Source organism: Triticum aestivum, chromosome 5A (assembly GCF_018294505.1).
Source record: "Triticum aestivum cultivar Chinese Spring chromosome 5A, IWGSC CS RefSeq v2.1, whole genome shotgun sequence".
Lineage (NCBI taxonomy): Eukaryota > Viridiplantae > Streptophyta > Magnoliopsida > Poales > Poaceae > Triticum > Triticum aestivum.
Genome location: NC_057806.1, coordinates 371495222 through 371567310, shown reverse-complemented (window position 1 = coordinate 371567310; position 72089 = coordinate 371495222).

The window sequence follows — 72089 nt, the reverse complement described above, 5'->3', positions numbered from 1 at the left end:
GGTATGGTACGCGCGAGCTACCAAGGAATATGGCGCGGGCGGGCGAGCAGTGAGCAGGGGTAAATGGTGTGCGGCCGACGATGGGGAAGAGAGGAGGAAGAAGAAGAGAGTAGGAAGAAGAAGAGAATAGTTGAATAGTTCTCTCTGACCGTGATGGGGAATAAATGGATCGCGAGGACTTCCTTTCTATAGTATCCCTATGCCTCTACGCTCACTTCACTCATTTTGCTCCGTACCTAGTCACTTGTTGAAATCTGTAGAAAGACAAATACTCAGTATTTGGGAACAGAGGGAGGCTTTTACTCTGTACTATTTGGGAACAGAGGGAGTATCACCATATGGAAGGAACAGAGGAAGCTTGAAATATGAACATGTCAATGGGAGGGAGTAAGTCCCATGCATGCATGCATGCATGCAACATGCAACACTCACACATACACATGGACGCGCGCAACACTCATGCACCCATGCGGCACACAGCACACGACGCAACACACACGCTCACGCTCAAGTGCTCAACCTACTCCCTACGTCCGTGAAAGACTGTACATTTAGAGATTTACACATTGACCAGGGCATAATTAACGCCCAAAAGTAGCAGACTTATGTGTGCATGCGACCATTGAGATAAGAAGATTAAATGAAGGCCGTTGCATGTTGTAATTAAGGATAGACATGTAGCCTATACCTACAGCACAAGTTGGTGCATTAGTCAATCAATATCGATTTAGATTAAAGGCTAAACGCATTGGAAGTGTAGATGTACATCATGTAGTACACTCTTTGTTGGAAGACCGAGGGAGGACACGTGCATGCACTCACATACACAACCAGGGCGGTTCGCACGCAAGGGTTGGACTCGTGTCGCGCCTGCGTAAAGTTTTGTTTAACTGATTTCTTTGCTCTGCCAACTGACAGGTGGGACCCAGAAACCAGGTGACAATTTAACCAGTCAACAAAGTGCCACGTCGACTATGTGGCCGGTCAGTAGGGTGCAATACGGTGCTCTACGATGAGCTAGTGATCGCATAATCGCCGCAAAACTATATATAGTGACCGTAAAGAGCGTACTGTTACATACGTTGACCGCCAGTGTATTTTTCTCGTTTCAAATTAAGCCATATTAATCGGAAAGGACGCAGTATGGACTACTACTACTAGTACTAGTACTGCTTTGATGTGTCCCGTCAACTCGCCGAACGAGGAGAAGCTTGCTTACTACGCCTCTCCCTCGCCCACGCGCGCGGTGGTTCGCAGGACGAGGAGAGGGTTTTGACTACAGCGCCCTCTCCCTCTCCCTCTCCCTCGCCCTCGCGGTGGACGTGCAGTAGTTCAATCGGTGTCAGATTGCCAGAAGCATATTGTACTGTAGTATCATCATTGTTGGACCTTCCGAAGAGGCGAAGAGCCAAGTGCAAGGTTCACACGAGTACGAACTGTTGAACCTCCCGAAGAGGCAAAGAGCCAAGCGCAAGGTTTTATAGGAGTTGTCGTCCTAGTAGGAGTGTACTAGTACAACTATAGCGAACGATGCTACTGTATGATGCCGCCACGTCACGTATATCCAAAGCTGTGCCACCTTTTTTTCTCAAAGAGCGTGTTGGAGCCCATGCAACAACCACACAAGTTGCACGTACACATAACACATTTACTAGTAATAAATTCTAAAGGACAAATGCCAGTATGCCACACAAGTTCATCTCCAACTCATGTGATAAATTTGTGCACGACTAGTCTACATATATTCACAGCGCTACCGTTCACAATTACCGTACTCCACTTACACGTTATAGATGGGCTACATGTCCTCCTCCAGGTTCCAGTCCCAGGTGTTCTTCATGGATGGCACGATCCATAGCGGTGGGCAACGGGAATCATTGTCGCAGCTTTCTAGTCCGGTTCCACACGATGGAGACTCATCCAAGCTGAAGCGGCATAAATCAGGGATAGCGTGTCCCAGCATGTCGTTCATCCGGCGGTGCGCACTGAAGACACAACCATGCTTCATGAATGGCAGGCCTTCCGTGTCGTGCACGGAAGGTGGCATCCGCTTCACAATGGGGTAGCTGTCCCCGATGAAAAGCGAGTACTCTCCAAGAGTGTTCCTCGGCACCCACGTAGCATCACGGGGGTCGAACTCGGCGCCGTTCATCTGGTACACGCGGCATCCCAGATCTGGACACATGGTGACGTACATAGTCAAGGTCCATGCATAATAATGTTGTGCTCAAATGTGGCGGTCAGTAATACTGTGCAGCAAATAGTACTACTCCGGTATAGAGGAAGTAAAATAACCGGCTTATTATATATAGCCACTCTTGGCTACATGGATGAGATAGTAAGACATGGAAAAACAAAAATGGTGGCAGCTAGTGGGTTCAAGTCTTCAAGGGCCTAGCTAGCTATACGCGTCCTCCAAGGTAAAAAGTACTCCTACTAGTACTACAAAGTATACTACTAGTACAACAATGAAAGAGAAGGTGAGAGGGTTAAAAAATGGAATACCTAGGTAGATGGTGACGGTCCGATCGTGGTAGATTATGTGACCATGTTGCACATGAGTGGTACCATGGGTAACGACTGCTAAGATAGTTGATCCCAATATGCCAAAGTTAGCTACAAGGTTCCAGGTTAGACCGAATCGCGGATGCAAATGCACATCCAGGATCGGCGATCTTATTTTGATCGGGGGATGACTGGTCCCTGCAAAATAATGGAGTACCATTAGGGATGCAAATGATGGTTTGTGCATTCCGTTTGTAATCTCCCGTACCGTAGGATGTCAACCAAATGAAACAAGTCCCCTGGCTTGTCACCGCGAAGATGTGGCCTAGATGGCGCACGGCGTCTTCGAACGTGTAGGGGTACAAATCTGTCGTCGTCAACATGCACCGGCCTCTGCCGTTACTGCCTCCTACATTGATGGCAATCCTTATGTCGACCACCGTGATGAGATAGTAATCGTCGTAGCCGCATCTCTTTGTCGGCGGGTCCGCAATTGCTATCTTCTTCAATCTCATGTAGGCATCATCATACATATTCTTGCCCAGCCAGTCCGGAAGGCCGATCCCAATGGTGGAGAAGGAGTCTACCGGAACGGCCGCACTGCTGTGGATGTTGTGCAAAATGATGGTGGTATCCGGTCGGAGGTATGCAAGCCAATCTTCGTTGGCACCAACCCAGACCTATATATAAGATGGTGGGCAGCGGAGAAATTACGGGATGGAAATGGAATAACTAAGTACTACATGATCAAACTCCATTACTGACCTACTCATTGGACAAAATCCGACTACCTCTCAACGTCGGCAACTCTATCGGAGTCAATGTGCAACCATGGCCAGGGAGCGGTGGACTGTTCGAAGGATTGTCCCATAGAAGAACCTTCTACTCGAGGATGCATGGAAGACCAACAAGCATGGCCTGTTTAAGCAGCATCTTGAAAAAGTTGGTGCAGGAAGCACCGAGTCTTGCGGCGGTGAGGACGTCGGAGCGGCATGCGATTTCTCCCACAGGATCATCGCCCAAGGTCTCCCAGCCCCGACGAGGAGGAGAACCACCTGGAGAATCCATGGGAGGAGCGACGAACTACCTTCTCTTCGGGGGGAGGGGAACTGGCGAGGAGGAGATAAGAGCGTAGTAACCGCAGGGCCTCGTCCCTTCCAACTGTAGATCGTTCCTCGGTGAAGGGGTGAGGCTATTATTTACTACTAGTACTCCCTCCGATTCTTTTTACTCTGTGCATAAGAGCAGACCCGGATACCAAGGCAGGGGCTCACTGCATGCTTTCTAGACGGAAATACCCCTGGCGCATGGATGGAAGGAGTTAGCAGCTTTAAATGCCCCATGCAGCCCATTGGCTGTCCGCCCGCGTTCTCCTCTCTCTGCATGCTGCATGGTTGTCTCCCTCTCTCTCACATGACTGCATGCGGTGGCGCTGGCCTATGAGAAGCTCGCGTGGAGATAGCAATCTTCTCTCCAGAAGAGATTTTTTTTGAAAGAAAGGGATTATGGAACGTTATGGGATTGCATTATACTGTAAATAATAGCACTAGTAAGAAATTTTTGGTACTAGGTAGTAGTTTTTGGCGTGGATTAAGAAATTTTGGGTATGTTTTTGCCATTTTTTGTACACGCCAACTAGTGTCAAAAAACGTCTTATATTATGTGACGGAGGAGTACGTACTCTTACTGTAGTAGTACTAGTACTACTTTTCTCAACTAGTAGTGCAATGTACTGTACTTCTAGTCTAGTCTAGTATAGTGCACCAGTTTTGAACTCTTGAATCTCAGGGCCAAGGAGCTACAGTTGGAAGTGGAGGATACTACTATTCTCTAGAACCATCATTGTACTATCAATGCAGGGGAAGTACACCTGCGTAGTGGCCTAGTGGGTACTCTCGGTGCTCTATTCAGCCGCTCCTCTCACGTAGCTGGCCTACTCAGCCACTCCTCTCACACACACACTAGCAGCCTGCTTATCAGCGACGGTTATTGTAGGGGCAGAACATTTGAGTTATTTGATACAGCGATACTAGGCTTTTCGCTTCCATTTGTGGAGGTGTAATGGATCTCGTCGAACTTTGTTAGTAGTTCCTTCTTTATGAATGAGATGAAGCAAAGATTTTGCCTCCGTTTCAAATAAAACATGGCAAGATGAATTTCTTTTATAGTAGAGCCGATGATGGAGTGAAGTCCATGCATGCAACGCCACAAGCTATAGAGTAGTAGTAGAGCACTTTACGTACGGAACCATATTGCATAGTTCCCAATGCCCCGCCAGGCTTTTCCATCTCCTCGGGCTTAATTGGGAGGCGCTAGTTTAAATATGCTACTAGCTGGAAGCTGCAAGAGAGGTGCGGCTAGGGCGAGCACGCGAGCCACGGGATGCTGGGAAGGAAAATCCGTTCACGTGGCTAGGCTGTCCAGTGCACCCAGATTGTGGAGCCGCATGTCCGTTTGACTTCAAAACTCAAACTACCCGTGTAAAATATTGGCTCGCAGCGAAGTGTAGTAGTACTATTTTAAAAAAAAGGCCACCGTGCGTTCGGCCGGGATCGAACCCACGAAATGAGGTATACACTCCCGCGACCACTAGTAGTACTCGTTGGAGTACAACGCAACCTAGAATCGCCTTTTGTCGCTAGTAGTACGTACATTGTTCCTTACAAGAAACCCCTAAGAGCATGGTTAATAGTATAGCCAGCTGCTGGCTATAAGCCAGTGCCATGTCATCTACACCCCATCTTATAGCCAACATGTAGTAGTAGTTTATTTCTTATAGCCCGCTGACTCAGCTCTATTGTACTTGCTCTAATAATGCAAGAAACCACTAAAATGCCAAGAAACTACTACCACTTCCATACGTGGCAGACTTAAGATAGGACTACCTTATCAACCATTGTACATGCTCTTACCAACAAAAATCCTCGAGTGACCTCCTACCTCCGGCCCGTCCACCTAGTCATCCTTAGCCATGGGACGCAGCTACCGCCGCCGGCAGAAGGCGAGGTCAAAACCGCTGGTGGTGCGGAGATCATTTTGCGGCAGCCCGGATGCCAGCTCCGTCCGGCGCTCGCGGCCGCTAGCTAGCCAAGATAGCTCCGTCCAGCTGCTTGTCTGCAAGGATTGCTAGCTAGATTGGCAAGGCAGCACGGTGGCTTGCTCACGCGCGCCGCGCTAAGGCCAGCCACTTGGCTCAAGCGAAGGCCAGCGCGGTGGCTTGCTCGCTCATGAGTCACGCTCGGGCCAGCCTGCCAACCCGTGCGGAGGCCAGCGCGGCGTCCGGCCCGTGGAGCGGCGGCCAACTCGCTCATCACCAGCACCACCGACGAACACGCATCAGTACTGTTTGAAGTAATGTTCAGGAAAAATAATGGTTTGAGGGGGAATAACAGGATAGAAGGTCAGATGTGGGTCCCTCGTGTCAATGGTCAAACAAAATGTGTTAGTTTAAGCTGCCTCGTCAGCACGGACATGTGGGCCAACCCTGTCATAAATGGGTTTAAACGAACCTAATCGGTAGGAGTACTAGGTAGTTTTTGGTGTGGATTAAGAAATTTTGGGTATGTTTTTGCTATTTTTGTACAATAGATTCCTCCTAGGGCTGGTTGAAAGTGGTAGTTTTTTGTTAAATACTCTACATATTGTAAGTAGGAGTGGAAGTTAAGCTTTGGAAGCCAATAAGCAAGGCTAGTTATATAGTGCATATGTGTACATGATTGAAAGTAAATATCAACCATGAGTGACTAATATCTTGATGCAAAACTCGAAACTATGGAATACTAGGAAAAGAAATGCATGGTTGGAAATACTAGCAATGTTCATGTCCGTTGCAACGAATCATAATTAGAATAATACTTATTTACAAACTTGGTGCAAAACACTCTAGTTTTGATATACATATGTCACTAGAGATATATTATGTTTCAATTAGAATATATTCCTTGGGCTGTTTTGGTGAGGTCTGGGAGGGATGTGGTTGGTTTTAGGATACTAATTATGGGTTTTTCTGCAAATTGGTAGACAAGTGGGATGTTGGTGAGAAAAGGCAACAACTTGCCTCACAATCGTTAGATGTAGATCTAATGGTCAGAAACAACGGATGGCAGACACACCAACATCACCAACTTAGTCTTGTGTAGGAGTACTAGCAAGATCCGTGCATTGCACGGAATATCAAGATGCATTTTTTTATAAAACACGTGTTGTGATTGACCCTTGCGGGAGTAATCCCATGTGTAAAAACTAATGATATCTCGAGAAATATGAGATAAGGTGAAGAGGAGTGGGGTGTGGTGGTGGTTGGTGGTCGAACTGAGCGGAGGCATGGGGATTGACGACGCCGGCAGCGGCCACCAGGCCAGTTTGTTCCAGAGGCTTCCTTTCTTAATTGCTCAACAATGAGGTTTGTTGGAGATAAGGATGAACGAGGGAAGGCCTTGTCTGCAAATATGGAGAGGAGTGCAGGTATCTTTTAGTTTAATTTCCATCCGTCAGATATAGATCGGACGGTCTATATTGCAAGATGGCACACGTACCATCATCACCAACTCAGTTTTTTATAAGATAAGAAATATAAGTATGGAGATACAAACGTATTATCGATACTTGCTTCCGTAAACTAGCATCTACATTCTATTCAATGCCTCGGCATGTGGGGCCTTAGCACAATGACTTCTCGACTGTGTAAAACAAATATTTTCTCGTCGTCGACAAGGAGGGGGTGACGGCGGCGCGCTTTTTGGCTTGCTCTAGTCCTAGTAGTCATACTAGGTGGTCTAAACATGTGTAGATTTATTCTTTTTCACGTCTCGTGTTTGCCGTACTGCCACGACTGTTCATGAATAGACGGTAAGTTATTCACGGGGAAACCCTTGTTGAGCGTGTTTGTGTGAGAGAGAGAGAGAGTGAGTGTGTGAGATACACATGCAGACATGAGGAGAGATGAGGATCCAGGTAAATGGGTGTTTGTGTGTGTCTGTGTGTGTTTGTGCACGCGTTTGTGTGTGAGAGGGAGAGAGTGTATGTGGAGTAGAGAGACCACTGATGATGTAAACCTAGTATAAGGGAAGGGGGAATGGTGTGACATGTGTAGTAGCGAGATAGCACGGGTGCGGGCGGGGGAGCAGACTATTTGGAAGAGACATCGAGTGTGTGTGTGGGAGAGGGGTGTGAGAGCGAGAGAAAGAGAGAGCTAGCGACGGAGAGAGAGAGAGAGATGAAGAGAGGAGGCGAGAGGGGTCGTTTGTGTCCATAAATGGCGTATAGATAGGGAGATAATGTTGATGTTGTCCGAAATTGGCCTATGAACGGAGACGCAAGGGAAGCGAGTCATCATGTGTGTGATAGGGACTTCATGAGAGAGCTAGAATAGATGGTGTAGAGAACAATGTGCGAAATCGAGAATGATTATACATTAGGGAGCTATGCAAAGAGTCACGACATATATGTATACAGGGAAGGAGCTGGGGCGGGTCCGCATGTGGGAGAGATAGAAAGAGGAGAGTGGTGCACAAGGAGACAAAGTGTGCTTGTTTGTAGTGGGGGTGGTGTGTGAGGTGAGTGCGCGAGAACCACATAACTAGGGAGATAGACGTTTGGGGGCAATGTTTTGTGTGTATGGGAAATATGCACTCTACATAGTGCGTGTGCTTGGGTAAGAGAGATCGCGGGAGACCTAGAGAGTGAGGGAAGAGATGTGTGCATGCCCGAGAGACAAAGTGATAGAGACCTATGTTGGGGTCCGGACTTTACAAGAGAAAGGGGTGTTAATGTGCTCGTGTGTTGGTGTTTGGGGAGAGAATGACTTCTCTGTGTGTGTGTGTGTGGTGGGGGGGGGGTTGACTTCAGATAAAGAGTGAGGTGTCTATATTTGAGGGACTTCAGCGTAGTTGAGATATTGTGCACTCATGGTTGATCAATTTGTTTCACAGTTTGTTCTATTAGATAACGATACTTTTGAACATGCGTGATATACCTTGATGTACCAGAATTACAAACCTAAGATTGGAATATTGGAATTCGACTCCGTCGTTAGCTTTTGTAATTCATTTAAACGGAGGTACATTTTTTAAGCCGGGATTTCGTGATTTCAAATTCATATATCAAACCTAGAGATATACACATACGGGCATGTTCAAACTTTATAATCAAACCTAGAGATGTACATTTTTGCTTTTGTCATCATATTTAGGATAAACACATTTGGAATTTCATTTGAATTGGACCGTATGATGGTATTTGCTTGTAGTAGCTCAATGATCCATATTTGAATTGAATGGACAATCTAAGTTTCGAGTTGGAGACATTGATTTTCAAAACTTGCACATTTTTTTGTGTGCAAAACAAACAAATTGTCGGCCATGATATCATAGTCGGCCGTACGAGAGCAGAATATTATAATTTTAGGCGCCAAAAGCTTTCAAACTCCCCGCTCACATCGAAATATCACGCGCTCGAAAGTTTAGCCCTGCGATATTCCTGTTTTACCCCTGCCACATGAACGGAAAAGGGCTGCTTTGGTAACTCCATTGTTTTCCCCCCTTTGCCCCCAACATTCTTCCCCAGAGCCCCTCCCCTTCCCCTCCTCGACCCCCCCAACCACGGCAAGCCGCCGAATCTAGTCCTCCGCCGCAGCGGTGGACCTCACACCCCGCCGGATCTACCTTCCGCACCTTGGAACCCCCAACTGCCAACTCACCACATCACCGGAGCCGCTTCAGCGACTGGCTTGTCCACCGTTCCAGATCTCCTTGACCGCCATCATGGTCCATCGCACCGGATCTGCTTAACCGGTGCCCTCGTCCACCATAGCTTAGGCCCTTCACTGACTCCCTCGTCCGCCCCTTCGCCGGCCCTTCATACAAGCCACCGTCCGCCGCAACAGATTCGCCTCACCGAAAGCACTGTACAACGCGCCTGCTAAATCCTTCGTCCACTACACCGGACCCGCTCCACGAACGCCATATTCAACTCCATCGGCCCTGCTTTACCAATGCCGCAGCCTCATCAGGTTATTTCGATTTGTACTCTTTCGGTGTTTCTCTTTATCATGCAACTGTTCACTTACCACAGATGAGATTTCTTGTATGTCGACAGGCGCCGCAACCGTAGCACCGGAGCTGCTTCAGCAACGGCAACAGCCGGCCCAAATTCAACCGCAACACGAGCACCATCGACGATCCTTAGCTATCAAGTATGACAATGATACCCATACGCCGCCGAGAATCAGGTACTATTATCCAACAGCCGGCGCCTATGTTCACTTTCCTAGCATAAGCACCGCACCTTTGAATTTCTTTAAGGCATCATTCAGTTTTTGCTGAGGCGTGTTATTCTGCTTGAACCCGTAGGGCCATACTTCTGGCAGTGAACATGTTACATGTGCTAAATTACATACCAGTGCACATATAGTTAATATGCTTTAGTTTTGTTCTGATGCCACCTGTTGGTTCCATCAGACTGCTTAATGTTCTCTATGCTTAATTACACATTAGCAAACTAGCATGTGGTTCCGCTGCTTTTTGTTCGTTTTACCCTACATTTTCTGATGCTAGCTATTACATCACTGCTCCGAGCCTCTGTTCATTACTTGTTTGTGTGTTCTTGATCTTCCCAAGTTGCATGACTAATTTGATGCTTCTATTAATTATGGAGCTGCCAACCCCATCAAGCAAAATATTTGTTCTTTTGGGGCTGGCACCTCGAACAAGCATAAAAATAGAGGGAAGCAGATATACTCCCTCCGATTCTATTTATTCTGTGCATAACTCTTGACCTGCATACCAAGGAGGGCACTGGTTAAATTTTTCTGGACTAATTTGCCAATTAATTAGGGCAGAGGCGGATGGGGCGGGGCACAAAAGGAAACCAGCGCTAGGAATCGGCAACGCACAGACTAATACGAGAAAACTGAGAAAAAGTTATACACAAAGTAAAAAGAATCGGAGGGAGTATTGTCGTGTATGCACACACCCTTCTTTCATTAGTTTAGATGAACCATTGATGATCAATTCAGACCAGTGCATGCGATTAAAATTAATTTTACCTAAATAGATGGTGCAGAATAAACTACAACAACTAGATTTGCAACCACGGGATGTTGATGATATCTTCAAAGAACATTGCAACAGCAGCTAGGCTTCACAGCAACATATGGTAAGCCAGTGTGTTTTAGTACATGTGAAATGTAATGCGAGTGGGCTGCTTTCTTGGCTTGTGCCCTCAACGTGTAATCCTATCGAATTACAAATAGTTCAGTTGTCTGCCTTGCTGTATTGCTTGATTCGAATGCTTATTTGTTGTTACGCTATACCTGAGTTGGCCAATATGTCAGTAGTGCCTGCTGTACTATCGTAAAGAAATGCATGCCTATTTCATTTGAGTCCTTAACTTTTCCTCTCAACTTCGTCACAAGACTGTCTTCGTAGTTTATATGAGGCCACACTATTAAGTGCTTTCTCAGATTATTTCAACTGCTTAGATGCCTTGCCAACTTAAATATAGCGGTTGTACACTCCCTTTCAACTAGGGATGTCAACTGGGTCCAGTTTAATCCCGATTAAAGTCCACTAGTGGTATGATAGTTCAAAAGAGATTTTCTTCTTTTTGAGGAAAATGAACTAGGGAGGTAGCAAAAACTAACTAGATGGGACTGGCGGATTTCGTTTATTTCCCACTTACATCCCTAGTTTCATCTTACCATTTTAATTTCTTTTCGACTGATGCTGCTTCGAACCATTTAAATATAGTTTGCCATGCTCGGCAATAATTCATCTCTCGTTTACCATGTAAGCTTACTGCCTGGATCATACGATAACTATCTCTTACTGATGTCCAGCGGAAACCTTTCAGGATGTCGTTCACACTAGGACACAGTGTACAACCCCAGAATCTATTTGTGGAAGCAGTGCGCCATCTATGTTACCAGATGGTAGCAGTTCAGAGGCAACACCGTTGGAGAGCAGTCTGAGCACAGATATTATAGTGCTTGAGGCTCTACTAGAGGCAGAAAGAGATGGTGTGGCTGCCATGAATGAGGTAATATTTATCTTGAGGCTGGAAATTATGGAATTAGCGGCACGCATTATGCAAGCAACCCAAGAATTGGAGGAAGCAAGAATGTTGCATTTGAAGACGGAGGAGGTCCTGCTGTTTCTGCTATCTGAAGCCCAAGATAATCTCGGTTCTTCTTTAGATACAAGTTGAAATTTTCATTAGATTATTGTACTTGCATGTTCTATCATGTCTTTGAATGGATTATGTTGCAAGACCCCCTATGTTGTCCATGTGTTGTAATGATCCAAATTTTTTAGGCGAGGTAATCCTCAGAACTTGTATGATTGACATAAGGTGAACTGTTTGTCGTGTGAGCATATTATATTGGATGAAATAACTGTTTGACTCAGAGTGTATCCAACCTACTGAATTCGAAGATCACGACATTTCTAAATCATAAGCATATATAAAGGTGGAATAAATCTTTGTTGTGGTTTTGAAGAAATAAATAACAAAACGTATAATTATCTGTGGATATTCATAATTGAATACAAATTGGATTTGAATTTAGTTTGCCAGGTCCCAGGGCAAACGTGAATGCTAATTCTCCCAAGTTTTGAACGAAGGGGCTAAACACCCACTATAATTTGTGGGCTGCTCGAAGCAAGTGTTTGTGAGATGGAAATTACTGTCTACCCCTGACACTTGACATCCTTATCGACAGGATTTACACTGATGTCGATAGGGGTAGACTAGTAACTTCAATCAGACGTGACACGGCGGCCTCTGAGCCCATTCAGACACGGTGGGCGCCAAACATGGGCGGCAAAACACATTTGATTCAAGCTCGTCCAAAAGACATGTGTCTCTTCCTCCATTTCCCCATTCATACACGGTGGGCGGCAAAAAAAACTCTCCTCGTCCGAAATCGATGTAGGCTTGTATTTTAAATAGGGGCAGATGTGTAACTTCCATCAGACGTGACACAACCGCCCTACCTGTCAGCCCCATTCATACACCGTGGGCGCCAACCGTGGGCGGCAAAACACCCTCTCCTCGCCCGAAATCGATGTAGGCTAATATTTTAAATAGGGGCAGATGTGTAACTTCCATCAGACGTGACACAACAGCCCTACCTGTCAGCCCCGTTCATACACCGTGGGCGCCAACCGTGGGCGGCAAAACACCCTCTCCTCGCCCAAAATAGTTACCATCAAATATTTGGGAGATGCGAGATTACCATCCTATCCCCAACCGACGTGATGTCCGAAATTTTAAACGGGGGATAAGTTCGTAAGTTTCCCCCATTTCAGAGAAGCGCGTCCCAAAGTTTGAGATCCCCCTCCCCTCCATTTCCCCATTCATACACCGTCGGTGGCACGACAACCTCCACACTGCGGCTAGCCTCCTCCGTCCGCCACCCCATCCTCCACCTTGCCGGAGCCGCTACCCCTACCCCGTCGTCCACTACAAGAGATGGACGTCTCTCATCCACGGCGCTGGACCAGGATCCTTTCATCGCCTCCTCTCGCTTCATCGGCGCCGTTGTCGACCTTGCCATTGCCGCTCCTACGACCGCCTCGTCCACGGCAACAGGATATATCCCCCGATCCGACCGTCTGCCGTCTAAAGTCTTCTTCCCCGCCGCCGACAGCCATCGCACCCGCAGCACCCTCAGCGTATCAGCATAGGCCTACACGGCGTCGCAAGAGAGGTGGTACTCTTCCATATGTGCTTAAGTTATTGATCTCACCCGGAAAATAGATCGTAATTTGTTTACTATACTTTTCTTGTCTGTACCAAATCGTAGTGGCTTGTTGAAAGCAAATATTGGTTGCGAAGTAGCTTTGTCCAGTTTGCACCTTTAGATCCGCCATGGCACGGGCACTATACTCGTAAAGCTTATGGTTTCCCCCCTTTATATTCACTACCATCATCGTAGGTGCTTCATGTCGTGCTAGCACTGCTCCTCAAGACCTCAACCCAAAGCTTATGTGTTGAAATACGAATCTGAAATGATGCTCATATCACTAAAACAGAGAACGTTTAATTGGTCACCTAATATTCCTATATTCGTTTGGAAAAGCATGTGCGCCATCCCCTGGTCCAGCTAGTTCCACTTTCCTGATTTTTCTCTTGATGCTTAGGGTTTTCCCCTTTTATCTACTCTACTATGATCTGCATAGGTGCTTTCTGTCGTACTAGCATTACTCCACCCTTCAAGCTAAACAACACAACACTCAGAATTCAAAAGCTTAGTTGTTCAAATATGATTGTGATATGATACTGATATTAGTTAACCGACACATTTAATTGGTTAGCTAAAGGTCCCACTTGAGTTTCCAAATGCATGTCGCGACATATAGAGAGACAGCATAATTGCATTTCTTTGTCACTTGTTGACCGTACCTTCTTGTCCATACCAAATCTTAGTTGTTATTTCAAAGCAAACATCGGTTGCTAACTACCCTTTGCGCAGTTTGCAGATTCAGATCTGCCATCCCACTACCATGGTCAACACTGTACTCATCATGCTTATGTTTTCCCCATTTTATGATGACCACAATCAGCCTACGTGGTTCGTGTCGTAATAGCACTGCTCCACCCATCGAGCTAAACAAGCTTAGTTGAACAAATTCATATTTGATATTATTGCTGATATTAGTAAAACTAAGAGATGTTTAATTGGTTAGCTAAATGTTCCTATTTTAGTTTCGAAATGCATGTGAGCCACATATGGAGTGACCGGAAAGAATAGTATTTCTCTGTGCGCTCTGGTTCATCATGGGTGGCAACCGACATTGTATTAAAAGACTTGTAATATCTTCAATCTGCTTGCTCTTCTGCTCTTTCTTTAAGATGATACTCTTCTCTTGTGGTCGACTGGTCAGGTCGAGTTGTTCTCCCTTAGTATTTTGAATCTGTCAGGTCAGGTCGAGTTATTCTTCTTTACTATATGTTGAAGCTATCATCTGCGAAGTGTCATCACTTCTGGAGCTCCCATATTTTGAATAGTAGGCCACATTATATTAATGCACACAACAAATTACAGCATGCATGGCATCTTTTAAAAGAATTGCAGAGATAGCACAAAGGGGTTTACAGGGAGGCAGTATTGGATTAGAATCACTTCTGCATTACAAAGAAAATCTCACTTGTTTTTATGTTTTCATGCATGTCATATATTGAACATTATCAAAATGAATATGAGAATGGGTGCACGAGAGGAATATTGCAGAATGATCCACTGCCTAACAAACTTGGCATGGTGGAGGATGGCCTATCTTATTCACCCATCAAGGTGCTTGCTCTAACTTTGCAAAGTTGTATTGGTCACACATATTTTACTTCTGACCTCTTGCATTACTTCTACTTTATTACACCATCTACTTAGTTTAAGCATCATATATGAGTATATGCCATACCTATCCATTTTCTATACCTATTCCATGTGTCATCACACTATGTTTTTCTAGTCAAATGTTGTTCTTTCCTAATAGGTGTCCAAAAGGAAGAGGGTGAGTGCAGGTCGTCAAGGAGTACAAACTAGGTATTTGGACAAGGTAGTGATACCCGTTAAATTAGATAGATCAGCAGCCATAGAAAACACAGGCCCAACTGTACCACACTTTACCCTACTCCATTGGCCAAACCCCTATTAGAACTGCTGGGAGCCCAGTGTAAGGTACTGTCTATGATATCAATTCAAAATTTGAACTCCTAAATTTCTGCTTGTGCCTTACCTTCTCTCTTGTATGACAACTAATTTCAGATGAATCTCCTTGCTCAAAGGATCATACGATCTCAAAACAATAATGGGCTCTGCATTGCTCTTGTCAGTACCTCTCTCCCTTTTGCCTTGTAACGATGTACTTAATTAATTGCTATTTGATTATGTATCATCAGTCTGCACCCGAGCTTCATTATCCTCTGTTTCTTCCAATATTATTTGATCTATATTTACTCTTTGCAAAATATAGAATAATGGCAATGCTTATAAAGAATTTTCTTTGGGGAATTTATTGAATTATCCTTCCATCAACATGGAGAAGGGCTTTGTCCAGCCCGTGTTAACATGTAATGTAAGTTCATCCTTCTCAAGCCTTCAAGCTTTGTTCTAGTATAGATTTGGATAGGCATCATTTCCTCCACTCTTGTTTGCTTTGCTATTTACATCTGATTGGATGTTTGCAACAACTACCAGTTTCAAAATGTAGTTGTAAAAACATGTTCCTTATGTAGAACAGATCCATTTATTTGCTTATATAATTGTGAAACCTGTTACGTGTCTCCTTGTTTCTCTTTCAGACTCGTATCTCTTACGCCGGGTAAAACTTTAGGGAAGATAGTGAGCCAAACCATCTTCAGGACAGCGAGATGACCCCAAGGTCCTGTCTTGATGAAAACAGTGAGTTGAAGCTACTCACCAGCAGGTGTGAGACAACCTCTGTGCAGTTGCTGCCTCAATCAGTTCGACTTCTTCAGTATCAACTTAAAGCGGAAAGGCTTGTTTCAGCTCAGCTCTGACTTGAAGTCAAAGATGCAATGAAGATGTCAGAGGACTGCCGTGCGCACCATCATGCCTTAAATCTAGTGTTGATGCATCTATCGTTGACACAGCTGAGGTCTACTCAGCTTCTTCAGCTGTTTGGGGGGGGGGGCGACCTGGCCAGGCCTAGTGCCTTCTGAAGTTCTCTTAGTTTTGTATATTCTTTTGTCGGCGTGTTTATTTGCACTAGTGGCGAACTTTGATGCCCAGTGGATGTAATATGTGTGATAGCCGTGATAGCCTAGCGTAAGTTGCTTGCTTATTTATTTCCTTGTTGTCTTGTTTATTTGTTTGCTTCTAGTCATTGCAGTTCTTTTTCCGCGGTTTGCTAGTGGCTGCAATAACCTATTTTTTAAAACTAGGCCACAATAACCATGGGCTAATATTTACTGTAGTGACACAGGGCCTCCTACGGGCCGTAGAAACAGTGGGCCTTCTACGGGCCGTAGAAACAATGGGCCTTCTACGGACCGTAGAAACAATGGGCCTTCTACAGGCCGTATCATCAATAGGCCTTATACAGGCAGTATGATCGATGGCCAAACATGGGCCAATAACAGGTCGCATTATGGCCGTAAACGGGCTAGAGTTGGAATCGTCTGTTCATGGGCCGACCATAACGGGCCATCGTTAATAGGCCGTATTTGATGACGCTATGAAAACGGCCCAACGTATTAACGGACCACAAACGAGCCGACTGTAACCACGGGCTGAATTTGGCCCACAAGCAGAAAATTACAATAACGGGCCGTAAGTAAACGAACGCTGGAAATGAGCCCAAGAATAAATGGGCTCTGAGAAGGCCGAAAGATAACATGGGCTGGAAACGACCCAACGGAATAATGGGCCGTTAATGGGTATAAAGTGATACACTGTTCATTACGGGCCAATTTCACCACGGGCCGTTAATGGGTGTAAAGTGATACACTGTTCATTACGAGCCAGTTTCACCACGGGCCGTTAATAGGCCAAGAGTTACATAGGGCCTCATATGGGCCGAAAGACGTCATGGGCCACACATGGGCCAGAAGTGAAAACGGGCTGGAATCATATTGGGTGGCCTAGATGACGCTACTGGGCCTAATTCGGATAGGGCGTAACGGGCCTTGGGTTAGCGGGCTGTAAATGGGCTATATGCGAACATGCCGTTAATAGGCTTTACATGGGCCGGACCGCCACCTTTTGACCAAGTCAAACGGGCCGGCCTTTTCACAGGAATGGGCCTCTGTTGGGCCGTGCCACGTGTCGACGTATCATAGGCACCTATCTAACCCACTGACGAGCTGACACGTGTTTCGTCCGGCCAATAAGAATTTTACATGTGGAAATTTCCCATTGGTCGGGGTTGTTAACAGGTTATCGGATCCAAAACCCGACCCTATAGCTTAACGGCGTTCCTTTACGGTGGATGCCACGTGTCGGTCACCCTTGACGAAAGAACTTCTGTGACACGCGATTTATCGTCATGGAAGTGGACACTTCCGTGATGATAATTTTGGTAATGTCATGGAACACTTCTACGACAGCACAGGTATGACTATCTTGATTCTGTCATAAATTTTTCATGGATGTACACGCATGACAAAAAACGCGACCTACTGTGACAAACATGTATCATCACGGAAGTGTATTTTTTTGTAGTGTAGATAGTACTGATTGCTGCCCCAATATGTACCCCGCAACCATTTAAAAACTCAAGTTTCAGCATTAGTTTGGACCTGACTCGGAGTCTAATAGGTGAACACGACGATAATGTAGCATGTCATCATATTAAGCGACGCATAACGTAAGCAGACACGGAAGAGTGCGACCTCTCTTGCAAACCCGTGTAGTCCTCAAGGGCATCTGCTCAGTTGATGATGGTAATGCAGTTGTCGTGGATGCCGGCAGCGGGGAAGAAGATCTGAGGCGGCGAAAGACAGTCTTGAGAGCTGATCCCTGCTGTGGTGAACCCTTTCGTCATTGGAGCAGCTGAGCTGGGGTGGAACACAGCGCTGCAGGAGCAGGACAAACCACACAAGGTTTTCTTTGACACATATCTGTAACAGAAGTAATTGAGTAAGGGCTTGTTTGAATTTGAGGATTCTAACAATGCAGGGATAGGAAATGGATAGGAATAGGATAGGAATGCACGTGCAAAACAGAGAATTTAAAAAAACAGGATTTCTGCCAATCTGGGTGTTTGATTCACAACAATGGGAAGATCACAGGATGCAAAAAAACATGGTGAGATTAAGTCAAACCACAAGAAAATGTACGGTTATAATGCTATTATGCTACTATCTCTTAGTCTTGTGCTTGATGAATAGGAATATGAAAAGGAGGAGAAGTGGAAATTAGAATTCCTACGGTTTTTGTTTCAAGGAGACACTAAAGGAACAAATCCTACAGTTTTCCTTTGCTCCATTCCTTTGCACCAAATTCATGAAAAGTAGTACCATAGGAAACTTTCCAATTCCAATGTTTTTCATTCACTTTTCCTTTCAAGCACTGGCGATTCTAGTAGGCAGGCTTGAGCAAGGAAAATCCTACACTAAAAAAATGTTTTTGTGCTACTTCTATTACTTTGCACCTAGGCCACTGCCATAGTAGCTCAACTCCCAGGCCCATCGACAAATGCACAGCTCAAACATGCAGAGATAAATAATGATGGCGTTCAAGAGAGTCCATCACGGATAGCTAACTTGCCTGGTACCTCACTGCTTATCATATAGTAGGATAAAATAATCGTATTTCTCGTTACTACGACTGCTCAGTGGACAATATATATAACATGTAGAGTAAAAAAGAGATGCAACAAGTGTACAACCTCTTTGGCCAAGCCATGTCGATCTCAGCGTGATTGGGTTGGCCGGTGAGGATGCTCCAGCTGACTTGGCTGTTGGAGGAGGGGAAGAAGATCTTAGGCGTCTGGAGGTGGAGCCCGAGGTACTGCTCCGCTGTGATGGAGGGTTTCGTCGTTGGAGCAGCTCCGGTGAATTGTACAACGCCGAGGCTGAAGCAGGACAAGAGAGACAACGAACAACGTTAACCTGAGTGGAATTCTAATAGCATCTCCAATACATAACGTAAAATACATAACCACAAAGTGCTAGATGTAAAATACATCAGCCTCTCATCTCCGAACTTAACTGTCGAAACTGAATTTAACTGTCGAAACTGAACTTAACTGTCGAAACAGAACTTGACTATCAAAACTGAATTTTGCTGTCGAAATTGAACGCACTAGCAAGATGAGGCTACACGTCGGTCGACTAACTTTTTCATCTCTGGTCAGTCGATTTTGCAGCTGTTGGATACGAAATCAAGGGCCTACGATTCATCTTCAACCTCCACTCCCTGAGCCGCCAGCCACCACCGGCCAAACAGCAGCCCCCCGCCGCCCGCGGTCGACGGTGCGCCGCCCCGCCCGCCTCGAAAACACTCCCCACCGCCGGTCCGCCGCCGCCTGGCCATCCCTCTAGGTCCCCCCATGCCGAGCTTTTTCTCCGACGATCCCCACGCCACCGCCCCGCCAATGCCCCGCCACCGCCGGCGACCACCGCCCCCATCCCGAACCCTAAGATAGATAGTGGGGTACCTCTCCGACGAGCCCACCTCCCCGATGCGGCTGGTTCTTCCTTCACCCCGCGAGCCCCCCACCCCCCACCCCCTGAAAATCAACTGACCCAAAAGTCGATTCAGTCGACTGAAGTGTAGCTAAATCGGAGCAGCATCGCAAGCAAGAGCAAAAGCGAGAGCAGCAGCGCGAGCAAGAGCAATAGCAAGGGAAGACCAGGCAGGGGACCGTGAGCAAGAGCGGAGCAGCAGCGCGAGCGAGAGCTAAAGTAGTAGCAGCTCCTACTGATGTGGACGTCACCGCCGAGGGAGGGATTGAATCAAGAAGAAAATGCGGCGATTAGTGTGCAACCTCTTTGGTGGCACAGATTAGGCCGCAGCTTCATCCGAGGAAACGGTGATGATGATGCTCTTCCGGTGGTGCGGGTGAAGACAGCGGTGTGGGAATAGAGGTGGTGCGAAAGACGAGGGGAACATCGGGGCAGGGTGGCTGAACCGGCGGGACGATGAGACCGATGACGGATCCTCATATGGTACGGTGGATGAGGGACGTCGAGGTGTTGCTGTGGACGACATCGTCGGGGAAGAGGCTCCGACTGGGTGGCGGACGGAGCAGGGTGTGGGGTTTCGTCGCGGGTTTTCACGGCCTTGGTGTACGAATGGCTGGGCGGATGGGATGGCAGTGGGGAACCATGGCTTAGAGACGCGCTTGTCCGAAATGTGGGGTAAGTTACGAAAGTACCCCCACCGATTTGAGGCGGTTCTTTCGGTTCAGGGGTACCACGGGCATTTCGCGTGTCGGGATTTCACAGGAGGTGGGATTTTTCGCACGTGTTGTAATTTCGGAATAGCAAGGCGCGGGTTGAGATGGAGGGAGTTGTTGAAGGAAATATGCCCTAGAGGAAATAATAAAGTTATTATTTATTTCCTTATATCATGATAAATGTTTATTATTCATGCTAGAATTGTATTAACCGGAAACATAATACATGTGTGAATACATAGACAAACAAAGTGTCACTAGTATGCCTCTACTTGACTAGCTCGTTAATCAAAGATGGTTATGTTTCCTAACCATGAACAATGAGTTGTTATTTGATTAACGGGATCACATCATTAAGTGAATGATCTGATTGACATGACCCATTCCATTAGCTTAGCACCCGATCGTTTAGTATGTTGCTATTGCTTTCTTCATGACTTATACATGTTCCTATAACTATGAGATTATGCAACTCCTGTTTACCGGAGGAACACTTTGGGTGCTACCAAACGTCACAACATAACTGGGTGATTATAAAGGAGTACTACAGGTGTCTCCAAAGGTACATGTTGGGTTGGCGTATTTCAAGATTAGGTTTTGTCACTCCGATTGTCGGAGAGGTATCTCTGGGCCCTCTCGGTAATGCACATCACTTAAGCCTTGCAAGCATTGCGACTAATGAGTTAGTTGTGGGATGATGTATTACAGAACGAGTAAAGAGACTTGCCAATAACGAGATTGAACTAGGTATGGGATACCGACGATCGAATCTCGGGCAAGTAACATACCGATGACAAAGGGAACAACGTATGTTGTTATGCAGTCTGACCAATAAAGATCTTCGTAGAATATGTAGGAGCCAATATGGGCATCCAGGTCCCGCTATTGGTTATTGACCGGAGACGTGTCTCGGTCATGTCTACATTGTTCTCGAACCCGTAGGGTCCGCACGCTTAAGGTTACGATGACAGTTATATTATGAGTTTATGCATTTTGATGTACCGAAGGTTGTTCGGAGTCCCGGATGTGATCATGGACATGACGAGGAGTCTCAAAATGGTTGAGACATAAAGATTGATATATTGGAAGCCTATGTTTGGATATCGGAAGTGTTCCGGGTGAAATCGGGATTTTACCGGAGTACCGGGAGGTTACCGGAACCCCCCGGGAGCTATATGGGCCATGATGGGCCTTAGTGGAAAAGAGAAGAGGCAGCCCCTCATGGGCCGCGCGCCCCTCCCCTCCCTTGGTCCGAATTGGACAAGGAGAGGGGGCCAGACCCTCTCTCTCTTTTCCCCCCTCCGCGAATCCTATTCCAACTAGGATTGGGGGGGGGGGGATCCTACTCCCAGAGGGAGTAGGACTCTCCTGGCGCGCCCTCCTTGGTCGGCCAGCCTCCCCCCTTTAGTCCTTTATATACGGAGGGAGGGGCACCCCAGAGACACACAAGTTGATCCACGTGATCTTTTTCCTTAGCCGTGTGCGGCGCCCCCAGCCACCATAGTCCGCGATAATATTGTAGCGGAGTTTAGGCGAAGCCCTGCTGCAGTAGTACATCAAGATCGTCACCACGCCGTCGTGCTGACGGAACTCTTCCCCGACACTTTGCTGGATCGGAGTCCGGGGATCGTCATCGAGCTGAACGTGTGCTAAAACTCGGAGGTGCCGTAGTTTCGGTGCTTGATCGGTCGGGCCGTGAAGACGTACGACTACATCAACCAAACGCTTCTGTTGTCGATCTACTAGGTATGTAGATCATACTCTCCCCTCTCGTTGCTATGCATCACATGATCTTGCATGTGCGTAGGAAATTTTTTGAAATTACTATGTAACCCAACAATTGTCGGAGCACAACAAGACAAAGATATATCTTAAATATTTCAGGCTAACAAGGCGCGGTTTAAAGAGGCGGGAGTTTTGCAGCACGATAGACAGAGAAGCTAGCTTGAATTTTCGGCATAACAAGGCGTGGCTTGAAATTTCGGAAGAACAAGCTTAACGTGTACCCAAAAAGACAATTTGCACCACAACACACACACAACACACACACAAACACCATTTAGACTAGAGTAAGGTACACGTGCATTGCACGCATGAGATTTGGCAACCAAATTATGAATAAATACCACATTATAGCATGCAAGCTTTGAGTCATATATGCATGATGTAGATGTCCGTTTAATTCTTATAGTTCATTTCATTCAAAATCATCTAGTTTTTATAAGAAAGCTAATCTATTTTAAGATTCATGGAATTATGCGTCGTAAGACATAAAGTAAAAACAAATAATGGCAAATCATGTAGAAAAACATTTGGGTAATTCTGATACGGAAGATTCTAGAACAAATAAGAAGTGCTTGTGTTTTGATGTTTGTGCATTATGCTTAAGTTCAACCATGGAGTCTTCTAGATTATACATGTGGCAAAATCTGGTGGAATCTGGATGATATCCAACGACCAGTAGTGCTCAAATTTGCCATCTTTGGACCATCGGATTCGCCTCATCCAACGACCATCTTTCAAAGTTAAAGTTACTCGCACACAATATAAAAAAGTATAATATATATAGGGGTATAGATATAGATATGTGATGCGAAAGCCGCCCATCATCTCCAATTAGAATAGTGTGTCCATGCATGGATGCGACGTGGCCAAATGATGTCTGCCATCGGTATCTCAAATTCAAATCAGTCTGACCTTGTTCAATGTGTATACATTACAACATGCTCGTTTCCAAACCACACCGTGCAGATCTCCGTTATATTCATGCATGCATGGGTTTCAAACATCAGGATCTCTTATTCAAATATTTGGATTCAACTTTACATTGATTATGACCTCACCTATTCTTTTACACCCACACAGTAGTCTTCTCTTTATAATTGTACCACTAACTTTCTCTCGTGCATGCATGCACACACACTACCAGTCGGCATTATCCATCGCACGCATGCAATCTTTTTCTTCAGGTCGGTCTCCCATGAAGGCACACACCCACACACATCCCCTCTCCATCATATCGGGCATTCTTTATCTCTCACGTGTGCATGCGGAATGATCGATGTTCCTCTATGTATGTCTGTATATAGCTAGGTCTTTCATAGTTTTCCACACAAACCGATCAATCGATATATCCAGTGAGGTCTCACCCTATTTCCCACGTCCACATCGATCAATCTATACCTCTCTATATAGGATTAACATATATAGCTAATACACCCACATTAATTATATATCCAATGTCGCCCTCTCATCATCCATGCCTTCCGCTTCATCTCTCACACGCGTGCACAATGGCGAAGACAAGGGGCAGTAAGGGCCCTGCCCCCCTCCCCCCTAACATCACTATATATCGAGGCTAATATGAATGTGATCATTAGACAATTGCTGCTAAAAATGGTTTAAGTTCATGAATTGACCCTCCTCGTAAAGGATTAGCAATGCTTGGCCCCCTAGCTGATTTATTTTTGATGGCTCCACCACTGCGCGCAACAGCTTACGTGTTCGCCCCCTCTCTCTAAATATCGATCTCGCACTTGTGCATTCCTTCATAGTCTCCCTCCACTCGGCCCCTCGCACCATCTTCTAGCCCCCACCGGATTTTGCCACATGTACAATCTAGCAGACTCCATGGTTGAACTTAAGCATAATGCACAAACCTCAAAAACAACAATGGTTCTCTTTTGTTCTAGAATCTTCCGTATCACAGCTGCCCAAACTTTTTTCTAGTTGAATTACCATTATTTGATTTTACTTTATGCTTTACAATGCACAATTCCATGAATCATAAAATAGATTAAGGGCTTCTTTGATTCAAAGGATTCTCAAAGGAATTTTGGAGGATTCTAATCATTAGGAATTTTTCCTATCTTGGTTGTTTGATTCATAGGATTGTAAACCATAGGAATTTTTCCATATGGTTCCTTTGCACTAGATTTCATAGGAAACATCACATCCACTCAAACCTCTTTGAAAGAATTCTGCGTTTTTTCTATGCACAATCAAACACTCGTACAATCCTGTAGGATTCAAGACGACATTCCACTATAATCCCATGTTTTTCCTATTCCCGCGTTCTTAGATTTTTTATGAAAACAAATTGATTTTGAATGAGATGAACTATAAGAATTAACCGAAGGGCTACATCAGGCATATATGACTCAGAGCTTACATGCTACAGTGTGGTATTTATTCATAATTTGGTTGCAAAATCTGATGCATGCAATGCACGTGTATCTTACTAGTACTTCGAGTATGTGCAAAACACGTAAATTAGAATACCAATGGCATGCTACACAGTGTCTCTATTATAGTTCATGAAGCCACGTGGCACATGTGGAGGCGTTGTCACGACCTCCTTGTGTGTATTGATCATAGTGACGTGCTGCTGGTTCCATAAGAATGTACTCGTCCTCCCTGAGCCATACTGGTGGTACATGCACGAAGCGAATATGTGCACGCACGCCACGCACACACTCATTCTCTCGCACGCACACGCGGGTAAACGGGTGGACGCAATTTTGTACCAAGATCCACCCCATGTGATAATTTGACGCGTGTAAAGTCGTTCACTTCATTGATGGTCAATTAATATAGTGCATGCAAATTGAGTGGACATGAGGGCGGAAGAAAGACATTATTACTCCACTGCGCGCATGCGAGTAGTTAAATTGTGGGTTGCTAGTAGTACTTCCATTGGTCTCCTTCATATTTTGTGCCAATTATTGACACTAACATAATATTTACGCATTTGAGTAGTGTAGTACTTGAAATTTATGTTCCGCTAAACTCATCGGGAGCCGTTTCGGGCCTCGAAACCAAAACCATCAATTAATCTTTACCTTGTTCCCATCACATTCGAAATCCTGCTCACACCTACTAGTACATACCAAACCTGAACGTGTTCCCACTATGCAGGTATTAGTATTAGTACTAGTGCTAGTACTTAGGTTATAAAAAGGGGAACTACCTAACCGAAAATTACTCTACCTTTCCTCCTCATAAGTGCTTCTTCTTCGTCCGTCGTTGCCATGGCCGGTGAGCGGAGCTCTAGGTCGAGAACTACTCATAACAAGGGAGCAGCAACCAAGGCTGCGGAAAAAAAAGAGGGCTCGCCACCACGCAGAGACCTCGAAAGATCTCCCACAGGCAGGCGATGGCTCCCAGGAGCGCCCTAGCCGCGGAGGCAAACATGCCGAGCTGGCGGAGCTGGAGTCGTTATCCCTTGACGGCATGCCCGATCAGCTCAATAAGCACCTCAATAAGCAGAAGGAGTTCATCCAAGGCTTGTTGGAGTTGTTGAAGGAGAGCCTCGACGACATGCCCGCTGAGCTCAATCAGCAGGGGGAGTTGACCACCGGCTTGGTGATGTTGCTGAAGAAGAGCATTGCCTCGGAGAAGAAGGCGACCGGCGAAATCCTGCGACTTCAGGAGGACAAGGCGAAGCTCTGCCATGAGATCGACCTATTGAAGGAGAAGAACACCGGCTGGAAGAAGCTGCATGAGAATAGTAGTTGCTCGATGAAGATGTTGCAGGCCCTCGTCATGGGACAGAAGGAGGAGTTGGCGAAGCTCCGCATCGAGCACCCGGCTGCTATCAAGGTACGTAATGCGGCCATGGAACAGATGATGAAGGCTCGTGTCGATAAATCCTGTGTCATGGACAAAATGAAGAAGATGGCGGAGGAGATGCGCAAGGAGATGGAGGTCGTGGAGGCGATGAAGAAGCAGTTACGACTCCACGGCGAATTAGATCATTTGGGGTGATAATCTTCCTTCTTCTTTTGCTCCTGTGTTTCATCTTTTGCTTCGGGTGTTTCACCGCATGTGTCATGTTCTCTGCGAGGCATGAATAGAACAATGGTTTTTTTAGGGAATGAATAGAACAATGCTAACAATGAGATGACTAGCAAATTAGATCATTTTTTATCGCCATATGGCACTGGGCTGCCGTGTTTCGTGCTCCTCCGTCGCAGTACTACTCCAGTGGAAAAATTGAGTATACCACATGGTTCTTTGCTCCTCCTCGATCAGGTCGTCGGCGCATTTATACGAGCAGTCAAATCACAAGGCCCCACCTTCCAGCAGTAATGAGCCATCAAATAACAAAGGCCCTCGCCTCTCGTGAAACTAACCAAGCTAGACTGCCCCACCCTCTAGCCTTTTAAAAAATGTATACTTTTGTATAGCAGTAGTATTGATGGATTGCGCCATGGAGCAAAACTTGAAATTAAAAAAATGTGGTACATATAGAGAGCGCTCGTCGCCAAATTATGCATATATTACTATTAAAAAGGCTAGTCACAATAATGGTGTCCAGCACAACCCACCCCTCAAATAAAACTAAGAGGGTGCTTGGATACGTTTTAGTCCCATGACTAAAAGTAGTGGGACTAAAACATGCTAGCCTCACCCATGCTTGGATCCAAATACTAAAAAGGTTAAAATCAAGTTAATGAGCATTTATTATCCTCCAAACCCTCCAATCCAGAACTCGCCTGTGTTAAAGGAGAGGAGTTAAATGAGTAGAGAGAGGACTAATCCACATTTTAGTAGGGGTACCTATGACTAAAAAATATAGTCTCAAGACTAGTTTTAGCCCCTCTTTAGTCAGGGGTGCTTGGAACTTTAGCCTCTTAAAGAGACTATTTTTAGTCAGACTAAAATAAGTCCCTTGGATCCAAGCACCCTCTAAGAATCCTGGAATTCTTTGACAAAACTAAGCACCCTGGAATTCTTTGACAACTAAACTGTTGGCTATATGATGTTGGCCATATATATTGTACGTATATAATGTGAAGAAACGAGTGGTAGTACTATACCAACTAAAAGATGAAATGTAAGAAATACTAGTATGTACGTACTGAAGAGTTAAAGTAACAAGAAGAAACATAACATAGTTCCGCTGGGGGGCTCAGCACAACACACCCCTCAAATTAAATTAAGCACACCTGAAATTAAACTTTGCAACTATTCTGGTAGACACTGCATTAGAACCACCATGAGCAACGACACTGCCACCTTACTCGGAGTCCTCATCCACGTCCTCGACTTCGTCCTTGTCCCTCTTCCTCTTGGTCGATACTTCTTTGCTTGAACCGCACACTTCGCTGTTGCTCTTCATCCAACCCTTGTAGATATTGAAGCAAAGATAGCCATCCATTGCAACATAGTGGATGTGGTCTATATCTAGTACATTCCACTGCCATGCATGACGATGAAACGTGTATGGACGTTTCTCCAGTTTGCCATACGAAGGTTGAACCATGGCTCCTGCCAGGGTCAGCATTAAAGGCTGACGAGAGGACACCAGCCGATTCTTCTGGAGGTCGAAGGGGTTGCCTACAACAAGACCTATCCAACGCAGGACATCCCTGTCGTTCTTAAAGTCTACAGTAACGAATTTCACTATTTTGTCCTTGAGGAAGTTCTTAAAATCCTGGCACTCAACGTCGGCATGGCATATGTGGTAGACCAAGCAAACGTTATGTACGAAAACCTGGATCATGGCGGGCTTCTTCCTCTCTTCGTCCTTTAGATCCTTCTCTGGTCCCAGGACTGTGGTGTACTCAACATCTAGCCCAGCGAACCACTCATCATCTGAGTTTTCGAACATGCGTCTGAAGCGAGAAAGGCATCCTTTCACCGTCATGGAAGAACGGGTGTAGATGACGTCGAACTCATCGCCGGTGATGGTTCTAATGGTCAATTATGGAGATTTGGGACGCCATGGATTTGGCAGGAGGGTTAGGATTAGTGGAACTGCCGTAATGTGAATGGACGGAATGAGTAGGAGCAAACCGCCGTAGTATTGAAGGACGTGCGGGGATGAGTAGGAGCGAACTGCCAGCGTGCGAACGGCAGGGTAGTGGCTTTCCATTCTCCCATGATACGGGCTTCGGAGAGCCCTTGGATCTGAGATCGAACGGTTGCATGGCGTGATTCTAGACCTATGGGTGAATATCATATCCTGGAGGGTTATTCAGCAAATTTTCAACAACTTAGCATGAGACCGTTTGATCTCAGATCCAAGGGCTGCCAGCAGCCCGTATCATGGTCGCGCCTACCACGACTGTCGCGTCGCTCATGCGATCGCGCCCTTGGAGATTTAACACGGTGCGTTAGGCTATCTAATGTTGTCATGTCATACATATTCATCACTTAGTCACTCATACTACAATAAGGTTGGCTATAAGTGTATTTTTTTACTCCTCTCTATCTCTTTCTTCGTAATGGGGGTGGTCAGGAATCGGGAGACTCACGCCGGTCGTAGTGCCGCAGTTAAAATGATAATGGCAAGTCAAATCACGGGGGCCCACCTGTCCAACAGTAACTTGTCAAATCACACAGCCCTACGTTTGCAGCAGCCTACTCCCTCGTCTTCTCGCGTCTCTATCGAACCGACTAGGCGAAACTGCCCCGCCGCCTACCGCGCAGGAAAAGCCCCGCCCTCGACTTTTAAATAGTATATAGTATACTAATTTTGTTTCCATCGATTGCGCCCGCGCCATGGAGCAAAGCGTCTAGAAAACGGCGGTACACATGTATGGAGTAAACAGCATGCCCATCGCGTTCGCGTCGCACCCCAGACGGTCGGTCGGTCTGGCACGCTGCTCTCCGAATGGAACGTGTGTCATATTGCATTTGCACACACATGTGGGACGGCAATTGAGAACCGACCACAGGCACACTCCCCGGCCCCGCAAGTCGGGTGACTTAATAGGAGGGAGACGAGCGATAGTACTAGAAAAGTGTTGTACTACGTTGGTGCCTGGACGATCCCTGAAAGACACGGAAGATCAGTTCGTCCATGCATAGATTGGCTATCGTCTACATATCATGCAGGCTGTGTTGTACATGGCTGTAGTTGTGGTGAGAAATCTAAAAAAAGGTTTCTTGTCATCTGACAAAATTAGGTGTCATGTGCCTCGGATCACTGTGAGGGTTAAACAGCGACAACTGAGTTGGGCTAGTCATTGGGGGCACATGCACGAACAATGACTACTCGGCTTCCATCTTGGTCAAGCTGGCTATGTTAATTAGGACATCTATCGACGGACCCCTTTTCTACGAGTTTATCATTAATTTGAGCTTTGTTCCTCGTCTAGTTTGTCCATCGGGATTCATGTTGTCTCCTTTGGGCAGTGAGGTTATGATTTCTTATCATGTGGCATTTTTTCGTGTTATATGTTATAATTCGGTGCTTCAGATCAAAATGACGACAACTGCGCCTCTGGGCCACGTGCATGAGGAGGTGGTTTTTGTAACACCCCAGATGTAACTTTCCCAATTTGTACTCCAACTCTTGCCGTTTCCGGCGTTAAGTTATTTTATTTTCTCGGGTTCGGGTTTTTGTCTCCGTGTGTTGTTGTCGTTGTCATGCATCTCATATCATGTCATCATGTGCATTGCATTTGCATACCTGTTCATCTCATGCATTCGAGCATTTTCCCCGTTGTCCGTTTTGCATTCCGGCGCTTCGTTCTCCTCCAGTGGCCATTTCTAGCTTTCTTTCGTGTGTGGGGATTAAACATTTCCGAATTGGATCGAGACTTGCCAAGCGGCCTTGGTTTACTACCGGTAGACCGCCTGTCAAGTTTCGTGTCATTTGGACTTCATTTGATACTCCAACGGTTAACCGAGGGACCGAAAAGGCCTCGTGTGTGTTGCAGCCCAACACCCCTCCAATTTGGCCCCAAACCCACCAAACTCTGCTCCATGTCCTAGAGCGTTCGATCACGATCGCGTGACCGAAAACCACACCTCATTTGGACTCTCCTAGCTCCACTTATGCCTATAAATAGGACCCCCCCGAATTTCGGATCTCTCCCTCTCCCCGAAACCCTAAATCCCTCTCCGCCGCGCCGGACGTGTCCGACCCGTGCCGGACGTGTCCGACCCGCCGCCCGCCGCCGCCCGCAGCCAGTGGCTCGCCGCCACGTGGCATCGCCACCTCGCCGCCGCGGCCCGGGAGGCCCAGACCGGGCCCCCGCGAGCCCGAGCCGCCCCCGCGCCTCCTCGCCTCAGTCGCCGCCGCCTCCCTCAGCTCCGGTGGGCGCCGCCGCTGCGGGCCACCACCACCGCGGGCCGCCGCCTCCTCCTCCGTCCGGCCGCTCCGGCCTCCTCCGACCTCCCCGGCGCCGCCCCGGTCTTCTTCCTCTCCGACGAACCTCGACTTCCGTGCTCCGGTGAACAGTGCGCGCCGGCGAGCCTCGGGAAGCGTGCGGATCTGAGATCTGAAATTTGACGGTTGACTTTTATCCCCGTAACCCTAATTTTTGTGCTAACTTTGACCGGCTATATCTTCACATCCGTAGCTCCGTTTTGGACATATAGTATATCAAAATGTTCGGCTCGACGAGCACATCATTTCATTCCATTGCATCAGTTTCATTTGAGTTCATCCTGATGCCCAAAATGCTGTTAGAAGGAGGCTTCGTGAGTTAATTGACAGATCTGTTAGTTCATCTTAGACTTTTGTCATTTTTGCCATGATTATTGTGTGCATAATAAGCCTGTGAGTTCTTCATATGTTTTGTTAAGCATCTTGTTATCTTTCTAGAGGTGCAACCCATGCATTTTTAGGATGTGTGTGGTGACTTGTGCAAGCTTGCAAAGTGAGGCACCCGGTAAATCTGTTTTCAGGGACTTAGTAGTTTCACTAAGTCTGGGTTTTTTTAGTTCATGATGCCATATGTTCTTGTTGTTTCCTAGTTATCCGTGCCTCTTTTGAGGATGATCAGTAAGGGAGTTTTGTTAATCTTGTAGTGCTCTATCCATCCATGTCTTTGTTTGCAATTATGGAGCAACCTAGCTTGAGTCAATCGAGCTCTACTTTTGCTTCGTTGTGAATCTGGGCAGATCGTCAACTTGTTTGCGATTTTGCCGATGTTATTGTAGTGGATCCGTGCATGCTATGCCTTTGTTCTTGCCATGTCTAGCTTGTATTTTGTGCCTTCTTAAGGGATGTATGCCTTTCCATGACTTGCACCGTAGTGAGTGCATCGAGCTCGTTTACATGCCTTCGTGAGTTATATTTCAGCATGTCTCAGTTTTCACTAAGTCTGAAAACTGATTATGTTTTTGCTATGTTCGTGTGCTTGTTAGTATATTTTGTGATCCCTTTTGGCTCAAGGTCACTAAGGGACTTTTGTTAAGCTTGTTGAGTAGCTCCATGCCATGTCTTTCTTTGTCATGTTCAGGTCCTGTAGCATGTTGTTTTGTTGCTCCGAAGAGGGCTATATGATCTGAAATTCCAGACAAGTGTTAATTTCACTAAGTCTGAGATCTGTTTTACCATTTGCGTTTTTGCCATGCTTGTTTGAACCTGTTAATGGATGATTTGGACGTAGCTCAGTGCTAGACTTTTGTTAAGCATCTTGTGTGCATCCCTGCCATGTATTTTGATGCCATGTTTGGTGGCTGTAGCATGTTCATCTCATTGCATTTAGATGCCTACTTGCTGTAAATCGCAGACCGGTGTCATATTTGAATCGCTTGCCATTTCCAAACCGTAACTCCGATTCCGGCGTTCTTTATATCGTTTTCAAGCGATTTCATCTCATCTTTCCAGTGGCACCCTTGGAATTCCAAGTTGAGGCCAGGTTCATGCATTTCCTGTCATATCTGGCATTTTGCATCCCGCATCGCATCCCGCATAGCATGTCATCATTGCATCTTTTTGTTTGAGTTTGCACGTGGTTGATTGTATCCTTGTTGCTTGTTTGTCTTGTTTGGGTAGAGCCGGGAGACGAGTTCGCTAACGAGGAGCCCGTTGAGTTTGCTTGTGAGGATCCAGTCAACTCTGACAACTTTGCAGGCAAGATGATCATACCCTCGAAATCACTACTATCTTTGCTATGCTAGTTTGCTCGCTCTTTTGCTATGCCATTGCTACGATGCCTACCACTTGCTTGCAAGCCTCCCAAATTGCCATGTCAAACCTCTAACCCACCATTGTCCTAGCAAACCGTTGATTGGCTATGTTACCGCTTTGCTCAGCCCCTCTTATAGCGTTGCTAGTTGCAGGTGAAGATTGGAGGCCGTTCCTTGTTGGAACATCTTTTATTTAATTGTTGGGATATCATTATATTGCCATGTTATCTTAAATGCATCTATATACTTGGTAAAGGGTGGAAGGCTCGGCCTCTCGCCTAGTGTTTTGTTCCACTCTTGCCGCCCTAGTTTCCGTCATATCGGTGTTATGTTCCCGGATTTTTGCGTTCCTTACGCGGTTGGGTTATAATGGGAACCCCTTGATAGTTCGCCTTGATTAAAGCTTTTCCAGCAATGCCCAACCTTGGTTTTACCATTCGCCACCTAGCCTCTTTTTCCCTTGGGTTACCGGAGCCCAAGGGTCATCTTATTTTAACCCCCCCCCCCGGGCCAGTGCTCCCTCTGAGTGTTGGTCCGAACTGAGCTGCCTGCGGGGCCACCTCGGGGAAACTTGAGGGTTGGTTTTACTCGTAGCTAGTCTCATCTGAGTGTGCCCTGAGAACGAGATATGTGCAGCTCCTATCGGGATTTGTCGGCACATTCGGGCGGTGTTGCTGGTCTTGTTTTAACCTGTCGAAGTGTCTTGAGTTACCGAGATACCGAGTCTGATCGGAACGTCTTGGGAGGAGGTCTATTCCTTCGTTGACCGTGAGAGCTTGTCATGGGCTAAGTTGGGACTCCCCTGCAGGGATTGAACTTTCGAAAGCCGTGCCCGCGGTTATGGGCAGATGGGAATTTGTTAATGTCCGGTTGTAGATAACTTGAACCTTAATTTAATTAAAATGAATCAACCGAGTGTGTTACCGTGATGGCCTCTTCTCGGCGGAGTCCGGGAAGTGGACACGGTGTTGGAGTAATGTTTGCGCAGGTTGTTCTCTAGTTTCTCGCTCGTGCTTTGCCTCCTCTTCTCGCTCTCTTTTGCGAATAAGTTAGCCACCATACTTGCTAGTCGCTTGCTGCAGCTCCACTCATATTCACCTTGCCATACCCATAAGCTTAAATAGTCTTGATCGCGAGGGTGCGAGATTGCTGAGTCCCTGTGGCTCACAGATTACTATTACACCAGATGCAGGGCCTGATGATTCCGCTCCAGGAGACGCGTATGAGCTCAAGTGGGAGTTCGACGAAGACTCTCAACGATACTATGTTTCCTTTCCCGATGATCAGTAGTGGTGCCCAGTTGGGGGTGATTGGGACCGTGTCGCATGTTGGGTTCTCTTTTATTTTGGCGCCGTAGTCGGGCCATGAGTGTTTGGATGATGTAATGTTATTTATGTACTTGATTGACGTGGCGAGTGTAAGCCAACTATGTTATCTCCCCTTTATTATTTACATTACATGGGATGTTGTGAAGATTGCCTAACTTGCGACATATGCCTTCAATGCGATTATATCTCTAAGTCGTGCCTCGACACGTGGGAGCTATAGTCGCATCGAGGGTGTTACAAGTTGGTAATCAGAGCCTTCCCCGACCTTAGGAGCCCCATTGCTTGATCGTTTTTAGCGGCCGAGTTGTGTCTAGAAAAATGTTTTGAGTCATTTAGGAATTATATATCGGAGAGATTAGGAATTCTTTTTACTTCCCAGTCTCCTCATCGCTCTGGTAAGGCATCCTGACGTAGAGTTTTGACTCTTCTCTTCTCAAATTTCACTAAAAAAAATTTAGGATCACGCGGGTATCTTGGAATCGTTCCGATGGTTTTATGATGAGAACATTGACTTGGTGCCTCCTGTCAGGGGTTTAGTGGAAGTGTCCCGGGGAGTTGAGCTCTGAGGTGTTGTCATCATAATTTTATCGTTGCAGTTCTGGAATACCTGAGTTTAGTACGCCGACATCGAAAATCTCTTTTATGCAGTTCGTTGGTGAGATAACCTCGACGCCACCCAGTACTGGGGCGGGAGTTCGGGAGTATCGCCATAACTTGTATAACGGATGCTTTTCGAAGGTTGAGGTAGATGGTTTCCGAAGGTTTCTTGGTTATGTGTTGAAGGATGGATACAGCTGGATGTAGGATTTGCTAGTTTGGGTGAGATATTATGCTTCCCCTGTATCCCCAACACCTGATTGCATAACCGGAAAGGTTCGGGAGTTTCATAGGTGGGAATTCTAGTAGCTCTAGTTCTTCTTCAACGGATATTGGTTTGAGATTGGGATTTCTTACCGATTATTCGTTCTTGATCCGTACCTTGTTGATTTATTTCTCTACCTTAACTCTACGTGGCTTCTCAATTTATGGATATGTGACCATTTCAAGAGGAATGCATTCGTTCATTTTGTTCGGATGTGAAGACTATATGTTGCAATTTTCATTCCGTTGGATTCAACTTCAATATTTATCTATCAATGTGCTAATGGTGGTCAACCCCTTCAGGATGGCTCCTCCAACGCGCACGACTCCGAATCCTGATCCGCCACCACCTCCACCTCCTCCGGAGGCATGGCAAGCTGTGATGGCCGCAACCAATGCAAACACACAGCTGATCATGCAAATTCTTCAAGAGCGCAATCAAGGCAGTCAAGGGAATCAAGGCAGCAATCAGAGTCACTTTGCTACACTCAACCAGTTCCTTGCTAACGGGCCAAAGACTTTCAGCAATTGTGTTGAGGCAACCGATGCTGACGATTGGCTTGTGGATCTGTGTAAGCATTTCGAGTGCAGTAACATCAGGCCTGAGGACTTTGTCAAGTTCGCTTCCTTCCAACTCAAAGATCAAGCTGCAGAATGGTTCCAGCAGTACAAGGACTCTAGAGGTGGACGTGTTATCACTTGGGATGATTTCCGTCGAGATTTCCGAGCTCATCATATTCCCCAGAGCGTGGTTGAAAGCAAGCGTGAGGAATTCCGCAATCTGAAGCAAGGCTCTTTGTCTGTCTATGACTATAACAAGTTGTTCCAGAAGCTCGCCCGCTTTGCCAAGCAGGACGTCCCTGATGAGAAGAGCATGATATATCAGTTCAGGGGTGGTCTGAGAGAAGATATCCAGCTCGCTCTTGTTCTCTTTGAGCCCTTGAGATACGATGAGTTCTACAACATGGCACTGAAGCAAGAGGCTGCTCAGTTGAGGTGTGATGCTTCCAAGAAGCGAGTCAGAGATGTTACTCCTTCCTCTACTCAAGTGGCCAAGCAGCAGAAGTTTTGGCTTCCTCCTCCTCCGTTCCGTCAGCCGTACCAGCAGAAGAGCAAAGGTGGCAGTGGTTCTTCCCACCCACCCAACCCTGGCTTTCAAAATAAGACTTCGTCTCAAGCTCCAAGATCGAGTGCTCCGTATCACCGTCCGCTTTCAGAGGTCACGTGCAACAAGTGCCAATAGAAGGGTCACTATGCCAACAAGTGTTTCAACCAGAGGCGTCTTCCTCCTCCTCCTCCTGTGAGATCGACAAGTACAGCTGTGGTCAAGCATAACCCCAAGCATGCCAAGGTCAATTTGATGATTGTAGCTCAGGCAGAGGACTCGTCAGATGTGATCGTGGGTAACCTTCCTGTTAATGATATTCCCACAAAAGTACCTTTTGACTCTGGTGCATCGCATTCCTTCATGTCATTCCCATTTGCATCAGAGAACAATTTTAGTATTAAGGCTTTACCTAGAGCTATGCAAGTCGTCTCTCCAGCTAAGCGTCTGAGTTGTAGTTCGATGGTTCCGGATATTTCTATCTTGATGGGTGATTTCAAGTTTCTGGCTTCTCCAATGGTTCTTGGTAACTTGGATATTGATCTTATTCTCGGGATGGATTGTCTTTCTAAGCACAAGGCTCAGCTTGATTGTGCAGCCAGGCAGATTCAATTGACTCATTCGTCGGAGGATGTAATTGTCTTTGCCGCTCGGGATAATTCCATCCGTCTATTTTCTCTCAATGAGAAGGGTGAATTGGATGCCATCTCTCAAATTCCAGTCGTTTGTGAATATCAAGACGCCTTTCCAGAAGAGCTCCCAGGAATGCCTCCGCACCGGCCAGTTGAATTTGTTATTGATCTTGAGCCTGGCATGGAACCTATGTGCAAACGTCCTTATAAGCTCGGACCTGAAGAGTTGAAAGAGCTGAAGAAGCAACTCGATATGCAAGAGAAAATGGGTCTTATCTGGCCTAGTTCTTCTCCATGGGGTTGTGGTGTTCTTTTTGTGAAGAAGAAGGATGGAACGGACCGACTTTGTGTTGATTACCGTCCAGTGAATAAGAAGACCATCAGGAACAAATACCCACTTCCCAACATCAATGAGCTGTTCGAACAACTCAAAGGTGCCCAAGTATTCTCCAAGCTTGATCTTCGTATGGGTTATCACCAGATTCGCATTCGTGAAGAAGATATTCCCAAGACAGCATTCAGAACAAGCTTTGGTTCATATGAATACACTGTCATGTCTTTTGGCCTCGCCAACGCTCCTCCGATGTTCTCTCGCATGATGAACTTCATCTTCAACGCCTACACCAATGACTTCGTTTTGGTCTATCTCGACGACATTCTGGTTTTCTCGAAGAATAAGGAAGATCATGCCAAGCACTTGCGTTTGGTTCTTGATAAGCTCAGAGAACATCAGTTCTACGCCAAGTTCTCCAAGTGTGAATTTTGTCTCGATGAGGTTCTTTATCTTGGTCATATCATCTCTGCCAAGGGCATTTCCATGAATCTCTGCAATTGTGAATTGGGAACCTCCTCAGAACATGAAGCAACTCCGCAGTTTTCTCGGTCTCGCAAGCTATTGCCGAAGATTCGTTGAAAACTTTTCTAAGATCGCGAAGCCTCTCTCAAATCTTCTTCAGAAGCACGTCAAGTACGTTTGGTCTCCGGAGTGTGATATTGCTTTCAACACTTTGAAAGAGAAATTGATCACTGCTCCAGTCCTGACTCCGCCTGATGAATCCAAGCCGTACGAGGTCTTTTGTGATGCCTCTCTCCAAGGTCTTGGCGCAGTATTGATGCAAGAGAAGAAAGTTGTTGCTTATACATCTCGCCAGTTGAAGCCTAATGAGAAGAACTACCCCACTCATGATCTCGAGTTGGCGGCAGTTGTGCATGCTCTTTTGACTTGGAGACATCTTCTATTGGGAAGAAAAGTGGACATTTTCACTGATCACAAGAGTCTCAAGTACATCTTCACTCAGCCTAAGCTCAACCTCAGGCAAAATCGATGGGTCGAAATGATTCAAGAGTATAATCCGAGTATCGAGTATACTCCAGGCAAGGCCAATGTGATTGCTGACGCTTTGAGCAGAAAGGCCTACTGCAACAGTCTGATTCTCAAGCCTTATCAACCCGAGCTTTGTGAAGCTTTCCGCAAACTTAATCTGCAAGTTGTTCCTCAAGGTTTCCTCGCCAACCTTCAAGTCTCTCCTACCTTGGAAGACCAGATTCGCCAAGCCCAGCTTCTTGATGCTATGGTGAAAAAGGTGAAGATTGGGATTGCAAAGAGTCATTCCAAGTACAAGTGCTACCGCCTTGATGACAAGGACACTCTCTTCTTCGAGGATCGTATTGTTGTGCCCAAAGGTGACCTCCGTAAAGTGATCATTAATGAGGCTCACAATTCTCTCCTCTCCATCCACCCTGGGAGCACGAAGATGTATCAGGACCTTAAGCAAGCTTATTGGTGGACTCGAATGAAGCGCGAGATCGCTCAATTCGTGAATGAATGTGATGTCTGCAGAAGAGTGAAGGCAGAACACCAAAGGCCAGCTGGTCTCCTCCAACCTCTTGCCATTCCAGAATGGAAGTTTGACCACATTGAGATGGACTTCGTGACTGGGTTTCCAAAGTCCAAGCGTGGCAATGATGCTATATTCGTTGTCATCGACAAACTCACCAAAGTGGCTCACTTTCTGCCTATCAAAGAGTCGATCACTGCAGCTCAATTGGCGGAACTCTATACCTCTCGCATTGTCTCTCTGCACGGTATTCCTTAAGTGATCTCTTCAGACCGTGGCAGCATCTTTACCTCGAAGTTTTGGGATTCTTTTCAGAAGGCCATGGGCACCAACATCCGCTTCAGCACTGCTTTCCATCCTCAAACAAGCGGTCAAGTCGAGCGTGTCAACCAGATTCTTGAAGATATGCTCAGGGCTTGTGTGATCTCCTTCGGCATGAAGTGGGAGGATTGTCTTCCTTATGCTGAATTCTCCTACAACAACAGTTTTCAAGCAAGTTCGGGCAAGGCCCCTTTTGAAATTCTATATGGCAGGAAGTGCCGTACCCCTCTCAATTGGTCTGAAACCGGTGAACGTCAGGTTTTGGGTAATGACTTAATCACAGAAGCAGAAGAAATGTGCAAAGTCATTCGAGATAACCTTAAAGCAGCCTAATCCCGTCAGAAGAGCTACTATGATAGTAAGCACCGTGATTTGGCTTTTGAGATCGGAGATCATGTTTACCTCCGCGTCTCTCCTATGAAACGGACTCGTCGCTTCGGTATCAAAGGGAAGCTTGCCCCTAGATACGTGGGACCTTTCAAGATTGTCAGCAAGAGAGGCGACCTCGCCTATCAACTCGAGCTTCCTTCAAACTTTGCAAATGTTCATGACGTGTTCCATGTCTCTCAGCTTCGAAAGTGCTTCAAGACTCCTGACCGCACCGTCAACTTTGAGGACATTGAGCTCCAAGAAGATCTCTCCTATCGTGAGCACCCAGTTGCTATTCTTGAAGAGACTGAACGCAAGACTCGCAACAAGTCAATCAAATTTCTCAAAGTCAAGTGGTCACACCATTCCGACCGTGAAGCTACCTGGGAACGCGAGGATCACCTCCATTCTGAGTACCCGGCGTTCTTTCAGTCCTAGGTCTCGGGACGAGATCCTTTCATAGTGGTGGAGTGTTGTAACACCCCGGATGTAACTTTCCCAATTTGTACTCCAACTCTTGCCGTTTCTGGCGTTAAGTTATTTTATTTTCTCGGGTTCGGGTTTTTGTCTCCGTGTGTTGTTGTCGTTGTCATGCATCTCATATCATGTCATCATGTGCATTGCATTTGCATACGTGTTCATCTCATGCATTCGATCATTTTCCCCGTTGTCCGTTTTGCATTCCAGCGCTTCGTTCTCCTCCGGTGGCCATTTCTAGCTTTCTTTCGTGTGTGGGGATTAAACATTTCCGGATTGGATCGAGACTTGCCAAGCGACCTTGGTTTACTACCGGTAGACCGCCTGTCAAGTTTCGTGTCATTTGGACTTCGTTTGATACTCCAACGGTTAACCGAGGGACCGAAAAGGCCTCGTGTGTGTTGCATCCCAACACCCCTCCAATTTGGCCCAAAACCCACCAAACTCTGCTCCATGTCCTAGAGCGTTCGATCACGATCGTGTGGCCGAAAACCACACCTCATTTGGACTCTCCTAGCTCCACTTATGCCTATAAATAGGACCCCCCCCCCAAATTTCGGATCTCTCCCTCTCCCCGAAACCCTAAATCCCTCTCTGCCACGCCGGACGTGTCCGACCCGACGCCCATTGCCGCCCGCAGCCAGTGGCTCGCCGCCACATGGCATCGCCACCTCGGCGCCGCCGCGGCCCGGGAGGCCCAGATCGGGCCCCCGCGAGCCCGAGCCGCCCCCGCGCCTCCTCGCCTCGGTCGCCGCCGCCTCCCTTAGCTCCGGTGGGCGCCGCCGCCGCGGGCCACCACCGCCGCCGCCACCGCGGGCCACCGCTCGGCCGCCGCGCGCCACCGTGTCGGCCGCCGCCTCCTCCTCCATCCGGCAGGTCCGGCCTCCTCCGACCTCCCCGACGCCGCCCCGGTCTTCTTCCTCTCCGACGAACCTCGACTTACGTGCTCTAGTGAACAGTGCGTGCCGGCGAGCCTCGGGAAGCATGCGGATCTGAGATCTGAAATTTGACGGTTGACTTTTATCCTCGTAACCCTAATTTTTGTGCTAACTTTGACCGGCTATATCTTCGCATCCGTAGCTCCGTTTTGGACATAGTATATCAAAATGTTTGCCTCGACGAGCACATCATTTCATTCCATTGCATCATTTTCATTTGAGTTCATCCTGATGCCCGAAATGCTGTTAGAAGGAGGCTTCATGAGTTAATTGACAGATCTGTTAGTTCATCTTAGACTTTTGTCATTTTTGCCATGATTATTGTGTGCATGATATGCCTGTGAGTCCTTCATATGTTTTGTTAAGCATCTTGTTATCTTTCCAGAGGTGCGACCCATGCATTTTTAGGATGTGTGTGGTGACTTGTGCAAGCTTGCAAAGTAAGGCACCCGGTAAATCTGTTTTCAGGGACTTAGTAGTTTCACTAAGTCTGGGTTTGTTTAGTTCATGATGCCATATGTTCTTGTTGTTTCCTAGTTATCCGTGCCTCTTTTGAGGATGATCAGTAAGGGAGTTTTGTTAATCTTGTAGTGCTCTATCCATCCATGTCTTTGTTTGGAATTATGGAGCAACCTAGGTTGAGTCAATCGAGCTCTACTTTTGCTTCGTTGTGAATCTGGGCAGATCGTCAACTTGTTTGCGATTTTTCCGATGTTATTTTAGTGGATCCGTGCATGCTATGCCTTTGTTCTTGCCATGTCTAGCTTGTATTTTGTGCCTTCTTTATGGGTGTATTCTTGTCTTGCCATGAATTGCACCGTGGTGAGTGCATCGAGCTCGTAAACATGCCTTCGTGAGTTATGTTTCAGCATATCCCAGTTTTCACTAAGTCTGAAAACTGATTATGGGTTCAAGCGTTTTCATCTCATCTTTCCAGTGGCACCCTTGGAATTCCAAGTTGAGGCCAGGTTCATGCATTTCCTGTCATATCTGGCATTTTGCATCCCGCATCGCATCCCGCATAGCATGTCATCATTGCATCTTTTTGTTTGGAGTTTGCACGTGGTTGATTGTATCCTTGTTGCTTGTTTGTCTTGTTTGGGTAGAGCCGGGAGACGAGTTCGCTAACGAGGAGCCCGTTGAGTTTGCTTGTGAGGATCCAGTCAACTCTGACAACTTTGCAGGCAAGATGATCATACCCTCGAAATCACTACTATCTTTGCTATGCTAGTTTGCTCGCTCTTTTGCTATGCCATTGCTACGATGCCTACCACTTGCTTGCAAGCCTCCCAAATTGCCATGTCAAACCTCTAACCCACCATTGTCCTAGCAAACCGTTGATTGGCTATGTTACCGCTTTGCTCAGCCCCTCTTATAGCGTTGCTAGTTGCAGGTGAAGATTGGAGGTCGTTCCTTGTTGGAACATCTTTTATTTAATTGTTGGGATATCATTATATTGCCATGTTATCTTAAATGCATCTATATACTTGGTAAAGGGTGGAAGGCTCGGCCTCTCGCCTAGTGTTTCGTTCCACTCTTGCCGCCCTAGTTTCCGTCATATCGGTGTTATGTTCCCGGATTTTTGTGTTCCTTACGCGGTTGGGTTATAATGGGAACCCCTTGATAGTTCACCTTGATTAAAGCTTTTCCAGCAATGCCCAACCTTGGTTTTACCATTCGCCACCTATCCTCTTTTTCCCTTGGGTTACCGGAGCCCAAGGGTCATCTTATTTTAACCCCCCCCCCCCCGGGCCAGTGCTCCCTCTGAGTGTTGGTCCGAACTGAGCTGCCTGTGGGGCCACCTCAGGGAAACATGAGGGTTGGTTTTACTCATAGCTAGTCTCATCTGAGTGTGCCCTTAGAACGAGATATGTGCAGCTCCTATCGGGATTTGTCGGCACATTCGGGCGGTGTTGCTGGTCTTGTTTTAACCTGTCGAAGTGTCTTGAGTTACCGAGATACCGAGTCTGATCGGAACGTCTTGGGAGGAGGTCTATTCCTTCGTTGACCGTGAGAGCTTGTCATGGGCTGTCAGGGCCCCGACTCAATGCCACATCGATCTAGCATGTAACACCTCATATCACTTTGCGGCCTCACGCACGGTATTCCCACGGGTGTCGCCTTACCTTTTCCCGGGACCGTTTGTGCCTTTTGGCACACGTATATGATAGTGTCGCTAGCATCCATATGATAAGGAGCCCGGGCTGATATGGCTAGTCGTAAACCCAAAGTGGCACATACCTACAGGGACAGGCATCCATGACCCAGCATCGAATGTGTCGGTCATCAGCGAGTGAATCCGGGCTGTAGCACTGGGCTAGCAGGACTCTGGTGAACCGGGCTGTAGCAGGCTAACAGGACTCCGGTATTCATCGCGTGACATTTCCCCGAGGGGACAGACACAGGAACAAAGAAGGACACATGCCGGCCATCCTAAGTGTTCCGGAGTAGTAGCAAGCTACCATGGCTCAGTGGAATCACTAGGAGACATTTCCCGGTAAGAGAGGCTACTAAGGATAAACAACTAGATTCTCAGATCCCACACATACCAAGCATTTCAATCATACACACAATATGCTCGATATGTGCAAATACAACAAGGCATCACAACATGACTCTACGACACAAGTAAGTATTCATTAGGCTCCGAGGAGCGGGATATTACAAACAGGGGTCTCATGACCCAACATTCAGAGCATACAAATCAAAACACAAGCGGAAGCTATCATGTCTGAGTACAGACATCTATAAATGAAAAAGGCTGAGAAGCCTGACTATCTACCAGATCCTGCCGAGGGCACAAGATCGTAGCTGAGGTAACAAGCTAAACGTCGAAGTCCACGCGGAACTACTAGCGAGACCGAAGTCTCTCTGCAAAAACATAAAATAGGCAAATGTGAGTACAAATGTACCCAGCAAGACTTACATCAGAACTAACTACATATGCACCATTATCAACAAAGGGGATGGTGGGGGTTTAACTGCAGCAAGCCAGCTTTGACACGGTGGCTATCCTGAACTACGACTGCAAGTGACTCTTTTGAGGTGGCGCACACGAGTCCACATATTCACCAACCAATACACCACTATGGAACCGCTCCCGTCTCCCTATGAGAACGCCATCCATAGCACTCACGCTTATCTTGCGTATTTTAGAGTATCCACTTTCACTTGTCTATGAACTGATATAAGCAACCCAGAAGTCCTTTATCACGGACACGGCTATTCGAATAGATGATGTTAACCCTGCAGGGGTGTACTTCTTCATACATGTTTCCACCACTTAGCGTCTGCACACGACATGTGCTCGGCAGACTTCAAGCGAAAGCCGACGTGGGTGTAGACCACGACCTACCTAAACACTCAAGTCTCTAGTCCAGGTTTATCGCCTATTCGGGTTCCATCCATGAGGAGATCCGGCCGGAGTTTCGCTCACAGCCCCAAACGATGTGTACAGGGTTCCCGAGATACCTAACGGGTATTCGGTACACCGTGCCACGTACCTACCGCATCACAGCCCACCCCTACGGTCAGCGCTGTCCACGGCCTCCAGTAAGCTACAAACACCAGAAACTACTTGCAACTCCTGGACAGAGGACAAGGGTGAATAAGAAGTCGAGCGGGGTCATATTTCAGGGCCCAATGCATGGTAGTAGCTGAAATCATGGATCACAAACACAGAACTCAGTTCCTAAGGACGGCTTAAATGAGACAACCCACCATGTACTCCTACATGGCCTCTCACCGATACCTTTTACCAAATCGTGTTCACACACTTAGCTCACACACAGTAGGACATGTTCACACACCTCTGATTCATTCCCGATGAATCAGACCTGACACAACTCTAAGCAATAGCAGGCATGACAAACAAACATGAATGAGTAGGCACAACAGGGCTCAAACAACTCCTACTCATGCTAGTGGGTTTCATCTATTTACTGTGGTAATGACAGGTCATGCAGAGGATAAAGGGGTTCAGCTACCGCAGCAAGTAACAAATGACTCGTTGTTGTCCTAATGCAGTAAAAGAGAGCAGGGCGAGAGAGTAGGATTGTATCGGAATGAACAAGGGGGTTTTGCTTGCCTGGCACTTCTGAAGATAATATAGTTCTTCATCAGTGTCATCGAACAATCGTCGGAACATCGTCTACTGAGAGGGGACAATTACTGGCAAACAAGAAAGAACACAATCAATGCGATGCAACAATATGATGCATGATAATGACATGGCAATATGCTGGTGTTTTGAGCTAATGCAGCTGTAAGCCAAATTAATTGAAGTGGAATTCAAACAAGGTTAAACTCCAACTCCAGATGTTCTTTCACAAATTACCCTAGTCATGATTCATCCTATTCAGTGAGGTTAACTTGTTCAAACATGCATGATCATGGCATAAACAGATTCTTCATATTTTTCTGATCATTTTTCATATATAATTTATTTGATTTGGAGTTACGGTTGATTTTATATGATTTTTAGAAGTTTGGGGTATTTTCTGAAATTTCCTGAATAATAATAAATCCAGAAAATGATTTATGGCGTCAGCACCATGTCACTGTGACGTCAGCAGAGTCAACTGGGTGCCCCAGGTCAAACCTGACCCGTGGGGTCCATTGGTCAGTGAGACATACACTAAACCCGCGTTGACTCGGGCTTTGACCCGCTACGGGGCCCGCTGTCAGTGTCTGTTAGTGTGCTAATTGGGGGGATTAGCCGCTAATGGCAACGCCACGTCAGCTCGCCGGAGTATCGCCGGCGACGACCAAAAACGCGGCGGGAACGCTCTGGGGTAGCTCGGGTTTGCGCTACAGGGCACCGTTTTGCTCGGGGTTTCCGGCTACAGCGAGCTGGAAGACTCGCGCATCTAGTGGTGGTGGCGGCAGCAGTTGCGATGGTCGAGATCGACGGCGGCGACCAAATCCGCGGTGGCCGGAGTTTGGGCGCAGGCGGTGGCGATGCTACGGTGCACTAGAGGAGAAACCGGAGGGTGCTACATGCTCCTGGGGGTTCGCTGAGCACGCTGACGAGCTCCGTTGCGAGCTTGCGCGGCTGTGGCCACGGCTATGCCATGGCCGGCGGCGAGATGCTGCGGTCATGGTTGGGGATCGGGGCTAGAGCACGCGAGGGACGACGGGGCAAGGGGGAATCGGGTTAACGGCTCACCGCGGAGCTGCAGGGATGGTTAGTGGGCTCGGGGGCGCGCCGGAGTGGCCGAATCGACGGAGGCATTCGGCGGCCGTGGTCGGAGAAGAAGGCCGCAAGCGTCGTATTGGGGCCGTCCTGGCTCGTGTAGCTCGGAGAGGAGGGAGAGTAGGTGGCGGCGGCGCCTCTGAGAGCATCGGCGGGGCGACGCAGTGGCTGTGGCCACGGCGGCAACGAACGGCGGCGGCGGGTGTGTTCGGTGGCGTCGTGGGGAGAGAGAGCACAGAGGAGGGGGATGAGCTCGAGGGAGTGAGCGAGAGGGACCAGGGGGCTGCGTGGCGCCCCCAGGCGTCGCTAGAAGGGGCCGGGGAGGAAGCAGGAGGTGGCCAGGGGCGAGCGCGCACGCGGGCGACACGCCTCTGTCCTTCTGGCGAGGGAGGAAGACGACAGGGGGGAAGCGGCGGTGGGCTGGGCCGTGCTGGGCCGGTTGGTGGCGCCAGGTAAGTGGCTGGAGGAGCTGGGCCAGGTAGGTTTCTCTCTCTCCTTTTTCTAATTATTTCAGTTTTCTATTTTTTTTCTTCCTCTGTTTTGATTTAGTTTAGCAACTAAATCATTTAAATAAATTCTGTAGGTTTTTATGTGGCTTGCTAAAATATATACAAAGCCACTCACAAACTTCCAGAATTATTGGAGTCATATTTAATATATATTAAATATAAATCCAAAGCAAATAGTTATTGGATTAATTCAAATGGCCAAAATAAATATCTCTGTGACTCCAAAAATATTGGTTTAAATTTTACCTCTTACCAATATTTCCATGGAATAACAGGAACATTTTCTTGGACTCATTTGAGAAGATTTAAATGTTGGTTATTTTTAGAGGTTTCCTGAGGCTTTTGAAAATTCCTCAATTCAAATTTCATTTGAATTTAAACATGATGCGCACATGGAAGCAAGCATAGGTCAGGCCAGAACTAGGGATGTGACAACTCACCCCCACTAAACAAAAATCTCGTCCCGAGATTCAAGTGTAGGGTAAGGTGAAGGGGGAACGCAAACTAACATCATCTTCACGATCCAGGGTGCACTCCATAAGAGTGTTGATTTGATCACCATCATTATCTTGATGTCTTGCTCCGAGAACTCCAGCCAACATGACAACGAGAGGAGAAGGGAACTCTAGAAGGATCAATCTTCTCGAAGATCGAACAACTCAGGATTAACTCACGGAATGAGACATAGCAACATCTCTCGAGCTGAGAGACGAAGCACACCTCTAGCGGAATGGAGTGGAACAAATGACGGAGGTTTACCAGGTAGACTACAATTCCACACTTAAAAAGGTGGTAAACGATTGTCAACGTAGCGAGGAGTTGAGTTGCCATGATACCACAATGAGGCACCTTAGGGATGGTGACTCGTAGATATATCCCCTTAAGTGGCAAAAAGAATTACCTTTGATTCAGAGATCATTGAATTTCTTTATACCATCCTAAGGCAATCACAAACGATCATTTGGAGGGGATCAGTAGAATGGCATACTCGGACTTGGATGATGTGGATTACCTTGTTGAAGACAACGTAATGGATGAATTTGATTACCACCGGAAATGGAAGAGACCCATGGTAGAATGGCACATTGGCGGTGCAAGCTGAGAACAAAATGCAAATGCCGGGAATGATTCTGGTAACTGGGGAAGAACCCAACAATAGAGAGTGAATTCACTGTTTGAAAGGTCATAGCATTGCCGAGGAAACTGAGAGCACTATACAGTTAATGCCGACGATCAAACCTAGCACTTGCGCGTGCTCTCAAGAACTTGAGCATTTCCATAATCATCAAGATTTTACCAATATCCGTGTCAAGGATCCCGGCAACACAACATACTACCATGATGGATAGTGATGGACGATGCTGATGCATAGGAAGATAACAGCTTCTCAGATTTCACCTTTGGCGGGGCCAAGGAAATAAAATCTGGATGATCGACCGAGAGACATTTAGCACTCCGCTTCTAATGTTCTCCTTGATGTACTAGCGTATCCCATTCCTTGAAATGGTCTGGTATCTAGAACATCAGGTAAAGGTCATACTTCGGAAACACTAAAATCATAAGGCATAGCTAGGGGGTAAATCCTACGAAATCCTTATGGGGAGGTGGCCAACTTCCTCAAACAAGATACTATAATAATAGGTCTACAGGATGGGTGTGTTGGCCACGACATCCACCTTACCGGTTATCGAGAGACCAATATTATAGTTCTTGGGAAATGTTCCAACCATCACATCTGCCTGAGATTCAGATCTGGTTGGTGTCAGGATATTCCAGACTCATCGAGTCTAGGAAGAAAAACGAAAGTTTGCAACACAAATCTACGAGATGACGTTGCGAGATTCTCGGGGAATGAACTACGATAGTAAGCTCCAAAACATGAGCTGGTTCTGCTACAAACATGTGAACACGTTGTCCCAGACAAGCATGGCCACGTAGTAGTCTTATAATTAAACACTACCGAGTTCAGGTGGGGAACCATCATCGAGGATATCGAAGTCTTTACGCAAGTCCATGGATTAGATCCCAAGCATAGTCTTCTTTTCCTTGAACAAGTCAATCAGTGGCTTAGTGTGCTAGGGACACATATAGAATGAAGGTTGCAAGCCTCCAGACTACAGAATACTTCGCACGTGTGCATGACTGATTTGGGATGATTCCAAAGGAAACAAAACAATCTTCCTCGAATTCATGGCGGCAACTTACATCAGATGCACATGAATTAGAGGAAGTCACTACTTTCATCCAAACATAGGCTTCATGAACGGAGCACGAAGGCATTGCTTACAAAATTTTCAACACTAGGTTGATGTTCAACATGATTCATGGGGGGGAGACGAAATGCTACTGATGGGCTCAACAACAACTCATCGGAATTTCCATATCACTGGACTTCCACCATCATGTGAACACGGTGATAGCATTGGTCAGACCAAAGATGTAATGGTGTATGCTCGAGGGATCAACCACGAGTAAGACAACATTACGAGCATCGCTGGTACTGATTTGATTTGACGATAGCCCACACTCAAATCAAAGGATTGATAAGACAATAGGTCCAGCAACTGATCACAGGGACCAATCGATGAAGATATCATCTTTCTTCAACACACACTACACAAGAATATCCCTTTGGAACGAACTAAGTCATGCAAGCTTTTATCTTCCAACTCTCCAAGTTGTTGTCTAGCTTAACCAACTAGCTCAGGGATATCTAACACCGATTCTTGGAGAGAGGGTGGTTCACAAGAAACCAACTTGATCACGAGCTCAACATAACAGTCAGGGGACAACCTGGTAATACTTCCGAGAAGATATTCGGAAAATCACGAACCATCGGTATGTTACTAAGCTCGAGAACAATCTCGCTTTTGAGGGCAAGACGATATGATCAAATGAGTGAGGACTTGACAAGATCCTAACTCATCAATCGAAGGGTGCACCGAAATAAGGACTAGGTAGCACGATCAGTCTTAGAAGGATGATTCAAAAACCAACACGCTAAGAATGAAATTATTGTCCTTTAACTACCAAGCAACGAGGTTGCTAGGAGTATTGATTTCACACATCACAATTCATTTGTCGGTATTCCGGTTGCATCAACACGAAGACCGAGGAATGACTAATGATGGTGAGAAGTATCACTACGTCAAAATTCATGAGAGTTGGTGCAGTTCTCATGACAATTCTGACATAAAGGGGGTAATACTCCAAGGTAGAACAGAACCAAAAGCTGGATTGGCATTTGATCTGCAGAATACAACTGCTTTGACCCAACCCTAGATATGGATGAGGTACTGGAGTTTGTTTCTCCAAGTCATTCAGGACAGAATGGCTTGACGGACCACAAGAGTAATAGGCATCGATAAACGAATGCACGCATACTCTTGACTATCAATTGATAGACGAGGGTCAGAATGCAACTAAAGAGAACAACTCAAAGGAACATATAATTTTCTGAGTTGTGGATGCATAGATTAGTATGTCGAGCGAGATCAACATTTCTTCTAGATAACCCATGCAGAGAGATAGGACTGGCAGAGTCACGATTTATGAATGGAGATCTCCTCAAGAGTACTCTAATTGTGATCTTTTGGTTCAAATAACTTCTGCCTGAATGGTTCATAGTATTTGGAAGAGGGAAAATACCATGGACCTCGAGGACTATCGCAAAGTTACTAATATCCTAAAGGAACTAGCAAACACTATCAACATGAAGTAAGTAGAGTGAATCTCGGGTTCAAGAACCCAGAAATAGAATGCCTACTAACTAAATGGCATCACGGGATGCTTTCGATAATGACGGCCAGAATCATCACACTTGAAACACAGATCATGGCTAGACCACTAGATGATCCCCTAAGCACTTAGGGTCATAATTATTAACTCCAACATATATGTCGAGGCAATAAAGTACCTCAACTCACTAATTTGTGTGATTAATCTGACCAAAAGGACATCGGGAACGGGAAGAAGGGATTTGCAAATGCATCAGACTGTTTAGAAACCTGGGATGACTCGGACAACATAATGGCTATAAATGCTCAAAAAGATTTGAGACATGCTACAAAAATGGTGGCATAGCCACTCAGAAGCACAATACCAAGGTTTCGAGATCAACAGTTAACATACAGAAGTCGTAGGAACTGAACTCAAGCTTAAATCCAACAATCTTATAAATCTATGGATTAGTAACACGTGATCCTGATAGAAAGAAGAGAAAGCCTAGTTCCTTAACCCCGTAGGAAAGATAAGATGACTCAGATCAGAAGGGCATAAGGTATAAGGAGTAAAAAGAGCCTTACGTTCCATCCCACAATCAATTCCCTTATACAACTAAAGAATTTCTAGACTCAACTTCGACCAGTTTGGCTTGGTAATCCTACAGGCAGTCAAGCTCTGATACCAACGCTGTCAGGGCCCCGACTCAATGCCACATCGATCTAGCATGTAACACCTCATATCACTTTGCGGCCTCACGCACGGTATTCCCACGGGTGTCGCCTTACCTTTTCCCGGGACCATTTGTGCCTTTTGGCACACGTATATGATAGTGTCGCTAGCATCCATATGATAAGGAGCCCGGGCTGATATGGCTAGTCGTAAACCCAAAGTGGCACATACCTACAGGGACAGGCATCCATGACCCAGCATCGAATGTGTCGGTCATCAGCGAGTGAATCCGGGCTGTAGCACTGGGCTAGCAGGACTCTGGTGAACCGGGCTGTAGCAGGCTAACAGGACTCCGGTATTCATCGCGTGACATTTCCCCGAGGGGACAGACACAGGAACAAAGAAGGACACATGCCGGCCATCCTAAGTGTTCCGGAGTAGTAGCAAGCTACCATGGCTCAGTGGAATCACTAGGAGACATTTCCCGGTAAGAGAGGCTACTAAGGATAAACAACTAGATAGTCAGATCCCACACATACCAAGCATTTCAATCATACACACAATATGCTCGATATGTGCAAATACAACAAGGCATCACAACATGACTCTACGACACAAGTAAGTATTCATTAGGCTCCGAGGAGCGGGATATTACAAACAGGGGTCTCATGACCCAACATCCAGAGCATACAAATCAAAACACAAGCGGAAGCTATCATGTCTGAGTACAGACATCTATAAATGAAAAAGGCTGAGAAGCCTGACTATCTACCAGATCCTGCCGAGGGCACAAGATCGTAGCTGAGGTAACAAGCTAAACGTCGAAGTCCACGCGGAACTACTAGCGAGACCGAAGTCTCTCTGCAAAAACATAAAATAGGCAAACGTGAGTACAAATGTACCCAGCAAGACTTACATCAGAACTAACTACATATGCACCATTATCAACAAAGGGGATGGTGGGGGTTTAACTGCAGCAAGCCAGCTTTGACTCGGTGGCTATCCTGAACTACGACTGCAAGCGACTCTTTTGAGGTGGCGCAAACGAGTCCACATATTCACCAACCAATACACCACTATGGAACCGCTCCCGTCTCCCTACGAGAACGCCATCCATAGCACTCACGCTTATCTTGCGTATTTTAGAGTATCCACTTTCACTTGTCTATGAACTGATATAAGCAACCCAGAAGTCCTTTACCGCGGACACGGCTATTCGAATAGATGATGTTAACCCTGCAGGGGTGTACTTCTTCATACATGTTTCCACCACTTAGCGTCTGCACACGACATGTGCTCGGCAGACTTCAAGCGAAAGCCGACGTGGGTGTAGACCACGACCTACCTAAACACTCAAGTCTCTAGTCCAGGTTTATCGCCTATTCGGGTTCCATCCATGAGGAGATCCGGCCGGAGTTTCGCTCACAGCCCCAAACGATGTGTACAGGGTTCCCGAGATACCTAACGGGTATTCGGTACACCGTGCCACGTACCTACCGCATCACAGCCCACCCCTATGGTCAGCGCTGTCCACGGCCTCCAGTAAGCTACAAACACCAGAAACTACTTGCAACTCCTGGACAGAGGACAAGGGTGAATAAGAAGTCGAGCGGGGTCATATTTCAGGGCCCAATGCATGGTAGTAGCTGAAATCATGGATCACAAACACAGAACTCAGTTCCTAAGGACGGCTTCAATGAGACAACCCACCATGTACTCCTACATGGCCTCTCACCGATACCTTTTACCAAATCGTGTTCACATAGCTCACACACAGTAGGACATGTTCACACACCTCTGATTCATTCCCGATGAATCAGACCTGACACAACTCTAAGCAATAGTAGGCATGACAAACAAACATGAATGAGTAGGCACAACAGGGCTCAAACAACTCCTACTCATGCTAGTGGGTTTCATCTATTTACTGTGGTAATGACAGGTCATGCAGAGGATAAAGGGGTTCAGCTACTGCAGCAAGTAACAAATGACTCGTTGTTGTCCTAATGCAGTAAAAGAGAGCAGGGCGAGAGAGTAGGGTTGTATCGGAATGAACAAGGGGGTTTTGCTTGCCTGGCACTTCTGAAGATAATATAGTTCTTCATCGGTGTCATCGAACAATCGTCGGAACGTCGTCTACTAAGAGGGGACAATTACCGGCAAACAAGAAAGAACATAATCAATGCAATGCAACAATATGATGCATGATAATGACATGGCAATATGCTGGTGTTTTGAGCTAATGCAGCTGTAAGCCAAATTAATTGAAGTGGAATTCAAACAAGGTTAAACTCCAACTCCAGATGTTCTTTCACAAATTACCCTAGTCATGATTCATCCTATTCAGTGAGGTTAACTTGTTCAAACATGCATGATCATGGGATAAACAGATTCTTCATATTTTTCTGATCATTTTTCATATATAATTTATTTGATTTGGAGTTACGGTTGATTTTATATGATTTTTAGAAGTTTGGGGTATTTTCTGAAATTTCCTGAATAATAATAAATCCAGAAAATGATTTATGGCGTCAGCACCACGTCACTGTGACGTCAGCAGAGTGAACTAGGCGCCCCAGGTCAAACCTGACCCGTGGGGTCCATTGGTCAGTGAGACATACACTAAACCCGCGTTGACTCGGGCTTTGACCCGCTACGGGGCCCGCTGTCAGTGTCTGTTAGTGTGCTAATTGGGGGGATTAGCCGCTAATGGCAACGCCACGTCAGCTCGCCGGAGTATCGCCGGCGACGACCAAAAACACGGCGGGAACGCTCTGGGGTAGCTCGAGTTTGCGCTACGGGGCACCGTTTTGCTCGGGGTTTGCGGCTACAGCGAGCTGGAAGACTCGCGCATCTAGTGGTGGTGGCGGCAGCAGCTGCGATGGTCGGGATCGACGGCGGCGACCAAATCGGCGGCGGCCGAAGTTCGGGTGCAGGCGATGGCGATGCTACGGTGCACTAGAGGAGAAACCGGAGGGTGCTACGTGCTCCTGGGGGTTCGCTGAGCACGCTGACGAGCTCCGTTGCGAGCTTGCGCGGCTGTGGCCATGGCTATGCCATGGCCGGCGGCGAGATGCTGTGGTCATGGTTGGGGATCGGGGCTAGAGCACGCGAGGGACGACGGGGCAAGGGGGAATCGGGTTAACGGCTCACCGCGGAGCTGCAGGGATTGTTAGTGGGCTCGGGGGCGCGCCGGAGTGGCCGAATCGACGGAGGCATTCGGCGGCCGTGGTCGGAGAAGAAGGCCACAAGCGTCGTATTGGGGCCGTCCTGGCTCGTGTAGCTCGGAGAGGAGGGAGAGTAGGTGGCGGCGGCGCCTCTGAGAGCATCGGCGGGGCGACGCAGTGGCTGTGGCCACGGCGGCAATGAACAGCGGCGGCGGGTGTGTTCGGTGGCGTCGTGGGGAGAGAGAGCATAGAGGAGGGGGATGAGCTCGAGGGAGTGAGCGAGAGGGACCAGGAGGCTGCGTGGCGCCCCCAGGCGTCGCTAGAAGGGGCCGGGGAGGAAGCAGGAGGTGGCCAGGTGCGAGCGCGCGCGCGGGCGACACGCCTCTGTCCTTCTGGCGAGGGAGGAAGACGACAGGGGGGGGGGAAGCGGCGGTGGGCTGGGCCGTGCTGGGCCGGTTGGTGGCGCCAGGTAAGTGGCTGGAGGAGCTGGGCCAGGTAGGTTTCTCTCTCTCCTTTTTCTAATTATTTCAGTTTTCTATTTTTTTCTTCCTCTGTTTTGATTTAGTTTAGCAACTAAATCATTTAAATAAATTCTGTAGGTTTTTATGTGGCTTGCTAAAATATATACAAAGCCACTCACAAACTTCCAGAATTATTGGAGTCATATTTAATATATATTAAATATAAATCCAAAGCAAATAGTTATTGGATTAATTCAAATGGCCAAAATAAATATCTCTGTGACTCCAAAAATATTGGTTTAAATTTTACCTCTTACCAATATTTCCATGGAATAACAGGAACATTTTCTTGGACTCATTTGAGAAGATTTAAATGTTGGTTATTTTTAGAGGTTTCCTGAGGCTTTTGAAAATTCCTCAATTCAAATTTCATTTGAATTTAAACATGATGCGCACATGGAAGCAAGCATAGGTCAGGCCAGAACTAGGGATGTGACATGGGCTAATTTGGGACTCCCCTGCAGGGATTGAACTTTCCAAAGCCGTGCCCGCGGTTATGGGCAGATGGGAATTTGTTAATGTCCGGTTGTAGATAACTTGAACCTTAATTTAATTAAAATGAATCAACCGAGTGTGTTACCGTGATGGGCTCTTCTCGGCGGAGTCCGGGAAGTGTTCACGGTGTTGGAGTAATGTTTGCGCAGGTTGTTCTCTAGTTTCTCGCTCGTGCTTTGCCTCCTCTTCTTGCTCTCTTTTGCGAATAAGTTAGCCACCATACTTGCTAGCCGCTTGCTGCAGCTCCACTCATATTCACCTTGCCATACCCATAAGCTTAAATAGTCTTGATCGCGAGGGTGCGAGATTGCTGAGTCCCTGTGGCTCACAGATTACTATTACACCAGATGCAGGGCCTGATGATTCCGCTCCAGGAGACGTGTATGAGCTCAAGTGGGAGTTCGATGAAGACTCTCAACGATACTATGTTTCCTTTCCCGATGATCAGTAGTGGTGCCCAGTTGGGGGTGATTGGGACCGTGTCGCATGTTGGGTTCTCTTTTATTTTGGCGCCGTAGTCGGGCCATGAGTGTTTGGATGATGTAATGTTATTTATGTACTTGATTGACGTGGCGAGTGTAAGCCAACTATGTTATCTCCCCTTTATTATTTACATTACATGGGATGTTGTGAAGATTGCCTAACTTGCGACATATGCCTTCAATGCAATTATATCTCTAAGTCATGCCTCGACACGTGGGAGCTATAGTCGCATCGAGGGTGTTACAGTTTTTCAATGGAGAAGATCAGAAGAGGGAGAGGCGACACAGTGGTTTTGGAATGGAGATGATGGAGAGGAGAGGAGGTGGTTTTGCAATGGAGAAGATCAGAAGAGGGAGAGGCGAGACGGTGGTTTTGGAATGGAGATGATGGAGAGGAGAGGAGGTGGTTTTGCAATGGACAAGATCAGAAGAGGGAGAGGCGAGACGGTGGTTTTGGAATGGAGATGATGGAGAGGAGAGGAGGTGGTTTTGCAATGGAGAAGAGGGAGAGGAGCGTGCGGCAGCGATTTAGGATTGGACGAGAGGGCCGGCGTGCTATGACTGGATCAAAATCAAAATCAATTTACCCTTCAATTAAGAAAGCGACCCCACATTAACTAGTCTCCCTTTTATTCTGGGTCATAATTGACCATGATTTTCACAAATAAAATATACGTTATACGTTGCAAAAATAATATAATTTGAATGTACATTCTGATACGAACCATACGATACAGTTTTTGGTGACATGCATTCACATTTTGCTTGTCAAATACAGTACGTGGTCAAACTTTGACGCAAAATACGCAAAACAACAAAAAAATACTTCCAAGACCAGCGCCGCTCTTCCGCTCTTCTCCTCTTAAACCACCGCCGCTCCTCTCCTGTTCCAATCTAAATGCAGCGCCGCTCCTCTCCTCTTACATTTCAAAACCATCGCCCTTGCTCTCCTGTTCTAGTCCAAAACTAGCGTCTCTCCTCTCCGTTCTAATCCAACACCAGCGCTGCTCCTCTCCCCTTCCATTCAAAAACCACCGCCGGTGAGTGAAGGTGCTGTGGAGAAGTAGATCGATGGAGGAGTACAACCGATACATGAGGATCGCGGACGGCGACCCTGTGAAGCTAGCTAGGATGTTGGAGATACAGTCTTGGTTTGACAACAAGGACCAACTAGCGGCGACGGCGACATCCATGGCCAAATATCTGCAACAGAGCGAAAACGCGGCGATACTCCTGGAGGGAGTTGCGCCGGAGTACATAGAGCTACTCCTCTGGGCCATGGAGAAAATAGATTCACGGACCTCCTACGGTCGAAACGGGGGTCCTGTTCATCAGGAGGGGTGTAGCGTACCGCAAAACAAACGAAACGGACCTCCTGCGGTCGAAACGGGGGTCCTATTGATTGGGAGGGGTGTGGCGTACCGCAAAACGGACGAAACGGACTTGTGTTGGAGTGCCACGGTCGAAACGGGGGTCCTGTTCATCGGGAGGGGTGTGGCGTACTGCAAGACGGGACTCCACGGGATACTGTTCATCTCCACCGTCGACCTCCTCCAGCCTCCACGGGCTCCTGTTCATCCAGCCTCCACCGCGTGCTACTCCACCGGCTACTGTTCAACCACCCCTCCACGGGCACCCCTCCACCGTCTATTGTTCATCCAGCCCTCCACACCACAGGGTCCTGTTCAACCACCCCTCCACGGGCACCCCTCCACCGTCTACTGTTCATCTAGCCCTCCACCACACCACGGGGTCATGTTCATCTAGAGGCGATGCCACCGCTCAGTGTTCATCCAAGCCCCCCCCCCCCCCGCAACGATCATTGTTCATCCCAGAGGAAGCATCGATCGGCTTCAGTTAGCAACAGTAGCAAAGGAATCGTGCGATTGTGTTCAGTTAACAGCCATCGATCGATCGCTCGGGTTTAGTAATGCATAGCCTACAGTGCAATCGCTCGGGTTTAGTTAGAGCCAACGCCTTGCACACACGTGCATACGTGTACGAGAGAAACATGCATCGCTCAGCTCCCGACCTCCCACCATAAACGGGAACTCCCCGAAATTTTCCTCCCCCTCGCTTCTACCACGGTTTTTCCCGTCATGGACGGACCAAAGAATGTCATGCAGCTACGTCTCCGGCCCACCCAGGACTAAAACCCATTTTCTGTCATGATTTTTTGTCACAGAAGTTGGAGCCCACCACATCTATGACGATACAGGGTTTTGTCACAATTATCGTCATAGAAGTGTCATATGTATGACAGAAAAAAAATTCGTTCGGCCCAAAATGTCACGGATGTGTCTTTTTTTGTAGTGTCACTACATATCATGCAGGCTGTGTTGTACAGGGCTGTAGTTCTGGTGAGAAATCTAAAAATGGTTTCTTGTCAGCTCACAAAATTAGGTGTCATGTGCTTCAGATCACTGGGAGGGTTAAAGAGCGACAACTGAGTTCCTCCAAGGCGCTAGTCATGGGGGCTGAGGGAGTCCTGGACTAAGGGGTCCTCGGGTGTCCGACCTATTGGATACAGGCCGGACTGATGGGCTGTGAAGATACAAAGACCGAAGACTGTACCCGTGTCCAGATGGGACTCTCCTTGGCGTGGAAGGCAAGCTTGGCGTCCAAATATGAAGATTGCTTTCTCTGTAACCGACCTTATGTAACCCTAGGTCCCTCTTGTGTCTATATAAAACGGAGGGCTAGGACCATAGATATACATCCTCATAATCATAGTCAGACATGCTAGACTTTTAGGGTTTAGCCATTATGATCTCGTGGTAGAAAAACTCTTGTAACACTCATATTCATCAAGATCAATCAAGAAGGAAGTAGGGTATTACCTCCATAGAGAGGGCCCGAACCTGGGTAAACATTGTGTCCCCTATCTCCTGTTACCATCGATCCTAGATGCATAGTTCGGGACCCCCTACCCGAGATCTGCTAGTTTTGACACCGACATTGGTGCTTTTATTGAGAGTTCCACTATGACGTGAAAGATAGGATCGATGGGTTGCCTCGTTCTCAAGGAAAACGTCACCTCCGGAGGAACACTGGCCCCAGGCCAAACCCTCCGGCTAGGCGGCTTCATCATGACCGCCCGTTCGGCCGTTAAGCCGACGATGACTTCTCGGGTCATCGAAAATCCCCTCCATGTTGACTCCAAGTAGATGGATTCGGCAGAGCTGTCTGCTACCTCTTGAGCACTTGCGTTGGTTTTCCCTTGAAGAGGAAAGGGTGATGCAGCAGAGTAGTGTAAGTATTTGCCTCAGTTTTTGAGAACCAAGGTACCAATCCAGTAGGAGGCCACGCACGATTCCCTCGCACCTACACAAACAAATAAATCCTCGCAACCAACACGATAAGGGGTTGTCAATCCCTACCCGGTCACTTACAAGAGTGAGATCTGATAGATATGATAAGATAATATTTTTGGTATTTTTATGATAAAGATGCAAAGTAAAATAAAAGGCAAAGGAAATAACTAAGTGTTGGAAGATTAATATGATGGAAGATAGACCCGGGGGCCATAGGCTTCACTAGTGGCTTCTAAGATCCGGAACCCCGTTAAACATTTTTAAAATCCCCAAAAACCTAACCGAAAAAAAGTTACGGCGCTTCTAAGATCCGGAGGCAAAAAAATTCGAAAAAATTCAAAATTACTAGTGGCGCACCGTATGCTAGGTGCGCCACTAGTAACAGAAAAAAATTGGTTTTGAAAAAAATATTGAATTATTTTTCAAAATATGATACGTAATATGATCGGGAAGTTTGAAATATTTTTTCAAAATTTCATCATACTCATGAACATGAACAAAGTCCTAGACATCAGCAAGGTTTAATAGGATTGATATGATAGATATATCAACAAGTGCATGTGAAGTGAGGTGGTGCTGGGGTTGGATAGACTATGAAGTTAAGCGTGCTTGCGCTGGAGTAGTGTGAGGATGGGTGACCTTTCAGGAAGTTTGACCATAGAGTGCGATTTGACCTGAGATTAAGCATATTGACTCCAGATTAAGCCATAGTGACCCGAGATTAAGAAAAAAATAAATTTGAATTTTTAAAAAAATGAAAATAAATGAATTTTTTAAAAAAAAATGAAAAAAAAATTGAATTTTTTTAAAAATATTGAAACAAATATTACTAATGGCGCACTTCTATGTGGTGCGCCATTACTAAGTCAGATAGTAATGGCGCACTTCTATGTGGTGCGCCATTACTAAGTCAGATAGTAATGGCGCACCTCTAGGCATACTAATGGCGCACTATTGGTGCGCCATTAGTATGTGGTATACTAATGGCGCACCAGTGGTGCGCCATTAGTAAAAAATACTAGTGGCGTGCTACTAATGGCGCACCAGTAGTGCGCCATTAGTAGGCAAAACTGGTGCGCCATTAGTAGGCGTTTTCCTAGTAGTGGTCGGGCAGGTTGTGAATTGTCAGGAGGAGCTTAGGGTTGTCAGTATTTGCAGGTTGTGAATTGTGTTTTGTGTTGTGTATTTTGAGAGTACTTTCAGATATGAATGTCTTTTGAATTTCAGATTTGCAGTATTGAGCATATGAAGTATTTTATGAATTCTAGAGATCTATTTTTAGCACTTAAAAAATGTTGTTTCATAGGAGTATAAAAGTGCAGAAAATGTGATTCTCAGAGAAGAAACTGCAAGTTTCAGTTTCAGATAAGTAACTGCAAGTTCATTTTCAGATAAGAAACTGCAACTTTCAGAGGCAGATCATTTATATTAACACAGCCTTTTCAAACAGGGTTAACATCATGATGGAAGTTTTATTCATGGTCGAAAATGGAACTACCAGCCAGTTAACATCATGTTGATCAACATTCATGCATAGAACATCTTCATATGATGCACAGTCAAAATGCCCACACAATGTAGAGTGTGCGAAACAGAGAGAAAACGAGGGACGAAGTTTTGGCAAGTGTTGCATGTGGTTTTGGGCTGCCCCATCTAGGCTTTCATTTTTAACATGCGCAGCCCACGAAAATACGGCCATGTATGTGTACATACGGGCAGGGTCTCGAACACCTACTCGCGCATACGTGCGGCCAGGGCTTGTGTACATGGTTGGGTCGAAACGGAGAAAGAGTGTCAGGACCCCGACTCAATGCCACATCGATCTAGCATGTAACACCTCATATCACTTTGCGGCCTCACGCACGGTATTCCCACGGGTGTCGTCTTACCTTTGCCCGGGACCGTTTGCGTCTTTTGGCACACGTATATGGTAGTGTCGCTAGCATCCATATGGTAAGGAGCCCGGGATGACATGGCTAGTCGTAAACCCAAAGTGGCACAAACTTACAGGGACAGGCATCCATGACCCAACATCGAACGTGTCGGTCATCAGCGAGTGAATCCAGGCTGTAGCACTGGGCTAGCAGGACTCCGGTGAACCGGGCTGTAGCGGGCTAACAGGACTCCGGTATTCATCGCGTGACATTTCCCTGAAGGGACAGACACAGGAACGAAGAAGGACACATGCCGGCCAGCCTAAGTGTTCCGGAGCAGTAGCAAGCTACCATGGCTCAGTGGAAACACTAGGAGACATTTCCCGGTAAGAGAGGCTACTAAGGATAAACAACTAGATAGTCAGATCCCACACATACCAAGCATTTCAACAACATACACACAATATTCTCGATATGTGCAGATACAACATGGCATCACAACATGACTCTACGACTCAAGTAATTATTTATTAGGCTCCGAGGAGTGAGGTATTACAAACATGAGTCTCATGACCCAACACTCAGAGCATACAAATCAAAGCACAAGCGGAAGCTAAACATGTCTGAGTACAGACAACTATAAATGAAAAAGGCTGAGAAGCCTGACTATCTACCAGATCCTGCCGAGGGCACAAGATCGTAGCTGAGGTAACAAGCTAAACGTCGAAGTCCACGCGGAACTACTAGTGAGACTGAAGTCTCTCTGCAAAACATAAAATAGGCAAACGTGAGTACAAATGTACCCAGCAAGACTTACATCAGAACTAACTACATATGCATCATTATCAACAAAGGGGATGGTGGGGTTTAACTGCAGCAAGCCAGCTTTGACTCGGTGGCTATCCTGAACTACGACTGCAATGTAACTCTTTTGAGGTGGCGCACACGAGTCCACATATTCCCCATATAATTACACCACTATGGATCCGCTCCCGTCTCCCTACGAGAGCGCCATCCATAGCACTCACGCTTATCTTGCGTATTTTAGAGTATCCACTTTCACTTGTCTATGAACTGATATAAGCAACCCAGAAGTCCTTTACCATGGACACGGCTATTCGAATAGATGATGTTAACCCTGCAGGGGTGTACTTCTTCATACATGTTTCCACCACTTAGCGTCTGCACACGACATGTGCTCGGCAGACTTCAAGCGAAAGCCGACGTGGGTGTAGACCACGACCTACCTAAACACTCAAGTCTCTAGTCTAGGTTTATCGCCTATTCGGGTTCCATCCATGAGGAGATCCGGCCGGAGTTTCGCTCACAGCCCCAAACGATGTGAACAGGATTCCGTGGCACCAAACGGGCGCCCGGTTTACCCGGCCACGTGCCTACCGCATCACAGCCCACCCCTACGTCAGCGCTGTCCACGGCCTCCAGCATACTACAAACACCAGAAACTACTTGCAACTCCTGGACAGAGGACGAGGGTGAATAAGAAGTCGAGCGGGGTCATATTTCAGGGCCCAATGTATGGTAGTAGCTGAATCATGGATCACAAACACAGAACTCAGTTCCTGAGGACGGCTGCAATGAGACAACCCACCATGTACTCCTACATGGCCTCTCACCGCTACCTTTACCAAATCGTGTTCACACACTTAGCTCACACACAGTAGGACATGTTCACACACCTCTGATTCATCCCCGATGAATCAGACCTGACTCAACTCTAAGAAGTAGCAGGCATGACAAACAAACATGAATGAGTAGGCACAACAGGGCTCAAACAACTCCTACTCATGCTAGTGGGTTTTATCTATTTACTGTGGCAATGACAGGTCATGCAAAGGATAAGGGGTTCAGCTACCGCAGCAAGTAACAGATGAATCGGTGTTGTCCTAATGCAGTAAAAGAGAGCAGGAGCGGGAGAGTAGGATTGTATCGGAATGAACAAGGGGGTTTTGCTTGCCTGGCACTTCTGAAGATAGCATTGAGTCTTCATCAGTGTCAACGATCGCATCATCGGTATCACGTCTATCGAGAGGGGACAAATACCGGCAACACAGAAGGGAACACAATCAATGCAATGCACAATATGATGCATGATCATGACATGGCAAAATGAATGTGTTTTGGGCTAATGCAACTAGCAACAGATTAAATGAAGTTGGTTTGAATACAAGATTCAAATTCAAACTCCATATGTGATTAATCAAATGCCATTTAATTGATTTGTGCTAAACAGCAGCTAAAAGTTGTTCTAACATGCATGAAAATGATACGGATGGATTCCTTGAATTTTTCTGATAATTTTTCATATATAAATTATTTAATTTGGAGTTACGGTTAATTTTCTATGATTTATAGAAGTTTTAGCTATTTTCTGAAATTATTAAATCATTTAAGATTATTTAAATTCCAGAAAGGAATTATTGCGTCATCATGACCTCATAGTGACGTCAGCAGGTCAACGGGTGCCGTCCAGGTCAAACTGACCTGTGGGACCCATATGTCAGCGTCACAGGTTAAAAGGGGGGTTTAGTTTAGTTTAATTAAAGATTAGGGCACTAGGGCCCACATGTCAGTGTCAGCAGGGGGGTAATTAAATTAAAATAAACTAAACTAATTAACAGGGGGGCTGGCCCCACCTGTCATCGACCCAGGGGGGGGTCAAACCCCTGGTCAGCAGGGCCTAACCTGCCGGCGGCTTGACGCCGGCGAGGCCGAGACGGCGGAGGCCTTCGGATTTCTTGCTCCGGCGGCCAAACGGGCGGATGAGGGCGTCTACGTGGAGCTGGGACTCGCCCGCATCCATCTGTGCAAACGGCAGGGGCTGAGGTGGCCCGAGCTCACCGGAGGCAAGCTCGCGGCGGTGGCTGGAGTTCGGGCGAGGTCGGGGTTGGCGTTAGGGGGCACGGGAGGGGAAGCTGGTGTGTGAGTTAGGTTCCTGGTGAGGTGTGGAGCACGTTGCCGTGCTCGGTAGCTAGCTCCGGTGGCTCTGGCCTTGTCCGCGTCATCGCCGGCGGTGAGGAGCTCACGGCCCCAATGAAAAGGGCGGCTAGCGTGCGGGAACGAGCGCGGGGAGGAGGGGAAATGGAAGAGGAGCTCACAGCGGATCCGGTAGAGGCAACGGCGAGGCCGGGGAGGGGCTGGAGCTCGCGAATCCTCGGAAGTTCGCCGGCGGCCGAAGGTTGGGGACGAGCTCCGGGAAGACGCTACAGGGCTCCCGCGGTCGAATGGGTTGGTGTAGAAGACGCAGAAGGCGATGGCGGTTCCTCTGAACTCATCGGAGAGGCACGGGGTGGACGGTGGCCGCGGTGATGCTCGTCGGCGGCGACGGGTGTGTTCGGTGGCTGCGCGCGAGAGAGCCAGAGGAAGAGAGGAGCTCGGGGAGAGAGTGAGAGACCTGGGGGGGTGCGTGGCGTCGCGGACGGGGTCCAGGGCGACGAGAGGAAGCAGGAGGTGGCCAGGGGGAAGCAGGAGGTGGCCGAGGCCTCTCGGGCGCGCGCCACGCCTCACCTCTGTTCGTCCTCCTGGCAAAGGAGGAAGATGACAAGGGGAGGGAAGGAGGTGGGCTGGGCCGGCCAGATGGGCTGGCCAGCTGGGCCGGCTACAGGTAAGTGGCCCAGGTAGGCTTCTGTTCTTTTTATTTTTTTCTTCTGTTTTGTTTTATTTAGTTTATTTTGCCACTGTTTTGAATTTAAAATAATTCAAACAATGCCAAAAACTCCTCTAAATATTTTATATTGCTAGATGGACTCTTCCAAAAGCTTATAAAATATTTCAGGGGTATTTGAAATTATATTCTAATTATATGAATATAATTCAAATTCAAATAGCTAATGAATTAAATCCAAAGTCCCAAAAATAATTTCTTAAAAATGTTCAATATTTTGGTTGGGACCAGAACCCTTACCAAAAATTATCAAACATTTAAGAAAAGCATTTTGGAGCAATGAATGAGATTTTCAGGGTTTTTGCCCCTCTTTTATTTAAGTTTTTGAGGCTTCCAAAATTCCTCAGTTCAAGTTTCGAAAATATAGACATGATGCACACATGAAGCTAGCCTAGAGCACTACCAGCAGCTAGGGATGTGACAAAGAGCGTCGTCGTCGTGTTCATGGGAAGGCAACGGAATGTGTCGTGTTCATGGGGAGGCAACGGAATGTGTCGTGTTCATCGGGAGGCAACGGAGCGCGTGGGAGCCAACCGGCTAGGTCAGAACGGAATGCGTGGTCGTATTCATCGAGAGGGCTTGGACGGAACAGGCGATGGAAACAAGGCCTGGCTTACCGCACAACAGAGGAAACGGACCTCCTACGTTCGGAACGGGGTCCTGTTGATCGGGAGGGGTCTGGCATACCGCAAAACAGAGGAAACAGACCTCCTACGGTCGAAACGGGGGTCCTATTCATCGGGAGGGGTGTGGCGTACCGGAAAACGGACGAAACGGACCTCCTGCGGTCGAAACGGGGGTCCTATTGATCGGGAGGGGTGTGGCGTACCGCAAAACGGACGAAACGGACTTGTGTTGGAGCGCCAGGTCGAAACGGGGGTCCTGTTCATCGGGAGGGGTGTGGCGTACTTCAAATCGGGACTCCACGGGATACTGTTCATCTCCACCGTCGACCTCATCCAGCCTCCACGGGCTACCATCGACCTCCTCCAGCCTCCACAGGCTCCTGTTCATCCAGCCTCCACCGCACGCTACTCCACCGGCTACTGTTCAACCACCCCTCCACGGGCACCCCTCCATCGTCTATTGTTCATCCAGCCCTCCACACCACAGATTCTTGTTCAACCACCCCTCCACGGGCACCCCTCCACCGTACACTGTTCATCCAGCACTCCACCACACCACGGCGTCCTGTTCATCCAAGCCCCCCCCCCCCCCCCCCGCAACGCTCATTGTTCATCCCAGAGGCAGCATCGATCGGCTTCAGTTAGCAACAGTAGCGAAGGAATCGCGCGATCGGGTTCAGTTAACAGCCATCGATCGATCGCTCGGGTTCAGTAACGCATAGCCTACAGTGCAATCGCTCGGGTTCAGTTAGAGCCAACGCCTTGCACACATGCGCATACGTGTACGAGAGAAACGTGCATCGCTCAGCTCCCGACCTCCCACCGTAACCGGGAACTCCCCGAAATTTTCCTCCCCCTCGCTTCTACCACGGTTTTTCCCGTCATGGACGGACCAAAGAATGTCATGCAGCTACGTCTCTGGCCCGCCCAGGACGAAAACCCATTTTCTGTCATGATTTTTTGTCATAGAAGTTGGAGCCCACCACATCTATGATGATACTGGGTTTTGTCACAATTATCGTCATAGAAGTGTCATATGTATGACAGAAAAAAATATCGTTCGGCCCAAAATGTCATGGATGTGTCTTTTTTTGTAGTGTCATCTACATATCATGCAGGCTGTGTTGTACAGGGTTGTAGTTCTGGTGAGAAATCTAAAAAAGTTTTCTTGTCATCTCACAAAATTAGGTGTCATGTGCTTCGGATCATTGCGAGGGTTAAAGAGCGACAACTGAGTTCCTCCAAGGCGCTAGTCATGGGGGGCTGAGGGAGTCCTGGACTAAGGGGTCCTCGGGCATCTGACCTATTGGATACAGGCCGGACTGATGGGTTGTGAAGATACGAAGACCGAAGACTGTACCCGTGTCCAGATGGGACTCTCCTTGGCGTGGAAGGCAAGCTTGGCGTCCAAATATGAAGATTCCTTTCTCTATAATCGACCTTATGTAACCCTAGATCCCTCCTGTGTCTATATAAAACGGAGGGCTAGGACCATAGATATACATCATCATAATCATAGTCAGACAGGCTAGACTTTTAGGGATTAGCCATTACGATCTCATGGTAGATCAACTCTTGTAACACTCCTATTCATCAAGATCAATCAAGCAGGAAGTAGGGTATTACCTCCATAGAGAGGGCCCGAACCTGGGTAAACATTGTGTCCCCTGTCTCCTGTTACCATCGATCCTAGACGCACAGTTCGGGACCCCCTACCCGAGATCTGCTGGTTTTGACACCGACATTGGTGCTTTTATTGAGAGTTCCACTATGACGTCGAAAGATAGGATCGATGGGTTCCCTCGTTCTCAAGGACAACATCACCTCCGGAGGAACACTGGCCCCAGGCCAAACCCTTCGGCTAGGCGGCTTCATCATGACCGCCCGTTCGGCCGTTAAGCCGACGATGACTTCTCGGGTCATCGAAAATCCCCTCCATGTTGACTCTAAGTAGATGGGTTCGGCAGAGCTGTTTGCTACCTCTTGAGCACTTGTGTTGGTTTTCCCTTGAAGAGGAAAGGGTGATGCAGCAGAGTAGCGTAAGTATTTCCCTCAGTTTTTGAGAACCAAGTTACCAACCCAGTAGGAGGCCACGCACGAGTCCCTCGCACCTACACAAACAAATAAATCCTCGCAACCAACGCGATAAGGGGTTGTCAATCCATACACGGTCACTTATAAGAGTGAGATCTGATAGATATGGTAAGATAATATTTTTGGTATTTTTATGATAAAGATGCAAAGTAAAATAAAAGGCAAAGGAAATAACTAAGTGTTGGAAGATTAATATGATGGAAGATAGACCCGGGGGCCATAGGCTTCACTAGTGGCTTCTAAGATCCGGAACCCCGTTAAACATTTTTAAAATCCCCAAAAACCTAACAGAAAAAAGTTACGGGGCTTCTAAGATCCGGAGGCAAAAAAATTCAAAAAAATTCAAACTTACTAGTGGCGCACCGTATGCTAGGTGCGCCACTAGGAACAGAAAAAAAATGGTTTTGAAAAAAAATTTGAATTATTTTTCAAAATATGATACGTAATATGATCGGGAAGTTTGAAATATCTTTTCAAAATTTCATCATACTCATGAACATGAACAAAGTCCTAGACATCAGCAAGGTTTAATAGGATTGATATGATAGATATGTCAACAAGTGCGTGTGAAGTGAGGTGGTGCTGGGGTTGGATAGAACTATTTGACCTGAGATTAAGCATATTGACTCAAGATTAAGCAATAGTGACCCAAGATTAAGGAAAAAATAAATAAATTTGAATTTTTAAAAAAATGAAAAAAATTTGAATTGTTTTAAAAAAATGAAAAAAAATGAAAAAAATTTGATTTTTTTTAAAAAAAATTGAAAAAAAATTATTACTAATGGCGCACTTCTATGTGGTGCGCCATTACTAAGTCAGATAGTAATGGCGCACCTCTAGGCATACTAATGGCGCACTACTGGTGCGCCATTAGTAAAAAATACTATTGGCGTGCTACTAATGGCGCACCAGTAGTGCGCCATTAGTAGGCAAAACTGGTGCGCCATTAGTAGGCCTTTTCCTAGTTGTGGTCGGGCAGGTTGTGAATTGTCAGGAGGAGCTTAGGGTTGTCAGTATTTGCAGGTTGTGAATTGTGTTTTGTGTTGTGTATTTTGAGAGTTCTTTCAGATATGAATGTCTTTTGAATTTCAGATTTGTAGTATTGAGCATATGAAGTATTTTATGAATTCTAGAGATCTATTTTTAGCACTTAAAAAATGTAGTTTCATTGGAGTATAAAAGTGCAGACAATGTGATTCTCAGAGAAGAAACTGCAAGTTTCAGTTTCAGATAAGAAACTACAAGTTCAGTTTCAGATAAGAAACTGGAACTCTCAAAGGCAGATCATTTATATTAACATGGCCTTTTCAAACAGGGTTAACATCATGATGGAAGTTTCATTCATGGTCGAAAATGGAACTACCAGCCAGTTAACATCATGCTGATCAACATTCATGCATAGAACATCTTCATATGATGCACATCAGAATGCCCACACAATGTAGAGTGTGCGAAACACAGAGAAAATGAGGGACAAAGTTTTGGCAACTGTTGGATGTGGTTTTGGACTGCCCCGTCTAGGCTTTCATTTTTAACATGCGCAGCCCACAAAAATACGGCCACGTATGTGTACATACGGGAGGGGCCTCGAACACCTACTCGCGCATACGTGCGGCCAGGGCTCGTGTACATGGTTGGGTCGGAACGGAGAAACAACGTCGTCGTCGTGTTCATGGGAAGGCAACGGAATGTGTCGTGTTCATGGGGAGGCAATGGAATTCGTCGTGTTCATCGGGAGGCAATGGAACGCGTGGGAGCCAACCGGCTGGGTCAGAACGGAATGCGTGGTCGTATTCATCGAGAGGGCTTGGACGGAATAGGCGATGGAAACGAGGCCTGGTGTACCGCACAACAGAGGAAACGGACCTCCTATGTTCGGAACGGGGTCCTGTTGCTCGGGAGGGGTCTGGCGTACCGCAAAATGGAGGAAACGGACCTCCTACGGTCAAAATGGGGGTCCTGTTCATTGGGAGGGGTGTGGCGTACCGCAAAACGGACGAAACAGACCTCCTGCGGTCGAAACGGGGGGTCCTATTAATCGGGAGGGGTGTGGCGTACCGCAAAATAGACGAAACGGACTTGTGTTGGAGCGCCACGGTCGAAATGGGGGTCCTGTTCATCGGGACGGGTGTGGCGTACTGGAAAACGGGACTCCATGGGATACTGTTCATCTCCACCGTCGACCTCCTCCAGCCTCCACGGGCTACCGTCGACCTCCTCCAGCCTCCACGGGCTCCTGTTCATCCAGCCTCCACCGCGCGCTACTCCACCGGCTACTGTTCAACCACCCCTCCACGGGCACCCCTCCACCATCTATTGTTCATCCAGCCCTCCACACCACAGGGTCCTGTTCAACCAACCCTCCAAGGGCACCCCTCCACCGTCTACTGTTCATCCAGCCCTCCACCACACCACGGGGTCATGTTCATCCAGAGGCAATGCCACCACTCACTGTTCATCCAAGCCCCCCCCCCCCCCCCCCGCAATGCTCATTGTTCATCCCAGAGGTAGCATCGATCGGCTTCCGTTAGCAACAGTAGTGAAGGAATCGCGCGATCAGGTTCAGTTAACAGCCATCGATCGATCGCTCGGGTTCAGTAACGCATAGCCTACAGTGCAATCACTCGGGTTCAGTTAGAGCAAATGCCTTGCACACACGCGCATGCGTGTCCGAGAGAAACGTGCATCGCTCAGCTCCCGACCTCCCACCATAACCGGGAACTCCCCGAAATTTTCCTCCCCCTCGCTTCTACCATGGTTTTTCCCGTCATGGACGGACCAAAGAATGTCATGCAGCTACGTCTCCGGCCCGCCCAGGACGAAAACCCATTTTCTGTCATGATTTTTTGTCATAGAAGTTGGAGCCCACCACATCTATGACGATACCTGGTTTTGTCACAATTATCGTCTTAGAAGTGTCATATGTATGACAGAAAAAAATTTCGTTCGGCCCAAAATGTCATGGATGTGTCTTCTTTTTGTAGTGTCATCTACATATCGTGCGGGCTGTGTTGTACAGGGCTGTAGTTCTGGTGAGAAATCTAAAAAAGGTTTCTTGTCATCTCACAAAATTAGGTCTCATGTGCTTCGGATCACTGCGAGGGTTAAAGAGAGACAACTGAGTTCCTCCAAGGCGCTAGTCATGGGGGCTGAGGGAGTCCTGGACTAAGGGGTCCTCGGGCGTCCGACCTATTGGATACGGGCCGGACTGATGGGCTGTGAAGATACGAAGACCGAAGACTGTACCCCTGTCCATATGGGACTCTCCTTGGCGTGGAAGGCAAGCTTGGCGTCCAAATATGAAGATTCCTTTCTCTGCAACCGACCTTATGTAACCCTAGATCCCTCCTGTGTCTATATAAAACGGAGGGCTAGGACCATAGATATACATCCTCATAATCATAGTCAGACAGGCTAGACTTTTAGGGTTTAGCCATTACGATCTCGTGGTACATCAACTCTTGTAACACTCATATTCATCAAGATCAATCAAGCAGGAAGTAGGGTATTACCTCCATAGAGAGGGCCCAAACCTGGGTAAACATTGTGTCCCCTGTCTCCTGTTACCATCGATCCTAGACGAACAGTTCGGGACCCCCTACCCGAGATCTGCTGGTTTTGACACCGACATTGGTGCTTTTATTGAGAGTTCCACTATGACGTCGAAAGATAGGATCGATGGGTTGCCTCGTTCTCAAGGACAACGTCACCTCTGGAGGAACACTGGCCCCAGGCCAAACCCTCTGGCTAGGCGGCTTCATCATGACCGCCCGTTCGGCCGTTAAGCCGACGATGACTTCTCGGGTCATCGAAAATCCCCTCCATGTTGACTCCAAGTAGATGGATTTGGCAGAGCTGTCTGCTACCTCTTGAGCACTTGCATTGGTTTTCCCTTGAAGAGGAAAGGGTGATGCAGCAGAGTAGCGTAAGTATTTCCCTCAATTTTTGAGAACCAAGGTACCAATCCAGTAGGAGGCCACGCACGAGTCCCTCGCACCTACACAAACAAATAAATCCTCGCAACCAACGCGATAAGGGGTTGTCAATCCCTACACGGTCACTTACAAGAGTGAGATCTGATAGATATGATAAGATAATATTTTTGGTATTTTTATGATAAAGATGCAAAGTAAAATAAAAGTCAAAGCAAATAACTAAGTGTTGGAAGATTAATATGATGGAAGATAGACCCGGGGGCCATAGGCTTCACTAGTAGCTTCTAAGATCCGGAACCCCGTTAAACATTTTTAAAATCCCCAAAACCCTAACAGAAAAAAAGTTATGGGGATTCTAAGATCCGGAGGCAAAAAAATTCAAAAAATTTCAAACTTACTAGTGGCGCACCGTACGCTAGGTGCGCCACTAGTAACAGAATAAAAATTGGTTTTGAAAAAAAAATTGAATTATTTTTCAAAATATGATACGTAATATGATCCGGAAGTTTGAAATATTTTTTCAAAATTTCATCATACTCATGAACATGAACAAAGTCCTAGACATCTGCAAGGTTTAATAGGATTGATATGATAGATGTATCAACAAGTGCCTGTGAAGTGAGGTGGTGCTGGGGTTGGATAGAACTATGAAGTTAAGTGTGCTTGGGCTGGAGTAGTGTGAGGATGGGTGACCTTTCGGAAGTTTGACCACAGAGTGCGATTTGACCTGAGATTAAGCATATTGACTCGAGATTAAGCCATAGTGACCCGAGATTAAGAAAGAAATACTAGTGGCGTGCTACTAATGGCGCACCAGTAGTGCGCCATTAGTAGGCCTTTTCCTAGTAGTGGTCGGGCAGGTTGTGAATTGTCAGGAGGAGCTTAGGGTTGTCAGTATTTACAGGTTGTGAATTGTGTTTTGTGTTGTGTATTTTGAGAGTACTTTTAGATATGAATGTCTTTTGAATTTCAGATTTGTAGTATTGAGCATATGAAGTATTCTATGAATTATAGAGATCTATTTTTAGCACTTAAAAATGTAGTTTCATAGGAGTATAAAAGTGCAGACAATGTGATTCTCAGAGAAGAAACTGCAAGTTTCAGTTTCAGATAAGAAACTGCAAGTTCAGTTTTAGATAAGAAACTGCAACTTTCAGAGGCAGATCATTTATATTAACACGGCCTTTTCAAATAGGGTTAACATCATGGTGGAAGTTTTATTCATGGTCAAAAATGGAACTACCAGCCAGTTAACATCATGCTGATCAACATTCATGCATAGAACATCTTCATATGATGCACAGTCAAAATGCCCACACAATGTAGAGTGTGCGAAACACAGAGAAAACGAGGGACGAAGTTTTGCCAAGTGTTGGATGTGGTTTTGGGCTGCCCCATCTAGGCTTTCATTTTTAACATGCGCAGCCCGCGAAAATACGGCCACGTATGTGTACATACGGGCGGGGTCTCGAACACGTACTCGCGCATATGTGCGGCCAGGAGTCGTGTACATGGTTGGGTCGGAACGGAGAAACAGCGTCGTCGTCATGTTCATGGGAAGGCAATGGAATGTGTCGTGTTCATGGGGAGGCAACGGAATGCGTCGTGTTCATCGGGAGGCAACGGAACGCGTGGGAGCCAACCGGCTGGGTCGGAACGGAATGCGTGGTCGTATTCATCGAGAGGGCTTGG